A 71373-nucleotide genomic window follows, 5' to 3' on the forward strand; every position below is an offset into this window, starting at 1 on the left:
TAAGGTTCAAATAACTATGACAACATCACAACCTATTATGGCAACCTCCAGGTAGTATCCAAATATGACCCCCAGTGGTTGTGAGCAGTACCATCATGACATCACTGGAATCCGATTGGACACTTAGTTAAATGCGTGGGTCACTGCCAATGCTTGACTCATGCAATTCACACAATAATAATAATAATACGTTTTATTTATAAGCGCCTTTCAAAACACCCAAGGACACTTTACAATCAGGAACAAAAACAATAAAACACAATGCGGGTTGAGCAGCGGCAGCCAAACCCCTTATACTGTGCTGAAGAATGTTTTTTTTTAATTTTTCTTATTACGTATTGAAGAGTTAATTAAGTCTTGGATTAAAAAATCTTAATAGCGTCACTGATTATCTCTGCAGGATAATAAGTACAATTAGATAATCACCTTTGATTACAAATAAGTTTCACTATTTGGCATGGAGAGTCATAATCTTGTCATTCAGTTATACATTTTTTAAATCTGATATTTGTATTATTGTTCTTGTTATTTACAGCCAAATAAATATTTATTATATTATTGAATGTTTTTTTTTATGTCATGCTTATTCTGGTTTAATGATGTCACTTCCGGCGCGCCTGGACCGCACGTGGTGTCCAAATTCACAGTCAGCCTGTCCAAAATTGCCACAGTTTATGTGGTCCACAGAGGCTACACGAGGAGGAGCCTTTGAAGGCATCTAAGGATCCAGCCTGCGAATTGTTTTTCTAGAATTTGCAAACCACGTGTAGTCGAGTCACACCAAAAGCAATGGCATGTTGCCGAAAAATGCGGCCTTTGGATGCCCTATACGGGGAGAACATGCAAACCCCACACAGGAAGGCTGGGGCCCAGAATCGAATCGATGTGAGGTGGATGTGTTCACAAATCAATCATCCACCGCGCCGCCCAGACACACACACACACACACACACACACACACATCCATCCATTTATCCTCACTAGGGTCGTGGATGCGCTGAAGCCTATCCCAGCTGTCTTTGGACATCCAGTGAAATGAACTGGTTTCCAGCCAATCGCAGGTCACAGATAGACAAACAACCATTCACGCTCACAATCACACCTCGTGGCAATTTAGAGTGTTCCATTAACCTGCCAAACAATGTTTTTGGAATCTAGGGGGAAACTGGAGTAGACTGCGTGGGGGTTACGCAGGCACGGGGAGAACAGGATAATGTAAACTGTGATAGCTCCTATATTATACAAATGTGAATGTTGTTATTATCGTGATAATTTGGCAATATGATGTCATATTTACAGTGTATTTTACATTCTGCAGTTCAATGCTGATGTGAGCGTGTCACGCTGATTATGTGGAGAATCCTCATCAACCTCAAACGTGAACTACAAATAACCCCATGACGTAGCACGTAAACTCATATAGAAAACTTGTACGTCTACGCAAAAATGTCGCCGGGGGTGCCAGCGCGCAAGCGTGAGTGCGCGGGAGCGCGCCGGCTCGGGGCTCCGAGGTTAGCGGCTCCGTGTTGGGGTGGAGCGCCGAGAAGGATGAGCTTCTCGGGTGTCCACTCTGCCGATGCTCACTCGTCCTGTGGCCAACTCTCGCGCACCCTCTGGTGCTCGCTCGTCGCCTGCCGAACTTCTGCTCCTTCTCCTTCTCCTCCTTTGTGTGACCGGTTCGTCACATTATCATTGTTGTTGTGGAGGTGGTGGTGGTGGTGGTGCGCGTCTTCCTGCTCTTCCTCCTCCCCGCGTGTGATTGCGAGCCGCTCGGCGGAGGAGCTCAGGTCATCTGCAGTTGCGGCGGCGAAGAAGAAGAAGGAGAAGAAGAAGAAGGAGAAGAAGGAGAAGCAGGAGGAAAGATGGCGATCACCCACTAGCCGGAGCGGGCGCACGCATGAGACCGACAACTTTGGAGAAGAAGGAGAAGATTGTAGCGGTGAGTTGTGACCGTTTCTTCGCTGTATTTTGTAACGCTTTAACGGCGGCGGCGACGCGATTCCACTTTCATGGAGGGGCGCTTTCGTTGGGGCTTTCAAGGTCTTGCGAGAACGTCGTCGCCATTGGTGGATCATGGGATAGCTTTTCGCCTCATGCGTGACCTGGAAAGAGCTTGACCCCCTTTCCTCCTCTCCCTCCTCCTCCTCCACGGGGAAGCTTCTTTTCTTCCTTTTCTAATGGCCACCATGTAAGCCCAAAGTCAAGTGTCTTCTGCTCGCTTCCCGGTTCGTTCGCGCTCGTGTCCGTCACTTCGTTCAAGGAAATGGACGTTGTCGCTCATGTGTCAGGCTCATTTTATGAGCCTCTTCCTCCTAAAAAAACCCCTCTGGGGGGGATTAGTGAGTTAGTCGGAAAGAGAAGCCACCGCATGGATGGTTGTCCTCTTCTGCGTCCTCCATTCGGAGCTGCCATGCAAGTGTCCAGCGTGAGGAGGATATGTTCTCCCTCCCTCCCTCCCGCTTCCCAAAATCTGGTGGCCATTTTTTCACCCCCACCCCTTATTTGACTGTATGATGGTGTTGCAAATGTGCTGTCATTGTGTTGATGTGTCTCCTGGCTGCCTGTCACTAGTCTTGGGTCAGGTGCTTGCTTGTGTGTGTGTGTGTGCGCGCGCGCGCGCGTGTGTACATGCTCGCGCGCGCGTGTCTTACAGTGAAGCTCCAAGCATAAAATGGAGGCTGGCAGATGAGTCTTCCAAAGGGAGTGGAGGGAGGGGGGGTGCAGAACAAAGGTGGTGTTTGACATGGAGCTGCAGGGCTAGACAGATGGACGAGGACTGAGAAGAAGAAGAAGTAGCAGCAGAAGCAGGCTGCCATCTTCAGCCTGGCAATGCGAACTTGTAGCTTATATATACAGTATAGATAGTGATTTAGATTTTGGCTTCTCTGTTTAAAATGTTGTAATCAAAGAACAATGATTAATGTGCAGAACAGCGCTGTGCGTTTACAAGTTACATATGTTGTGAAAGTACACTGGATGCACCTTGTTGCTTGCTCAGCAAGCATGTCGCTCTATGATTTCTGGCATCGCTGAGCGTGCTTTAAGCCATTTAATGACACCCTATTTGGTGTTTAGTGTAAAACTAAACGCACAATAAAAATAAGGATACACATTCTAGATTCAGAATATGCTTCATTTTTAAAACATCGTGAGCGCTAATGCCAAAGTCAACGGAGGATCCCATTCAAATGCTAACGGAATATTAGCATTGAGTTCGAATATTCACACACAAACACTGTGGAAACATTTACACTAGGATGTGATAACACTATTCAAAGGCAGGTTTTTTTTTCTTCAGTCTGTAAAAAAAAACAGTTTTATTCATGGAGTTCAATCACATCTTCTGTTCTCTTTATAAGAGTGTGTATAGTCTGTCCATGTACGGCACCACACTTCGCCTATGAGGTCAAAACAGGAGCAGCTGTTTTTTTGGGGGGTGTTTTTATCCACATGTCATGCTGTCGTCAATCAGCATTCAAAACGGATTATTTTCATGCGACAATCGGTGGTTCACTTCTTTTTATGCTTCTATCGCTGAAATGTTGAAAGAATGTTGAAATGGTGGACCTTGAAGATTTTTGTATCAAAGGAATGTGCCGCTCAACCTCGTCCATATCAAAAGTCCTCCACATTGAATAGTTTTGATCTGACATTATTGAAATGAGGACTGGAATGACACTTTAGCAGCAATGTTTGATAGTGACGGTCAAGACTGATGCGCACGTGATGACTGGTGATTCCATACAGGTATGCTGACCGTTGCAGTGTTTTGACCGTGTCCGTCGGGATAATATTCAGCTATGTTTGATGTCATAGTGCACAGTTCCTGTCACGAAGTTCTCAAGATGTGCACAGAAAAATACCCTGAAGGTGTTCAGCCTATCAGGGAGCGTGTGTGTGTGTGCGTGTGTTGGTAGTTTGTGTGTTTATACTCTGCAGCAACGACTGTCGTGTGTGCAATGTCGCTGACGAGCAGGGTGTGTATGTGTGTTGTGGGAGCTTGACACGCGGTGTGCTGCGACAGCGCCCAGGCGAGGGGGAGCCATCCAAATCAAAATGGTGGCGATGCTCCTTCTCTCCCCCTGGCGTGGCAGGTTCCTCGAGGAGGAGCCCGGCAGGAATCTGCTGTGCTCGACACATTTCTCTGGCAGGCCGCTGCGGTGTTGGTGGACGGGCCCTGTGCTCTCCCAACTCTTTGCTGGTGTGTTGGCCTCGCTGGGAGCTCTTGTTGTTAACTTTTCAACACTTTGGCCATTCTTATGGATTTGTGTTGAGCTAACTGGCATTTCCTGTTCAGTCATTTTGAAACCGTTTATTGAACCGGAGCGTACACTGGCGGTGCGTTTGGCATGCCGCCTCTAACTCTGGAAAAGTTTTCCTTAGTATCCTTAGTTTGACCGGGATTTCTCACCGTACCTTGGCCAAAGGTGGTTTTTCAGTGCCATAAATAATCGCTGACAATCTGCTTCCTTTTAGTTAGCCGTTAGCGGGCTAGCCCTTGTCATAGACACTTTCAAGCAGGCGTGTCGGAGTTGTCGTCTTTAATCATTCCTATTTGAGTGTCTTTTTGTCTTTGTGATCAAAATTGGCGTTCCCTGATGAATGGGGGAAGCAACTACTATGATACTGACAAACACAATGTTATCGTGCAACCAGAACATCCTATGCTTGTTTTTATCTCTTGATGTGATTAAAGCATAACATGGAATAAACCATTAAAGGCAGTTGGTAGTTTGGATAAGCCGGTCCCTTTCACGCATCAATAATGGCTTGCCTTATTTGTTTTAATCGAGTTTATATGCAAGTGTTATCAAAGGATAAAATGACTTTTCCAAACACGCTCGTGTTGCTTTTTTCCTATTGTCAAAATATTGAAATTGTTAATCATTTAAATATGAGTTGTGGCCTTGTCAAACAATACCACTTTTTGGTCGTTCTCACTGGCCGCACTGTCAGGCTACCAGATAAGTATTGTTTTGTGTCTTTGACCGGACGATAGGTGCAAGTCCATCACTTTCCAGACCAGACGCTGGCCAATCTTGTGAGATTTCAGTTCAGTCAGCATTAAAAGAATTAAATAAATGATCATGGAACTCTTTACCATAAGTGCTTGGTACAGTGCGGCTTTAAAAATGGATTGTTTATTGTTTTTAACTTATTTTTACACTTGCACGACAGTGCACATGTTCAAAAGCATGCCAGGGAAATCCAGCACATAAAAAAAGTTACGTAGCTTGTCCTGGTTGCTCAGTAAGGTATGGCTCGGTCGATAATGATAAAAAGAAGACATGATCAAAGTTTAGGATGACAATTGTTTTCATGGATGACAGATCTTCTCATATCAATAGTGGCTAGCTTCTGTTTACACTTGTACGATGTTCAGAGGTGACTTGTATTCCAATGAGACGGCCTTGATTTTGGTAATACGTTTTCCCTATACTATCCCCATCACTCAAATAGCATGTTATTTTTTATGACAGTTAATATTAATAAGTATTAATAATAATAACAACACCCCACCTTGTAAATTGGCATGTCATCCGAGTGCCGTTGTCTTTAATCCAATTCCCTTTTTTGGCATCAGTCCTATGTTGTTGTTGTCTTTTCTCATATCTTGCGGTTAACCTATTTTTATACCTAATTAAAATATTGCCTGCATGTTTAATAAAGGTTTTATGAGGAGCAGATTCGTTTTCCATTATTTCCCATGGCAGGCAGAGATTGAAACCAGGAACAAATTGTGGGTTCGAGTTAGATGTTTCGCTGTTTATCTACGGTCTTAAAGACGTGTCATGGCTGTGATGCACCATGGACTTGTGATTGTGTTTGTGTGTGTGCGTGCGTGTAATATAGCAAGCCTGCGACCCTCGTGAGGATAAGCGTTTCAGATAATGGATGGATGGATATGTGTGTGTCTGTGTGTATGAAGCCTATCACTCTTTTATACCGGTTGCTCTCATTGCACTTGTCCATTCTTCTCCACCTGGGGCAGCGAAGGGAGACTCGGACAAAAGCAAATGAAATGCTCCAGTGAACGCTTTCTTGACGTGATGCACGGCTCATGAGATGCACGCTGGCCCCGCTGCCGCTGCCGCTGCTGCTGCTCTCGTTACGCCATTCACTTCCGTCTTGTGTGTTTGCCCAAGAAAAGCCAATAGCCATGGAGCAAAAGGTCACTAAAAGTTGGTAGCGTTCAGCGCCGTAGGTCCACACTAAGTAAATGGGGTTTTTTTGTGTGTTCTTCATTCGTCATTAGTTTATGTACTGTAGATCTTAATGTTATGGCAATGTGTGATGTATTTTAGTATGCTTGGGTTCAAATTTCAGTCCCTGGTTGAATCTAAAGTGCTGCAACTTCATGTCAGGGTTAAACTTCAACAGGGAAGTGGTGGTGTGTGTGTGTGTGTGTGTGTCCGTGCGTGTGTGTTTGTGCTAAAGTGAGAGCGAGCGAGAGAGGTGTCTTTCCAGTTTCTGTTGTCAGTTGCCACGTTACACCACCGCCAAACTGGTTCCTCTTCTCTGCTTTCCATCAGAACATCAACAGTCCGAACGTTGCCTTCTCTCTTGTGGGGGGGAAAGGGGGGAAAAAAAAAGGGAGCTCAAGTGTCTTTACCAGTCGGCTTATTAACACGCTGAGCATTCCGGATCTCTGGTTTAGATGGAGAAAGAGTGTTGTGGTTGATAAATGAAGCCCACCGACACGCTCAGGTTTCCTGCTCTAAATTCAGGATTTATGGTCCTTCTTCGAGTTAGACACAGTGAACCCAAGCTCTGTCAGACCAAAGCTGCCTGTGGTGGGGAGGGAAAGCAAGAGAGAAAAAAAAAACCCTGAATTCTTTGGAGACGCCCGTTCCTTGGGCAGTGTGGTGCCACGGGACAAGGCCTTCATTGAGCTAGAACAGGAGCAGTCTTGTAGAAAGGATCCACTGGCTGGAAGCAACAGAGCTGTCCAAGGACGATTAAATATTTAAGAGTTTGGAAAGGAGGTCTCGGTGGTAAGTTAATATAGATGGCTCTCTCATCTTTCCCACCATGAACTTAACTTGTTGAGTTACCTCGAGAGGTTCCAACCTGGGGAAGGAAGCTCTTCTAAACTTAGCCCTCGCAAGCATTCCTGCAGCAAACCACTTGGACTTTTTCACTCCTAATTGCTTCCCGCGTCCTCTTTCCTCTCTTCCCCGACTGTGTCTGGAATACTCCATCCACATGTGCTGGTAAACGTCTCCCAGTGCCTGTGAGCAGGAGCGTCTGCAACCCTGACTTCCTCGTATGCCTTACAGTGTTTACTGGCTCTTGTCCATTCGGGCCCATTTATAAGAAACCTCTTTGGTGCGCCGCGCAAGCTTTTTTTTCCCCCCCTCTTTTCATACATTTATGGCACAGTAGGGGGCATTATACCTATTGAGTGCAAAGCTAAAACTACGAATAATTTGTTGGACCACCAAGTAGGACTACTGCACGTGATATGTTCTCCTATATTTTGAGATAAAAGGTGACAACGTCGGATTGATTTATGTCAGGAAATGGTTCCCGACGGGAGATGTCTGTGTGGAATGCAAGGTTTCCTGCAGTGATTGTCCTTGTGGAAAAAAACACTTCCTGGTTTCTCTCCATGACCTATCCTTGGACATTCTATACCAGCTTGAGATATAAGTATTGTGTTATGCGGTTGTGTGTCCGCTCTAGGGTGGCTGAGGGAATTGCACTTACAGTAACTGAATTGGTTATTGTTGACAACGGGGCGGCTTATTGCGAATTTACCATCATTACACGCTGAAGTTATCCACTCTCTTTGTCATCAACACCACCTGCAAGGTTGTTTTTACCGTCCGTTTCTTTGCAACGCGCAGCTAAAATACTGAATGTGGAATGTTATTGCATGGGCCGATGGAGAAACGGCTCATGGTATGAGTTTTTTCCAATATCCCTTTAAGGTTGACACACGAGCTGTTCAGGGTAGGGAATCATAGAATAGCTCACAGTGTGGTAATATGCCAGGAATAGAGAATTACAAAACTGCGATGGTGGGAAGCCGCTTTCACCCAAGACTTTTCGCGTAGTCCTCACGACAATACAGTCTGCATTTATTCATCTGCACCATTGCTTTAAATGTGCGCACCTTCACACAAACGCAGCTACCCACTGATTCTGATTCATCCGCAGACACTGTTTGGGTGTTGAACATCACACGCTATTGCCAGTGCTCAGTTTTTTTTTTCCCTTTCACACAACAGGCGCCTGAACCGTCGCTCCTGATTCTACCTTCAAATCTGAGTAAATTCACAGGTGTACTGACATGGCACGATTCCATATTGGTGCTGTTGACACAGAGCAGTGAAAAAGTGGATTTAGGCTAGTATGAAAGACATTCAGAAACAGCAGTCTTCCACGTCATGAATCAATGTGATAGGCTAAAACCTTTTCATTGGCCATTCAGATAGTGTTGATGGTATATGGAAAGGGAAGGAAAAGCCCTGATTTTTTTTCTTTTTTTTTTTTTCATTCTGATAACTGCAGTAAACACTTTTTCTCATTCTCATTGCTGTAGTAATTGGCAGCGGTAGCTCAATACCCGTATTTGATGTCCGCAGAAACACGGACATGTGTCTGGCAGGCTTGCGTGTGACAGGGTGATTCAAATCTCCAAATTTAGAGCCACTTAGCTTCCAGTATTCTCTCAGCGGCCATCTTATTCTGCTTCTGCTGACCGCCAGCGATGACGGTCTGCAGAGGAACCAGCAACAGAGTTTAAACATTTCCATCTGTGTAACAAGATAGCAAGCAGAGACGGCAGCTCTTCTCTCCGCTCTCTCAAAGGGCCATCCAAAGAACTCTAGGAGCACAAAATGGTGGACGGCTGTGCCACCGACACCCCAAGCTCGTCCGTGGCCGCAGCGCGGCTGCCGTGTGAAATAGAGCCCTCGGTGTGGATCGTTGGCCCGGGCTTTGCATGTGATGCGGGAGATAATTCTGGCTGCCCCAAGAGAGAGAGGAGGAAGCGGCCAGCTGAAGTGACTGTACACCAAAGAAGATTGAGCCGACTTGGAGACGACTCCGGCCATGCGTGTCTGCGTCCACTTATCTCGCCTCTAAACCCATCGGACTTGCTCGATGTCCATTGCGTTTGTTAGCATAAACAGAAAAAAACAAAACAAAGAATAAAAGTTATTCCATCTACAAGGAATGAAGGGTGACATCATAAAGGCAAACATTATCACAGCGACAGTTTGTTTTCGCTGGTCTGAGTCATTTGGTGGGACAAATGGACATATTGAGGTCGAGGTATTCTGTCGGCGTAGAAGCGAACGATTCAATCTAAAGCGATGGAGAACACTACTTTGCTGCGACCAGCAGAAGCGCAAATGATTCATTCTCAATTAGTTTGCTGGTTAAAGGACATTGCGGAGAGAGATTCTTCCCAGAATTGACCAAGGTAATCAAACACCTCTCAGCCAGGCCATCCTTAGTTGAACCGGCGAACCGAAACGGAAGAGACTATTCTCTATCCTCACCAATGAATGGAGCTATCTCCCACCATTTAAAAATGGAATCCTTGAATCCGCTGTTCACAATGTACAAATCTTTAAAAATCTTGGAAGGATTTAGCAAATTGTATATACTATATATATATATATAAATATATAAAATACTATTTTATACATTGCAGATATCGGAGTGAGTGGAACCCTAAAATGCATAGATCACAATGAGTTGACCCCCAGGCCCCCTCCATTTCTCCAAATGTTAGAGGGGCTATAATCGGCCGATTTAATCGGCAGGCGCTGGGCCCGAGTGAACATTGCAGGCGTGAAGGTCCCAAAAATACCCAATCGGCTGTGGCCTTAAAGACACACAAGGAGATGTTCGTTAATGGTTCCCCTAATCTGCTTGGTTGCCATCTTGTGCAAAATAGGCCAAATGTTGCTACTTAATGCTCTGTGTAACGCACCCCACCCCCCACCCACCCCCGCTACTTTTTTTCAGCAACGCTGAGCACTTTGCTAAACAGAAGGCTACCCTTGGCGCAAGGTTACCACGCCGGCCGCTTCTCCACCAATTTTTCATGCAGCTTTGGAGAGCAAACGTGGCCTCGGCGAGTCATTAATTGAGAGGGCTTGTGAATAAAGATAAAAACAGGGGGAAGTGTCTGTCGGTCTGGATGGGTGGCTGATGTCAGGTAGCCATCTGTCACATGGAGACGGTCTGACCTTGCAGTATGGAGGACCCGGGCATAAAATATGGGATTAGTGGTTTGTTGCCGGTGGCATTCCTTTTGCTTTATCCTCTGGCCAAAATACTCTTGGTCATACATGCTGTTAGCCATGTCACGATTTAGCTTGAATTTCAGACGCTTAAATCTCTTTAGTTCTGGTGCTCTGCCAGCCATACCAGTCGACGGAACGGTACGGCGCTGGTCGTAAACGAGGTCCTTGACGAGGATGATCTTTGAGACCTATTGTGGCGCCCTGCAGCACTTCCTTTTTTTTATGTCATGTGAATGTGACACCAATGAAGGTCAGGTTGCAGACAGATCAGCAAAGCTCTCTTAGTTGTAGTGCGCAAGCAGCTCTGCACCTCCATTTTCCACTGCCTCTTGAGGCACTCTGTGTTTTGCTTGCTTGTCCTCACAAAAAAAAAAGCGGATTTTCCTCCCCCGACCCCAATATTAGAACACAAAAGACAATCAATGGTGTTTTCGCTGAGTAACCGTGTGGAAGTTGTAGAATTGAGTTGGGGTTTATGTCGCTCCACTGCTAGCACATTTTGCAGTGGAGATCTGTTCATCAGCTGGTTGGACTCGTTTGAATTCATTTTTAATTTGGAACGTTGTATAAGTGTGGACTAATGAGGTTTTGGCCTAATTCATGTTTTAAATAAGAGTAATAATAATAATAATAATAATCTGACAATTAAAGTGTTTTGTAAAGTTGTACTGCTGGCACACTCAATTGTGTATATTTTTCCACATTCTTTTGATTCCATTCCAGTCTCTGACTGTTAATGTGATGACAAAACGCTCATGGATGAACATGATGGACTAGTTCTGTCTCTCATCTGAGAAGGCGCAGGACTTCATTGATTGGCCGGTGGAAACCGATGTCTCATCTCAAATGTATTCATACTTCCTCAAATGAGCGGCATCATATGATCGCATCATTTAAGGAACCTTTGTTCGCCGCTCTGATGAAGGGGACAGTGACTAGTTCACTCTTTTGTCTTATCACCAGTACTGAAATGCGACTGTGATTAAAAGCGATAGGCTCATCAAGACGGGAGGAACTGCATGCCTTTTGTCAGATTGCAGGTCTGCGTAGTTTTGGGAATTGATCGTAGTGACGAAAGGCTTTCATTCAAGTTGCCTTTTAGGAGTCCTGCTGTCGTAGAAGAAGGCCGGGGGCGTTTGATCAAAGACAACTAGTGCGATTATGATACTGCAAGGCTTTTTGGCTCAATTGTTTTGAGACGAGATGAACAGGTGATGACCAATGAATTGACATTATGCCCACCCTACGATAGCCACAGCAGGATTTACCAGATTCAAACATAACGTGACTTCCTTGGTGGGGATATATATTTTTTAATATAATAATTATGATGAAAATAACATTGTTGATATTGATTTAGTGGGCCAATGATTATATGATGTCAAGAGAGACCGCCAATCTTTTTCTTATTCGTTTAAAAAAAAAAGTTTCCCCTCAAGATGTGTGTGTCCAGAGTCATGCAAATGCTGAAAACATTCCCAAAACTTTACCCCCTACCATCGGAATCAAGAATTGCCAGACAAAAATGTCACAAACAGGACTATAACAGTCCTGTTATAACTATATCAGTATTAATACTGATAATAATGTTGACCTCCTTTGGGGGAATTCTGGTTCTGTTCATTTGAACACAAAGCTGATAGACTCGCAGGAAGCCAAGACTGAGGTTAAGTTTACCTTCTGCCATTGACTTGTGGAGCATTCAGTTGCTCTTCTTGTCATGACATGTCGCTGGCAAAGATAGTTTTTAATGAATACATAATTTGTCGACAAATTAAGTGGAATTGTATAATTTCCCGCAACCCTCTTGACAGTCTCCCATGCTACACTCGTTGGGAATCGCCGGTCGTGTTCCTGTGCCTTTTATCACTGCATGTTGCAAGTAAGGCCAATTGGATCGTGAAGGTCAGTTAGGTCGGATTGGGTTTTCCTTTTTATTTTTATTATTATACTTTTTTTTTCACCACTGTTTTTATCTGCCACACTGCCAACTTATAAACCGCACTCTGAGCCAGTGCGTTTGCTAGGCTTGAATAGCTATTGTTTCAGGGAGGTGATGTGTTTGGTACTTGCCCAATGACTTTAATGTGCGTCTAGAAACCTTCCAGGCATCCAGAGGTTGACAAGATCAGCAAGATGGTCTGGTATGACTCTTGTCAATGGGCCAAAAGTAACATTGAGTGAATATAGGACGTATACACACCCATGTTCAATTGCTAGAGTTTTGTGTCCTAAAAAAAAGATACCAAGATAAACATTACAAAACCTTTTCCACCATTGCAAAACTATTAAAAAAAATCTTTGAGGGTAGTAACAACTGAGGTAATGCGGTTTTACAAGTGTGCACACCCTCTTGTAACTAGGGATGTGGCTTTGTTCAGAATTACCAGACATAGAAAAGAAAATGGGTGATTTTTGTCACATGTACTCACCAGCTAGCACTTGCCAGAAATTCCTGAACCTGCAATGTTGCTGTTGACTGGCAGCCCCTCTATCCAATGAAATATGCTGCGTGTGAGACCACTGGGAAGTTGAAAATAATGAACATGGAGACTTAAAAGTCCAAACCTAATTTTTAGGGCAACCCTGATCTTTTTTTTTTAGGGCGGCGTATAAGAATATGAATGAACAGAAAGTAAACTAAAGTCTGTATGTATGGAACATAAACTACCACACACGTAAATATTGTGCTCCACCACCGGTCAAGAATTCGATCCTCCAAGGCAAAGAGTTCATGCCTGATTACAGGGCATCTCACAAACGCAAAAACTGGCGAACACTTCCGTCTGGGCACGTGCCGATGGTTTCTGAAGTCGACCGGTGGCGGTAGAAAGCGATGTTGGCCAGAAAGGACTTGCTGAAGAAAATACTTGCTGTCGTTTGGGGAATCCATTTTTACACAAAAACACGACACAGGGTTGGACAGATCTTTTTTGGGGCCTGAAAGTATAAATATTTCATGGATGATATGCACACACTGATTTTGACACAGAATGACAGCTGTTCCAATTGACCGGAATTTTCTGACTACACATTGGCTGTGTCTTGGTAGCTTGACTCATGGGATACCTGTGGGTCAGCAAAGCGTATGTGAACAGAAGATAAGTAAACAATTCACACCGTAGGTGGAACTTCAAAGACCACAAAGGTTAAAGTCCAAAACTACAGGGGACCATAACATAACCCGAATTGTATTTGCTTAGAGACCCACAGACATTCTGAAAAATGCCGTACCCTAGCTTACTAGCCTCTATGAAATGGATGGATAAACCAATGAGATGGCTCTATTGATTGATATTTTACTTTTTACTGTTAGCGGATGTGCTGAAATGCCATTGTAGTTATTAATGTACATTTTCTGTTTCTAATTGGCTGTAATGCTCTGACAGTTTGGGGTTATAGTTTTGGACAGATTTTTTTCTAGCCCCACACTGGACCGATGGAGAATGCCTTCCTTCCATAGGTGCTATCAGTCTCCGTATTGTAAACCCATAAACTAATTTCCTTTTTGACAACACGAGATAGACGCAATAGCCAACAGTTGGGGACAAAGCCACAGCATTTCTAATCAGCTTAATGCTGGCTTACTCAAAGGCCCTCTTTCAGGCGATGCAGCTGCAGAGTGGAGGGTGTGACTGACGACTGGCAGAGCCCGCCGATGCAGCGAGACCGGTTGGTGATTAACAAATGTCTCTAGACTTTGGAATCTGGGGAGCCCAGTCTGATGGCTTTGTCCTGTGCTGCTTTCCACCAAAAGCTCTTCCAGGTTGCTCTGTCACGCTCCCTGCTCCTCCTCCCACCCTTCCCCTTGAGGCCTGCTATATCCCCTCTTCTGCCCCTTCTCTTGCTCGACTGAGGGCCTGCAGAACTCCCAGATAAAGAAGTTCAAACATGCCTTGAATTTTTCGACCCCCTTGTGGAATGTCGTTGGCGGCTTCCACAAAACAAGTGGAAGCAGAGGAGAGGCTGCACATTCTGTCTTTTTTCCACAAAGGGTGGCTGCAACCCTCCTCAGAGCGCACACCCTGGCATTTCTCCGAAAATCTCCTGATGTGACAGATAATGTCCTGAGAAACGAGAGGCGGAGTCGGGCTAGTGAGAGCGTGAGATGCTTTCTGCTGAGCTTGTGTTGTTCATCTGGCAGATAGATTTCTGTCAGCACTTCTTCCGTGACAGGCTGCCCAACCTTTTTTTTTTTTTTTTCATTGAGGAAGAGGATCAGGTCCACGGGTCCATGTTGTGCTGCTGGCTGAACACCTAAGTGCACAGAGTCGGCTTTTAAAATGGCTGCCCTTGAAGCTCAGCTCAGAGGAGAATCTGAGCGGCTAGCTCAGTAACCGCCTGTCAGAGCTCAAGCTGACTAGATGAAAGCAGATGTACTATCGCTCCCATTAACTTGGTGTGGCATTGCATAGGCTCGGCCAACTCCCAGCAGGTGCTGTTCCCCCCCCCGCTCTTGGTACCATGTCATGAATTACAGGACCGGCATTTGGAGGCCACTTGGTGGAAAACTGTTGAAATGCCAAGAGAGCAGGGCGCGGCTGTAACATGAATCTGTAACAATGGATCCTTTTGCTTGCTCAAGGCCATTGTGGCTCATGTGGAGCTTCTCCCAGGTCGACCAGTCACACTTGGAAAGCTGGTTGAATTCTGGATTTTCTAGTCTTCAGGTTAGCGAGCTGATTGCTTTAGAACGCGGGCTTATGTTCGAGCTCATGAGCTGCCATTCACATCAAAGTTGGAATTGGAAAAGGTGTATTGCTATTAAGAATGAGACAACCTTTTAAAAGTAGAGAAAAACTGCCTCATTTTTTGTGGTTTTCACGGGGCGGGAAAATATTTGTAAAATGAAATGAAATAAATGTCCTGAGCTCCTGGTTTTGATGACTGTGTGGCAGCCTTGAATCTAAACAAGGAGTACATTCTGTTACATTACGATTCTAAACCGTTACATTACGATTCTAAACCCGAACGTCAGTTAAGCCCCACGTTTACATTCACTATCCCCCCCCCCCCCCCCCCCCCCATACAAGTTCATACAATATATATGCATTCTAGAAGAAATTGACCATTGAACATGATTAAATGCTCCATAAAATATATATAAATACGGACAAGCGTGAACGGAGCTAGCTAAACATAATGTTTTACGGCACTGTTATGAAGAATCCATCTTTTTACCCCGCTAGCTGTCAATCAAAACAGAATAAAAATGCAGAGAAAATGGAGACATTCTGCCTTCAGCTGTCATGATACAACCGGAACATTGTATCGCTAATTCTGTAGCTAAACAACCAATGAGAACAGATCAGCCCTGTTCGTAACAAGTATCTCCATTGATCGCAACCGCTGTCTTTGAAACGTGTACTACATTGTAGCTCACACCTCCCACATTCACTTTCTTTCCAGGAAAAGAAAAGGCTAGTTTAGACATGCTGATTGCCTTTACTTCATTGTAACAAACCAAGTTCTGATAACTTTGTTGAATAAACTTCACGTTTTGAGCTCCTGAACACCACAAATGTATGTTTTCATTTTCTGATTTCTATATGCATACAAGTCAAAATCGAAAAAAAAAATTCTGTGTGAAACAGTCAGAGTTGTTGGTTTATTTGTTATTTTCTAATAACTACCAACATATTGCCTCATAAACCCGCAATAATAATGGGATCTCTGGTAACATTGCTGTGAAATGACGCTCGACGACGACAATGTTCCAAACTACAGACAAGGCTGAAGGAGATATCAGAGCCACCCTCCCTCACTCTTGAATGCAGTTGATACAATTTGATGGAACATTCTGCTCGAAATGCTGTTGTGTAGAGCTGCTGTCTAGCTGTTGCTTATCCCAAGGTAATAAAAAAGGGATGAATCAGGCCATAATTCCTCTTCGTCCCTCCGTTGTGCCTGGCATGCTGCTATGCTCAAAAAATGGGACCTCGCGACTACTATTGCGACCAACATCATCTGTGTGGTTTGGTCATTAGTGGTTTACAAATTGAATTCGGAGCTCTCTTCAAGTGTCCGCTGCTAGCCTAATAGCTGACCTCCAGCCATGGATTTTATTTGATACTTATTGAGGTCTGTGGGGCAGTGAGCCTCTCTAGCGGAACGAGTCATTTTGCACTTTTATTGTGGTTGTGGTGGTGGTCATTGTTGCCATACTGTTTTTTCTACCTAGGCATAAAACAACAGTTAAAGGCGAAGAAATAGTAAAAATATAATCATATTTACATTGTTATGTTCTATCCGCCTCCACTAGTATGAAATCCACCCATTTTTAATCCACCTTAAAGGGTGGCCAATTTGCCACTTGCTGTTGACTGAAGAGGACATCATAGTGCCTAAGGGCTCAACTTGCAAGCGTCATATGATCAAACTCAGAAAACAGGTGAGCCGTGATGGTCGTTACTTCAGCCCTTAGGCACTGTGATGACATTTTCAGTTGACGGCAGGTGGCAAAATGGCCGCCCCCTGAGATGGAGAAAAACAGGTGGCTTTTTCTCAATTCTAATTCCACAAACGCAATATTAATCAGAATGTCATGTTTAGACTACTGGGGTGCATAAAACATATTGTAAAGAAAAGCCCAGTCACGAAGTTCTGAAAGTATCAAATTGCTCACTTATTATATAGAGAGAACATGCACCTGATTCTTCGTTGACAACAGCAACAGGTGTTGCGTGTTTTGAATACCATTTCATCTGTTTTCCTGCCAGGTGTCCCTGATTTTCCAGGGAGTGCTCCCCCCATTTAGTGATGGAGGTACTGCAATGCGATGGCTGTGACTTCCGTGCCGACTCCTATGACGACTTGAAGAGCCACATTCAGGAAGTGCACACGGTTTTCCTGCAGCCCGCCGACGCAGACGATTCGGACTCACTAAAAGACGAGGAGGAGGAAGACGAAGAAGACGACGACGACGACAGCGATGACGTCAAGCAGGCGGAAGAGGCAACAGGAGCGCAGGAAACCGGAGACAAGGATGACAAGAATTGCACACCTCCTGAAGCTGGAATGAGTAAGCCTCCCACATAAATTAAGATGTTACAATTCATTTGTTTAGTCATGCATTTCTGCATGGGTTGAGTAAAACAAAATAACTACTTGGCTACATTCTGGGACAGCTCATTGTTCTTAGATTCAATGGTAAATATACCAAAATTTTAACTTTAAGAAGTCAAACTTGCTATATTAGGTGTAAAATGCACGATATTAACAGCATTGATCTCAGCTCTTGCCATTTCAGTGCTGCATGGTGAGCGATAATGTGACACATCGCATTATTGATATATTTAACTAGTCTATGTACACGTATTTAAACACATAGACACAGAATAAAATTGTTGACTGTTAACTTTCAATTCGTATGCTGGAACTGCCCTAATTCCTTATCTGCAGGCACTGGATACTCACTATGATATCATTCGGGATCAGAAAAAGAAAAAAAAACCTAATTCAGCCTCACAGAGCAGATGTCTAACGCACTTCCTAATCTTTTTTACAGGTCCCAACTCTGCCAACAGCTCCAGCAACCCATCCCCAAAGCAAAGCGCTGACACCCATTTGCTGTTTTACCAGTGCAAATTCTGCATCCGTTACTTCCGATCCAAGTCGTTCCTGAGGAACCACACCAAGAAGGTGCACAATGTTGTCGAGGAGGACGTGGTCGCACAGATCTCCTCGCAGACAGACAATTCCAAGGTGTATTTATGCCAGTATTGCACCTACAAGACGCCGCGCAAAGCAAGGATGATAAAGCACCACATGATGTATCATAAGCAAGTTCCCTCGGGGGTCTCCGGGGTAGCCCCAGAGAGTGCTGAAGCTGACGAGGAGTCGTGCTCATCCAGTGGCCTCACGAGAGGGACGTTAGCCTGCGAATGGTGCGACTATCAGACTGACGAGAAGGCAAGCTGGACTGATCACGTCGTCAAGGAACACAGCGACAAGGTCAATATAGTGTCCAGCATTCCCAAGCCGCAAGGCGATGCATGCGCGAGCTCACCTAAACCAGCTTCCCAGTCCCAAAGCCCAACTAGATCAAAGACACCTTTAACCGAAGGATATGAGGAGTCAATGGGAGAAATGCTTGAAAACGCGTCGGCGCAGATTGCTCCAGTCACACCTGTCAGTGCGGAATGCTCCGTTTCGTCCAAGAGGCCCAACAGTGGCAGTGAGATTGACTCCAACTTATTAAATGAAGAAGACTCGAGCAGCAGCTTGGAGGGTGAAGATGAAGAGCTAGGTGATATAGATGATCCCAATTACACTGGAACGCTGTCAGCAGACGCGAAGCAGCTCTTATCAGACGAAGACAATAAGCTGTTGGAGACAAAGGGAATACCGTTCAGGAAGTACCAGAACCGTTTCCAGTGTCCCTTTTGCTCCTTCCTCACCATGCACAGGCGTAGCATCTCGCGCCACATTGAAAACATTCACCTCTCTGGTAAAACCACAGTGTATAAATGCGATGAATGCCCGTTTATATGCACCAGTCCTCTGAAATTAGGCACGCACAAACAGAGCCACAGTTCCTCCGACGGGGAGACCATGGACCTCACAAGCGACAGCCCAGAATCTCACAATGACAGCGTGACGGAGCCCATCAACGGTGGCAGTATGACCAAGATGAATGGAAAAAAGTCAACCAGCGTGTTGAATGACCAGCAGAATCCACACCGCTGCACACTCTGCAACTACTCCACCACCACTCTGAAAGGATTGAGGGTTCACCAGCAGCACAAGCACTCCTACTGTGATGACATGGATCCCACGGTCTTAGAAAGTCAGTTGACCGACCAGCTGGACACCGATGCAGCAGCCTCGCCAACCTGTCTACAAAAAACCCAGACCTCCATCTTAGGGCTAGCCACCAAAAAGCCCTTAGTTGGGGGTAAACGCGCGAGGAAGTCCATTAACGACTTGCCTTTGGATTTGTCCTCGGTCAAAAAAAGAACGAGAATTGATGAAATTGCGAGCAACCTTCAAAGCAAAATAAGCCAAAGCCAGCAGGACCTGATCATAAATCTAGATGACATGGATGACGAGGACACGGGCGACCAAAACAGCAACGTGGGGCGAAACCATGACGGCAAAAATGCCGTCTTTGCGTACAACATACTGCAGCCTCACTCGAGGGATTCATCTCACAAGGGAGGCAGGATAGGGAAAAGAAAAAGCAACCCTAAATCAAAAGCCCGCAGCCTTGCACTGTCCCTGACTCTTTCTGACGACAGTGAAAACATTTCAGGTGATCTGACTGATAGTCGAGAGGCTACCCAAGAGAACAACGACTACTCCGGGGATCCTGGAATGGCGCGTTTCTACTGTAAACACTGTGATTACCATAACAAGTCTGCTCGTAGCGTCAGCACCCATTACCAGAGGATGCACCCTTACATCAAATTCAGCTTTAAGTACATCCTGGACCCTGAGGACCAGAGCGCCGTCTTTCGCTGCTTGGAGTGCTACATTGAGTACACAAACTACAATGACCTACACCAACACTACATGGATCACCACCCGGAAGCCAGCAACGTGCTCAACTTTAACCAGCCCAATTTGGTGTACATGTGTCGCTTCTGTTCATACACGAGCCCCAATGTGCGAAGCCTAATGCCACACTACCAAAGAATGCATCCCACGGTGAAGATCAACAATGCAATGATCTTCTCCAGTTATGTGGTGGAGCAATCGCACAAGTCTGGCGAATCACAAACTCTAAGGGAGATATTAAACTCGGGCCCCAAAACATTTAACTCGGCCTCGTCCACTCAGAGGTCATCCTCAAGCCCGCTGCTTAAAACTACGTCGAAGACCCCTGAATCGGGCACAGACACTAATCCCCTCAAGGACTCCATGGTCGGAAGTGTCGTCGTATATGATTGTGACGTGTGTTCTTTTTCCAGCCCCAACATGCACTCTGTTTTGGTCCACTATCAAAAGAAACACCCTGAGCAAAAGGCGTCATATTTCCGCATCCAGAAATCTATGAAGGTTGTGGATCAGCCCGTCGCCAACGCCTCGTTCAACTTAAACACATCAACTACCCCCAAAAAATCAACTGCGGCACTGTATGGATCAGACGAGGACATGTTCTACTGTAAACACTGCGTATACAGCAACAAATCTGTTGTGGGTGTGTTGGTGCATTATCAAAAGAGACACCCCGAAGTCAAGGTGACAGCCAAATATATCAAACATGGCGCACCCACCCCGGGCTTGCTCAAACTAATTGACGAATTACAAATTGCAGCACCGAAGCAGTTCCTGACACAGTTCCCAAACAATGGTCACGATGGCTCCAACAACTCAAGCCCTAAACCAGGAAGTGGAGAAAAGTGTGAGGATGAGCTTTTCTTCTGTCAGCACTGTGATTATGGCAACCGGACTGTCAAAGGAGTGCTCATTCATTACCAGAAGAAGCACAGGGAAACGAAAGCTAATGCCGACCTCGTGCGTCGTCATACTGCCATCGTCAGGAGCCAGCGTGAGCGTGCGCAGTCGAGCAGCGTCTCGTCCGCCGCCGTCACGGCACCTCCCGACCCCGAAGACACTGCACCCCTGCGTTCCTTGAAGTGCCGACACTGTCCTTACACATCGCCTTATGTCTATGCCCTCAAGAAGCATCTCAAGAAGGACCACCCAACCGTGAAGGCCACAGCCTTGACCATTTTACATTGGGCTTACCAAGACGGCATTCTGGAGGCTGGCTATCACTGCGAGTGGTGCATTTACTCCCACACCGAACCCCAAGGCCTGCTTCTCCATTACCAAAGACGCCACCCGGAGCATAATGTGGACTACGCCTACATGGCCAGTAAGCTGTGGGCTGGACCAGAGAGCACTCAACAAGGGGGGAACCCGGAAACAAAACATTACAAATGTCGGGACTGCGCCTTTGAGGCGTGTACAGTGTATGACATCACAAGTCACTACCAGGCAGTTCACCCCTGGGCGATCCAAGGGGACGAATCTGTGATTTTGGATATTATTAATGGAAAATCTTCGGTCGACAAGATACCTAAAGAACACGCATCTTTCGATTGCCAATCCGTCGAGGATGAGGGCGTTCTCTACATCGCCACACCACCTCGAGAGAGCAACCCACAGCCCACTCACCCACGTTTATCCATTTCGAATAATCCCTATCAGTGCACTGTGTGTCTGTCCGAGTACAACAGTCTCCACGGCCTCCTCACCCACTATGGCAAGAAGCACCCCGGTATGAAAGTCAAAGCGGCAGACTTTGCGCAGGAGGCAGACATCAACCCTAGCTCTGTGTACAAGTGTCGCCACTGTCCTTATGTGAACTCCCGCATCCACGGTGTCCTCACCCACTACCAGAAAAGACACCCGTTGGTGAAAGTCACAGCGGAGGACTTTGCAAACGACATCGAGCAAATCTCAGACCCAAATGAGGCAGAAGACAAGAACAAGACTCAGAGGCAGGGCTACGGCGCGTACCGGTGTAAAATGTGCTCGTACACGCACGGGACACTGGAGAAACTCAAAATCCACTATGAGAAGTACCACAATCAGTCGGCCACTGAGATTTTCACTCCCGGTTTGACAAATTTCTCAGTCAGCCAACACACTGAGCCAGTTGCGGAATGCAGCGCCAGTCATACATCAAACGCAGGGAAAGTCCAGGAGGTCGCCGATGTGGACTTCACCCTCTCACAGTTACCCATCAATAAGCCCGAGAAGCATGCCGTGTTCAAATGTCAGCTTTGCAAATACTTCTGCTCCACCCGCAAAGGCATCGCTCGCCACTACCGTATCAAGCACAACAATGTCCGTGCTCAGCCTGAGGGTAAAAACAACGTCTTCAAATGTGCGCTGTGTTCGTACACCAACCCCATTCGAAAGGGCCTGGCAGCCCACTACCAGAAGCGCCACGATATCGACGCCTACTATACCCACTGTCTGGCTGCTTCCAAGACAATGACTGAGAAACCCAACAAAGTAATATTACCGCCCCCCTCCGAGCAGGCGAATTCTGAGATGAGCGAAGAAGTCCGCTTGGCCGTCGAGAGGCGAAAGTGTTCTCTTTGTCCCTTCCAGGCGTTCAGCAGGAAGAGCATTGTGTCACACTATATTAAACGGCATCCAGGTGTCTTCCCCAAGAAGCAGCACGCTAGTAAGCTCAGTCGATACTTTACTGTCATCTATGCCAAAGAACCCGAGAAACCCGAGGACAGTCCTATGGAAGTGGAGGACCAGGAGGCGTTGAAGGATGCCCCCGATTCGGAGCAGGACGGCGACTGGCTGCCATTTAAATGTCTCAAATGTTTCCGGTTGTCCTTCAGAACTGGTCTGCTGCTGTCTATGCACTACAACGACCACCACAGGGCGGACTTCAAGAGAGACTTTGCCGTCTCACCGGACCCTGATGATGACGCCGACACCTCTGAATCCTTCCAGTGCTCCCATTGCGAGCTGAAGTTCTTTTCCCTCCCCGCGCTCGCAACGCATCTGCTCAATCACAACGATGAATTTCAGAAGCGGGCCACGAGGCACGAGAGGAGGCGTCAGCTTCTCAGCAAACACAAAGCAGCAGCTATACCGGACAGCAAGTCTGAGAAGGTAAGAAATGATGAGTTGGGAAAGGAAATGTTAATGTTATGCAATGATGTCATTGTAATGTTTTAAAACTATTAGGAATTGCACCATCAAATTGCTCTGTGCATATATAATTGAGATAGACAGATACCGTTTATTAGTAGTCAAATAGACCAACAATGTAACTGGTATTTGAGGGGAATTTTCATTTTCAGTCATAGGGATGGATATATTGGCATCAAAATTAAATACAAAAAGTCAAACATACAAAAAGTCTAACTCCTAAGCACACGTTTTTGAACAACTAAAGTTTCAAAATTCTTTCTTTTAATCTACAGACATCTCTCTTTTAAAATTCTTACAAAAATTTTTTTGAGCTCCCAGATCAACATTACATTTTAAAAGTTAGTGAAAGTTTAAATGGCTCCCTATTGTGTTCCGCAGTACATACAGAATTTCAATATAACTTTCACTTATCTTTGTATTAATTTCAAACAAAAACAAAAGGTTGAACAAATTCCCAGGATCATTAGCATCTCTTATAAAGTTAACTGACAATATAAGTTAACAGTTTTTAAATCGATATCATATTTATCATCAATTTTTAAAAAGCCGATGCCGATATTCATCAAAATGCCGAATATCCGTGCGGTAATAGAATAATTGGGGAATATTTTATAATTAGTTTCTTGGCGACAGCATCACAGAGCATACCTATCTCTTGGGCGTATTAGTAATTATCTGTCATAAGTGTTCGGCTATCAGTCACATTAACGGTCTCATTTCCTAATTCTATACACAAAGCAGCCAACACGCCTTGAAATGACTTTTAGGAGTTAATTAATTTTCTCCTTCACTGTAAGTGGGAGTATAGCACATAATGGGATTTGGAAATTAATTCATAAAGGATTTCAGAAGAATTCCTTTGAATGTCCTTTGACGCACACTTGACAATAACTGACACGTTCAGAAAAGTTACACTTGCCTCAAATACCCACCGTGATGACTTTTCTACATATAGTCGTTTAAAAACAAAAGATACAAATTTGTATTGTTTTTGTGAAGTTGCCAAATAAAACATATGACACCTGTTTTTTGGGGGGGTATGGGTCATTGACAGGAAAGCTCTGCAAACAAAGCTCCGATAGGCTTCAGTTGTAACTTTTGCGTTGAGGTGCACACGACCATCCGAGCCATCTGCAATCACCTGAGGAAGCATGTCCAGTACGGAGAGGTCAAAGAGGGGCACGTCAAGGTAATTGTAGTTATTTGAAGCATGTTTTCCCCGTGACTCTTTCCATGCTTGTCACAATGTCCATCGACTGACACAAGTCTCCGCCCTCAAACCACATACCGGTCATACGCAAGACTGACTTGTGAGCCATAGCATGTGCAAAGAACAATAGTGTGAAGTTTTAAGCCAAGTTTTATCTGGTAACTAAACTGTGGTTGCAAACTCTCCTTGTCGTTTTTACTGGGGCTTATGACTTAGGAGACAAATTACTCAATACGAGCACGCCGCACAAGAGGCCGTTCCTATTTCGAGCAAAAGCGCTTCCTGATTGGCTGTCGTTCTGAGCTTAACTCGGGAGTGGTCCACACCAACAAGGATTTAAACTTAGCAAACATGATGACTACGACATGTGGAACAAATGCCATGCACTTCCCCTGTCCCTTGAGGGACTACTAGAAGTCATTCGTGATGACATTTTACGTGTTGATTTCTATTAGTGCACCACAGCATGGCACACCAGATGGCAGTAAATTTTGCACACTGTACCTTTAAATCAGGACGAGGCCGCATGTCAAGACCTGTAATCTGTGGGGGTATTGTTGACTACGCAGGTGCTTTCAGAAAAAAATGTCTCCTTTTAAAATTTCTTTAAGGGTCAGTACTTGGATAGATCCTCAAAGTAGCACACTACAAATAAAATGAGCTACAGATGATGTGCAGCCATCCATGCCACCATTTTGTCCTCATTGGTGTCTGGGACTGGTCACTTGCCAGTCACTGGGGACATATGGGCCAGCAACCATTCACACTCCCATTCAGATCGGTGGACAATATAGAGATGTCGTACATTTCTGTGCTGGTGTCCCATTAAAAAAAAAAGATGGAGAAAAAAAATGCTCACTCAGCAGAGTTTGATGAGCTTGCTCAACGTCTTGAAAGATTTCCACGTGAATTTAGAAGGTCATTTTTTGTGAAAAATGATGTAAGCATTTTACTCTTGCCTCAGCTTTTTTTTTATGTGGTTTTCTGGATTTGGTGCGACTGTCATTTTAAAACTTGACGACAGTCTTTCTGACTTCACCACCGCAGCATGCTTATCGGCTCCCTGTGATCTGTTTTCTCTTGACGCTTGCATCTTGCTCTTCCCCATTCGCTTTCGCTCGCGACAGAGGCGTCTGCCAGCTTCCCCCTTGAGACAGCACAAGGGAGGAAGGGGAGGGGGAGGAGAACGGAGGGAGCTTGCGCTATTACTTAAAGGATAGCGGCGGGTATCCGTTGGAGCATTAGTATTCTGGAGAGAATGGGAATGAGCCTGAGGATGCAAGGCCTTAACCAAATGGAGGACATTAATGGACTTGATACTAGTCAAACAGCACATTTTACCATCGCTGCAGTTTCATTCGTGCGTTTTACATAACCTTTCTCCTTCTCAGGTGGTGCTTTTTACAGACGCTAAGGAGAGGTTCACTCTAGAGATGCCACATCGTATTTTATGGCTGCATGAAGTGCAGGGTCAGGGTTTTCCACAAGCATGGCTGATCCTCCTTGAGGCTATGAAAAACAAAGTCATGGTTATTGTCTGCCGACTTGGGACAGCCGCCGAAAGCTTCTGCAGAAGATAAGGAGGGATGATAGAGAGAGAAAAACACGCCATCTTGCCGATAGGCTGAAATGAAAATAAGTTTGGCGCACAACATAAGAATAAGGATTAATTGACCAAGTGGTTTCAGATTTGGTATCCACAGAAGCGTCACCCGTTTATGATACCTGCTTCCGATTGCGGGTCATGCGGGCGAAGCCCCTCGAAGGAGTTTGTCAAAGTACAAGCCCTGAAATGTGTAAGCACATCTTGTCAAAAACCAACTGTGATCGCATTGAGCTGGAACTCCGACCCTGAATAGGATGAGTGGTTCAAAAGTTATGAATGGTTGCCCAAGATGAGGTCTTGGTCTGTTTTAGAGAGGCGTCTGGGTTGAAATCCAAGCCAGAGTCCTGATGTTGAGGGCCACCAGCCTGAGTGTTTTTTTTTTTTTTTTTTTAAATCATGCAAGTGAGCAAATAGAATGTGTTTTTCATACACCAATAATAAACTTGAGTTGAATCTTTTTCAGCAGGAAATCAGTGAGGTGGCCCTCACCGTGCCCTCGCAAAGGCTCGTTAATGGCGATTTGGAGGGAGATGAAACGGGAAACGTCGAGAGACCCGAGGACGGCGTGAAGGGCCTCGCCTCGCTCCCCGCGGCTTCTTCCGCCGTTGCTATAGAAACACTGGAACCAGACCTGGATGCCATCGAAGGGAGGTCCTCAACGCTGAAGCAACGGCTGGCGACGGGGGGCCACCCGTGCGCCCAGTGCGACCGGATCTTTATGTCCATGCAGGGCCTCCGTTCCCACGAGAGGAGCCACTCTGCCATGGCCATGATCATCAGGGAGGACAAGTACAGCTGCCAGTACTGCCAGTTTGTCTCACCCTTCAGACACAAGTGAGTGCAAGTAGCATCAGTAAAAGCAAATCAAAGCGGAAATAATTGATGACCTTTTTTTATTTTTAAAATCCAAGTTTTGTTTTTTTTATGTGCCCAATTATTTTTCTACAAACTACTTTTACAATACACAATATACAAAAAGATGTTTTTTTGTAGTTATCTTCCGGGTTCAAATTAGTTTTATTTAAATTTATGACATTTTTAGGCCTGAAAATATCAATGAATAAATGAGCCATCTGCCGATTATTTACTTTTTGATGAATTGATGTATCGGATACAAAACCTGATCTAAGGTCAATCTGTTCATTTAAATTATTTATTTAAATATTAACTTTTTTCATAAAAAAAATACATCCATTTTGTTTTAATGTTTTTTTAAATAACTGCCATGTATTTTTAAATTTAAATTAATCTTTTAAAAGTTCATCTGGTTTGATTTTTATTTACACATTCTTATAAATTAGACTGAGCAAGAACTCTCCGAGATCTGGGAATGGAGGGATTATCATTTTAACATGGCTAAAAGCTAAAAAACAAAAAAAAACAAAACCCTGATTTAATATTTATTAAATAAGGGCAACAAGTGGATGTCAAAAGGCATTTGTAATTACAATTTGCTGTTAACTAGTGTTAACTTTTTCTTTTTAAATCCCTCCTTTTTGAATGTTTATGCTGCCACGTTTATTTTTGCACAGGGAATACTTAAATTTATATCTGTTTATTTCCCCATTAAAAAAAATGCTCCGAATGCGCAAAGATGTCCAGTCTGTTTGGGAGCAGACACAAATTATTTTATCCATCAGACATGGAGCGATCAGGACCAAGAGTCAGGTGGAATCCCCATTGTATACTGTGCGTCCTGACCTAGAAACAGGCTCCACTCCCAGGCCACCCAGGCAGGCTGGCATTCAAAACACAGCCAGCTTCCCCACAGGCATTCCCACCAGGGGATTGTGGGTTGATGAGTCCCCCTCTCTCCTCCACCACCGCAGCTCTCTGTTCTGGAAAATGTACTTCAAAACCAGAGCGCTGCTTGATTCCTGGCAGTTTATCATCCATCCCTTTTGTTGTAGTTTCACCTTTGTTTTTTTTTGTTGTTTTTTTTTGAATGTCTTGTCTCCTCTTTCTCTCGTCATTAGTCTGGACAGACACATGCAGTCTCACCACGGCCACCACAAACCCTTCAAGTGCAAACTATGCCCCTTTAAGTCTGCCTACGTGAGCCGCTTGAAGAGCCACCTGCACAAGGCACACACTGGTAAATATATAGAGCCGTATACCCATTATTGTTGCAAGAATTGTATAAATAATAGACCTCAATAGTATTGATAGAACAGAGAGAGGTTTGTGAGAAGGTTTTATGTTTGATGTAATCATTTTAATGTACTATATTATTTGCAGTGGATACGGCTGGCTTTTGATTCATATTTCCAAAATGGATTTGATTTGATTCACAAGGGCCCGATTCAATTACATTGACGATTCACAATTCACCTTGGTTGATTTTTGATTCAGTTAAGGACGGATCTCATGTAGGACCAAATTTACTTTAATGTGGATGATATTCTCAGAAGCGGCAGTGCTGCAAATAGAAACTTTTGTGCATCCAAAAATAGGAATATTTACATAAGGAATTGAACCCAATACAGTCACATTTGTCGTGTTTGATTCATTCAACACAAACAAATAACAATGTAAATAAATTCCAACCACAGGGCAGGCTGCGTAATTGCAGCGGCAAAAACACACTCCTCTTTTCACATTTTGAGGTTCTACTCCCACAACTATTTGAAACAAGAATGCAAACATGGCTCTGCATATTGTAATATTTCACAATGCATTCGTCCCCCGTCAGGCGAGCAACACGCGTACAAGTGCTTGTCCTGCCCCTTCTCCTCCATGACCATCAGCCAGCTGAAGGAGCATTCCTTGCAAGACCACGGCGAGGCCCTCACCCTACCCAAACTGCGGGCCGCCACGCAGGCCGCTCACGCCGCCCTCCGGACCCCCACCCGACCGACCTCAAATGCAGAGCACAGCCCCTTGACTCCGGAAGGTATGATGACATTCTTGAAACTGGGAGATTGGAGATGAGCGTTTTTAACAGCCCATTTTTTCCCCCAAAAAATAATTTCTAATTGCAACCGTATTCTTGAGTAATAGATCCATTTTCCGAACCGCGAGGTACACCCTGAACTCGTTGGCAGCCAATCGCGGGGCAATCATAGACAAACAACCCTTCACACTCACAATCACACCCAAGGACAATTTAGGGTGTTCAATGAACCCACCATGCTTATTTACAGAATGTGGGAGAAAACCCGAGTAACCGGGGAATAAAAACTCGAGCAGGCACAAGATGAACATGCAGATTCAAACCCTGGACCCCTGCACTGTGAGGTGGACTTGCTAACCAGTCATCCAGTGTGCCGCTTTTAATATCAGCGACTGTGCTCCTCTTTCAGACACCTCATACTGGGAGCCAGCTGATGTCCGCGAGCAGCTCAGCAATTACCAAATCTCCTCCCGGAGTCACACGTCCCCCAGCGACCATCGGCCCGACAGCATCCTCACCTGCGAGTTCTGTGAGTTCAGCTCAGGCTACATGCAGAGCCTGCGGCGACACTACCGGGACCGCCATGGCGGCAAGAAGCTCTTTAAGTGCAAGGACTGCACCTTCTTCACCTGCTACAAGTGAGACACCGCTGAGCTGAATAATTGAAGCTGGAGATGATGTTAACAGAACTGGTTCTGTTCTCAGGAATACGTTCACCTTGCATGTGGAGGCGGGCCACAACAACAACAGCAACAACGTGCCAGAGGACGTCCGGAAAGAGCTTCGCTGCCCTCTCTGTCTCTACCACACCAAATACAAGAGCAGTATGATCGACCACGTTGTCCTGCACAGAGGTACACAAGCTGACTTAATACACTTCCGTGTTTGTCATTCAAAGGTCACAGCAGTCAAATAATATCCCCCTTAAATTAGCGGGCTCTTCGTTTACATCAAAGCTCAGCGACAATTGGATCGGCTTATGACACACAATCGGGGGGTGCAAGGCCATCCGTCTCTACTTGCTCCGCATCACATGCGCAGCCGACTATATCTGCGAGGGCGAATCTAGGAGTGTTCCAGTTTAAACGTACTCTGCACGCGCCAATCTCATGCACGGACCCTCGCGAGTCAATTTCTGCTTCTGCGATGTCAAGGACTCTGCACACCACATCCTGATTTCAAAGGGAATTAGTTGGAAGCCACTTCGGTTGGCCCGGGAGTTTGCTGCGTTCCGTCGCACGATGCAAAAGCCTTCCATGGACACCATTGAGGTTGAGCAGGTGTACCAAATGTTCTGTTCATTTATTTTCACCAGAGGAGCGTGTGGGTCCGCTGGAGGTGAATCGCTCCAAGCTGTCGCGTCACCTCCAAGGCGTGGTGTTCCGCTGCCACAAGTGCACGTTCACGTGCTCCAGCGACCACGCCCTGCAGCTGCACCTGCACAAGCATGACCTCAAGCCCTACCGTTGCCAGCTATGCTACTACGACAGCCGCCGCCGAAGCCAACTGGAGGAGCACCTTCGCCTCGAGCACAAGGTCCGAAGCGTGAGAATCTACGCCTTAGCTTTGCGTTCTTCCACGCACACGTTGGATGTAAAGGAAAAGCGTATGGAGACTGCATGCGCAAATGACTTGTTCTACTTTCGTGCGTTGTTCTCCTAATGTTCAGACTTTACTCTCGCTACTAAGATCTTGTCACCTGGTACAGTATATACACACTGGCAGATACTTAAAACCAAAAGGTACCAAAAACGTGTGATCGTGACATCCCTAGATATTATTATTACTACTATTATTTTTTAAAAAAACAGGAGGTTTCTAATTTTCTGAAAGTACTATGCAGCAAATGTCTGAGAAAAGAACACACCCAGAAATCAATTTTCCAGTGGTAAGTCAAACTCAAAGCAGACATTGTGGTTGTGATCAGGTCATCCGGAACTTTGAGCTGATGGGCCGCGTAAACTTAGACCAGCTGGAGATGATGGAGGAGCAGGAAAACAGCAGCAGTGACGAGGAGCTGGAGCAGCGGGAGGAGCTGGAGATTGGGGAGGAGGAACAGGAGGAGGAAGAACAAGAGCAGGGCGACGGGATGGAGATGGCCGTAGATGAAAGCGTCGCTGCGGCAGATGAGGTTGAAGGCACGGAGGCGAAGGAGAACCCGGGAGAGGAAGAGGGAGGCGTGGAGGACGACGAGCAGGAGGGCAGCATCAAAGAGGAAGAGGAGAACGAGGAGGAGTTCAAAGAGGTGGAAGAAGAGAGGGCCGCACGACAAGGTTTCCTATCAAAGCATATTTTACGATCGAAGTCATAAATCAACGCCAAACTGCGGCATCCATGAAACTCTTGTTTCCTAGAAGTCCTTGCTTCTCCAACGAGCAGCAGCAGCAGCAGCAGCAGCAGCAGCTCTGGAGAGAAGCGTCTTCCCTGTGAATTCTGTGGACGCTGCTTCACTAACAATGTGGACTGGGAACGCCATGTCCTTCGTCACGGCATGTAAGTAACAATCTTGTAAAATGACACATTGAAGCTATCTCCTGGGTTTCAATGTGGTCTTCGACCACCATACAATTCTGTTGTCAAGTACATGATCTCTTCTAGGACGGTGAACAATAGTCAACCGGACACCAGCACAAACTTGAACTTGGAGGCCTCAGCCCCATCCTCCCTCTCTTCCACTTCCGCCGACACTGGACCGGAACTTTCCACCAACCGGGACGAGGAGCAGAACACTTTGACTCTTTCGCCGGGTCAGCACGCGGGCGATGGGGAGCTGGTTGATGCTAAAAAGGATCAACAGTCGGGTTGACCCGATTGGGACTTTGAGGGGATAGGTTAAAACAGGACGTCTAAGGAAATAAAACAAAAGAGCGCATCATTAGATTGTAGGTGTTATAAATATATATTCAAGTATTAGGTTGTGCTGCTTTAAAAAAAAAAAGCTGGCGGTCCCCTAGGACAGATTTTAATATATTGGTAACCAATAGTGAACTTTATTGCTGACATTCTGGTCAAAAAGTACAGTGAAAGATGCCACCTATCTATATACAAATTATTTATAGAGAATGTTGTCCCAAAATGATTATCCAAATTGAGAGTATTTGAAGCACCTTTGACACTTACACATGGAAAAAAAAAAAAAAAAACCAAACAATGTAGAGAGCTACCTTATCTTTTTCCCATTCAAGCCTTGTGTTACAACGTGTAGTCTGGCTCACACCTTATCCAGTTTACTACTAATCCTCATTGGTAGAAACAATTGACTTCCCCATGTTTTGTAGCAAATTGCTATCTTTAGATCCTTTATGATATAATTATTATACTACGTATAAGCCTTCAGTCCCTAATTGTCTGGACTGTACTGTTTATAATGATTGTGCAGTAAATGTTTTTGTTTTCAACCCAGGTTATCAATATCACCATTGAAGGTCGGTGGATGCGCAGGATGACGACAAATTGGGGTTTCATCCACACTCCACGCGGTGACTTGATTAGGATTATGTTTTAGGTGAGAAGAGTCAGGTTTCTCTCTGAACTACAGGTTAGCATCTCAATTTAAGGTGCTAAAGGTTGCACTTGTCGATTTTGGTCATGAATCAATCAAATCGCGATTAATGTCGCCTTGAAACAAATTAACTACAAAATGAAGTGCACTACTGGGCTGCAACTCGTAAAGCTGCTGTGGAGTCACTCAACTAGTTTTCTGTTTGAAGACGACAACGTGACGTCAGCACCCGGAAGTTGGAAGCAGATCAACTGCAGAGAAGCAGGAGTTCAGAACATTCAACAATTCGCCAATTGGTTGTGATTGTTTCCTCATATTTGATCCATGAAATTCCGTTTATGCAACATCATGTGAATAGAAAACTTGTAGTCAACAGATAACTTGTTGAAAATAAAAATTGCCAGCAAATTTGATGCTAATGAAGTAGAAACGCGTTTGACTGCTTATCATTCACCCAACAATTTTGGTCATTCTCATTCATCTTTTTCCAGCTTGGGGTCCTCTGTTTACGATGCAGTTTTAAACGGTACCAAGTCAAAGTGTGTCGTAGTCCATCACCACAAATGTGGGAATCATAATTGCAGACCCAAATACAGAGACAAGTGCAACCTTAACAAAAGCCAAGATTTTTTTTTTATTATTTCAATTCAATGATCGCCCCTTTATTTTTCCTGTGTCATTGTTGTCTACGTTTGTGCTTCTTTTCAATCATAGAAAACAAAAAAGGAATAGATTGTATTTGTGTTGAAAGTTGCTGCTTGAATGCCCTAAGCCTTATGATGAGGAAAAAAAATATATCGAAATCAGACGTTCGTCAAATGACCAAATTAGTGCTGTTACGAAGAAAAAAAAATAAGCGCCTTTGATAAGTATTTTCATGTGTCATCCAACTAGCTGTCAAGCCTGCTGTGTTGCGCTGCTGTTGATGTCTTTGTCGTCAGCGGACAAAAGGGAAAGTCTTAACTGGCATCCGTGTACAAAACTACTCGTTACGTGTTTGAACTGTGGTCTTTCGAAAAGGATACGATAACACCCCCCCCCCCTCCCCCGTCCTTGTTACGCTGAAAAAATAGCAGAGTTGACTCATCCCAGACTTGCTGTACAAATTCCGTTAACAATAGGGAAAGGAATTGCCCTTGGAACCATGTTTGAGTAATTCAGCAGTTGCTTTAAACAACAACAAACCATCCATCCATTATCCGAGCCGCTTCTCCTCACGTGGGTCATGAGCGTTCTGGAGCCTATCTCAACTGTCTTGGCAGTAGGCAGGGAACACCCTGGAACCATCAGCAAAATATTTAAATACTGGCAGTGTGAAAAGGGTTCTACAACACGTCCACGTAAATCTGTTACGGCTTTGATACAACCTCTGAAGGTAGAAAATAGCTTGGATGATTTTGTACCCCTCATTCCGTGTGAGTGCTTGAAAGCAACAGCGGAACAATACAATGGCTGTTATTGGCGCACACCTTCCCATCGCTGTTAGGGCTCTGCTCTGATACTACCTCCAAAGGCGGAAAATGGCCCGGGTTGATTTCCTGCACCTTTCCATTCGTACAGCATAGCTGCTTCATGAGTTAACCCGTCAGTCACCCGAGAATCCGGTTGCCGCTATCCTGGACATTTATATCTGTCCCCATTCATCCGTAGTTGGCAGAGCGTGGATGTGGCAACCTGTCTGTCCTCTTACTCGACTTAAGTGTAGCGATCTGGTCGATGCCGAGTTGTCATCTCACACTTGGACCTCCTCCCATTGTTAAAACCAGATGCCGGGACAAACTCGGAATTTGAGGCTCTCCAAGCTTTAATTTTAATTTTTATTTTTTGGTGGTGGTTTTGTATTGATATTGAATAGTTTGTGACTATGAATCTCATTCACTGTGTCATCACAGTCTCGTTCTGGCTGTAAGAAAATAAAAATAAAAATATCCTGCTTGACCCAAAGTTGAGTCCCTGCTGAGAACACACTGGATATATACTTTGTACATGTTTTTGTTTTGTTTTTTAGGTTGACACTAGAATCAGTCCTATGCCTTTTCCCCCTAAATCCCTGATATGGTGGGTTGTGATCGTTGCCTAGGATGATTGTTTACAATTTGATTCCATGTTATCTCCGGATATTCTGTACATATTGTAATTCATTGTCTTTTTTTAACTTGATAATAAAGTTATCAGATAACGCTCATACGTCTTCCCATTTGTTGTGCGCAAATGTCATTTAATATTAGCATACTGGCTGTCGTTTGAGGGGTGGGGTGTTGAGATATGTTCTCACGTCTGATGTCAAGTCTGAGCACGATGTTCAGAGCGCAGAGGATCAGATTTTTAATCTGCCGTTTACTGCTTCAGATGAGGGGCAAAGGAGGACATGACATGAATGTTTGCCAACCCTGTGGGTGAAGATGAAGCCTCCGCGCTGAAAAAGAAGTCCAGATGGATAGAGGCTTATGAAAAGACTGACACTGATACATTTGTTGCATATGTGACTTCAGATCAGCTATTCCCTCACCTAGTACTGAGTGCAAGTAGCCCAATCAATAGAATATAAATGCATGGATTGTTTTGACTTGATTACAAGCAATATGCATACAAATAATGCCGATGGTATTCGTTCGGATTTAAATAAAATGCTTCTGTGTGTGTGTGTGCGTGTGTGAAAGAGAGAGAGACGCACACACTCAGAAACGACTATATGTTACGTTCCAAGTAACTCGTAAAAATAAACTAAACATACGGAAGTAACGTCACACTTCAAGGACCTCTAAAGAACACACGCACTGTTTACGTAATGGAATTTAAAGAATAATGTATAAAGACACGGACGTCGTGGTTATACTCTTACCCAAGCGGACAAAGATGAGCACACACAACACGAGTCATTGGATGTACCAGTGCATGCGAACGCAACAGCTCATCTAAAATAAATATATAAAAATAACAACCAGACAACTGAATAAAAGGAACACGTTAAACGTTTTATTTAAAAACAATATACATAGATACGTATACCAAGTATTCTTAAGTGATATTATTGACGCGTTTGTTTTAATGTGAATATGTGACGTAAATGTAAAATAGAATTTGATGTAGAAGAAGAGTGCGTAACCGTAGAAGAAGAGTCGCGCTAAACCGTCATGGCGCCTGACAGTTAGTAATGTGACAGCGAAAGCATCAGAGTCCTGCAAGTTTATTACATCCCCTTTGCACAGTGTCTGTGGATATCACGCCGCCGCCATAATGCAGATCACTTTGAAAACTTTACAACAGCAGACGTTCAAAATCGACATTGACGAGGAGGAAACGGTAGGAGTCGAAAAAAAAATATCAAGAGAGTAGGAGGGGGCAGGGGGCAGGAAGAGTGGAAGCAGGACTATTTGTGTGACCATTTTGTGTAAACCACCTATTTGTATGGCTCCAAAAACTAATAGTGTATGTATGAGAACTTTCAGAATGTATACATCTTAAGTTTTATGTGAATTGATCGTCACGATCGTGATTGTACTGTCTGAAAAGTCATCAGTGTCTATCCCAAGCCTACTACTATTACAATGTGAAATAAAGCCCTACTGCCTCGCCATAATGAACGTGCATAACGTTATGTTTCAGACCACTATTTAATGCGAATCTGTACACAAATTTTTTTTATAAACATTTTACTGATATCTTACAGAGGCTAGCTAGATAACAAGAGACCTTGGTAAGTTATAGAGAAACGTCTCCTTCGTTCAGTGAGACTTCAGGTTCAGTTTATGGTCACAAAGTACACTTTAGACCTTGTTCTGGATGCCTTTGAAAGTGTGCAGCTGATCCTAATGTTGGGGTTGGGTATATACTATTGTTTAAAATAGTAAAATTATAATTTGTGTATCATGTTTTGGTTAAAGGTAACAACATTAAAAGAGAGGATTGAACATGAGAAGGGCAAGGACAATTTTCCTGTTGCTGGGCAGAAACTCATCTATGCTGGTACTGAATTCTATCTTTACTATAGTATTTTGTTTCACTTACTGTGTTAGATGAATGTATTATTTGTTATATTTTAAATCTAATTAGTCATTTCTCAATATACGGTTGTGCCTTGAGATGTAAATTTAATTCATTCCCTAACCATGGTCATAACTCAAAACAGTTGGATCTCTTGTTTAAATGCTATTAATCCATTCCAGCCTCTCATAAGAAAACTGTCTCCCTATAAAATTTTCAATATGACATTGATATGCTAATTGAATGTAAAGAAATTGGCCAGTTTTGCCACATTTTTTTGCTTTACTTCCATGGACATTGTGCTTCTGCTTCTGGTTTGTGTGCCTTGGCCACTAGGGGTCATTATAATCCAGTCATTTGTTTTGTTTGTTTGTCAAATTAAAAGAAGAAAAAACAGAAAGTAAATTGAGTATCTTGTATCTCGAGGCACCACTGTACTGTATGTTCAATAAATGTTTCAATAGTCGCCAATAATACATTGGAGTGGAGTATATTTTCAAATTTGGTTGACATGATCTAAACATATGTTTACGCCTCCCACAGGTAAAATCCTCAGCGATGACTCTGTCCTCAAAGAATATAAAATTGATGAAAAGAACTTTGTGGTCGTCATGGTGACAAAGGTATCACCGTACCTTTTGTTTTTCAAGTTTTGTAATCACTCAATCAATAATAAGATAAAAATCAGGCAGCAAAGTTGTTTTTATTAAATAGTTTTCTCCAGATAGTCCAGCTTCCTGTCACATTCTAATAACATCCATGTTGGGTTCATTGACTGTGCAGCTGTTCTAGCTAGGCTCCAGCGCCCGTGCCCCCAATGAGAACAAGAAGTTTAGAACTGAATGGATATAACCGAAATAAATGTTGTGGTTTTGTGTCTTGATCAAGCCTAAGAAGGCCCCCTCTGCATCTCAGCCGTCACCAGCCGCATCGACGGCAGACACAGCGCCTCCACCAACGCCGCCGTCCGCCTCGCACAATCCAACTGAGCGACTTCCGGCAGACGGGCAAGCAGAAGCAAGGCGACCTCCTCCTGCTGCTGCTGCGTCGGCTTCGGCTGCGGCCGCCAATGCCAACGCGGTGCCTCCCTCGTCGGGGTAACTGTGAAAATCGCGGTCATGTCCTACATTTTGTGGCGTTTACGATTCTAACTCATCCCAGTCTGCTTTCTTTTGCAGCATCTGGGGGACCTTTGGCAACTTAATGGACGAGGCAGGTTCAAATGTTGGTAAGGCCATGTTTTCTTTTTAAGTTGAACATCATCTTTTATGTAATGCTGGTGGAGCGCTAAATAAACAACCCCGGTGAAAGACAAAAGTCCACACTGTGATCATCAAAGTCGCTCAAGCTTAAAATTAAATTGACCACAAATGTAGCGTAACGCTAACACAGACAATACTTGAACACGACTGTCAAGCACATGGTAGCTAGCAGCTAGTGCAAGATGCTAACAGAGCAGGCGACAGCGTCCCTCACTACTCCTCCTTGCCAGTCATCACAAACAGTTTTGCTAATCAAAGGATGAGCAATAATGTCTGAGAGTCAAACTAGAACAAGAAGCGAATGTCGGAACTGCCTACAACTTCTCCCCAGGTCCTTTCAATAGGCAGGGAAGATAAAATTGCATTGCTAAGCAGTCTCCATCTTCACTTCTTACATGTCAAATACCACAAAAAGTTGGCCAGTACCAGCTTCACGTGACGTCAAGCATTCTCCACGTCCCAAAATACATAACAACATTTAAGATGTGTTCTCCTCAACGTTTGAGCCAACCACCAAAAGCGCTCCTTTGTTGACGTCGCAGTGACGGGCGCATCGTATGACGCCATGGTGACAGAGATGATGCTGATGGGCTACGAGAGTGAGCAGGTTGTGGAGGCGCTAAGAGCCAGCTTCAACAACCCCGACCGAGCTGTGGAGTACCTCCTCTCGGTAAGAAGTCGCAGTTAGTAGACAAGGCAAGTTTTCAACCTTTGGCGGTGGTGTCAGAATTGGAAAGATGCACCTTTGTAACTGTCTGTAAGAGTGCGCAGTTTTGCAGCTTTCTTCCGCGTCGCTGTCGTTTGAAAACGGCACTGCCGGGAGTGGTTTGGTTAGTTATGTTGCTGCACCTTGTACAGTTTACATTTCAAACCTTTCATGGCTCCTTCCCTAGGGTATTCCAGGCAGGGACCCGGTCCAGGTCAGAGGGTCCGACACCACGTTGAGCGGAGCCCCGGCCGGACCCACGGGGGATATAAATGACCTTGACAACATGGGCGCCTCGCAGGGTACAAGTAGCGCGAGCGGCAGAAGCAATGACTTCATGTTAAATCCTAACATCAGGGATTGACGTGATTGTTGTTCTGTCAGATAATCCGTTGAGTTTCTTAAGGAACCAGCCTCAGTTCCACATGATGCGGCACCTGATCCAGCAGAACGCTTCCCTGCTTCCTGCTCTGCTGCAAGAGATCGGGAGGGAAAACCCAGAGCTGCTGCAGGTAAACGGAGACCCTGATTCATACGCCACATGCAATCTTTAAACCGCCGTGGTGGCATCACAAATAACAAATTTTCTCCGTCGCAGGAGATCAGCAACCACCAGGAGCACTTCATTCAGATGCTGAACGAGCCTCTCCCCGAGTCGCCCGGGCCCATGGCCCACGACTCCGGGAGCTCCGGAGGTGCGCCGGGTGACTCGCAGAGCGGCAGTCACTTGAGCTACATTCAGGTCACCCCGCAGGAGAAGGAAGCCATCGAAAGGGTGAGCGTACGGGGCAAACGCCATTCGCATTTGTTTGGCAATACCGTTCAGTGGAACCTATGATGATTGGGGGCGGGGTTGTTTATTTATTAATTTTTTTTGCATATGTCAACTATTGTGGGCATTTCAAGAGTTTGACAGTGATTTCCGGGATTTCAATTTTTTTTTTCATCAATTATCATGGGATATCAATGGGAACATCTCAAGGAGTCATGGCTGGAATTGATCAGGAAGCCAACAATTATGGTGTTGAATGGCTGCTCACCAACTTGAAGCTTGACAGGAAGCATTGTTGCACTTTGAAGGTTCCACGAGGTGTGTTTGTATCTAATTAGTGCATATCCTTTGTGTGTGCGTGGTGTGTGTGTGTTGCAGTTAAAAGCGTTAGGCTTTCCCGAGGGACTGGTCATACAAGCTTACTTCGCATGCGAGAAGAATGAGAATTTGGCCGCCAACTTCCTTTTACAGCAGAACTTTGATGACGATTGAGACGACCAACTTTTGCTTTTTTGTTTTATTTCTTAAGTTTGATTGCCACCATTGAATATAAGCCATTTACCAAACCTTACCCCCCCCCCCAAAAAAACCTATTTCATTCACCATTATGTTGATTAATTTGTAGTTCTGATTAGTTTTCTTTTCAAATCATGACACCATTTTTTCTGTGTCAAGAAAAATCGGAATGGTAATCTCTACTCAATGTCTTTTCTTTTAAAATTTTTGAAAACTTGTGTGTCATCTTTGTTGTTGGACCCTCAATGTCTTATTTTTTTCCATGTATATATATATATATTTTTTAAAAACGTTTACTTGTGTGTCAATAATGTCATCTTTGTTGTTCGGAGCCCTTCAAGTCCCCACCACCACACAAACCTTATCAGCATGTGAACCAGCTGAAGTTATGTGCTTTACACACATAATAAATAGACTTGTCTTTTAATCTTAAATAAATACCATAAGATCTACTTTGTGTGTGTCCTCCATTGCAATTATTTGACCTATTTGTTACTATTCCGGTTTATTTTTATATGTTCCATTCGTGTCAAATGCATCGAGTATTCTGAGCCCACAGTGCTGCGCTTTCACAAAGATGCCGAAGGGGGCGCGCTGATCTCCAGCCTGCTGGTTAGCCACTTCATTTGTCAGTACCAATTTCAGTCAGGCGACCGGTGGAGAGGTGCGCGGATCGATTCCGGCTTCCTGTGTGAAGTTTGCATGTTTTCGCCGTACTCCGGTTTCCTTCCACATTCCACAAAACATGCATAGCAGGTTAGCGGAACACTAAATTGTCCTTCATTGTGCTTGTGAGTGAATGGTTGTTCGTCTTAAGTGTGCCCTGCGAGTGACTGGCAAACAGTTGAGGGTGTACCGCGACCTTTGTGAGGATAAACGGATTAGAAAATGGATGGCTGATTTCTGGCAGGATTTCTAAAGCAACTTGAATAAGGTTTTATTTTTTAACTGTCATGAGTCATGACTAAAGCAGGGGTAGGGAACACCGGTTCATGGGGAACCCAATCCTGCCCGTTTTCGATCCCTAGAACTACTTCAACACACCTGATTCAAATGATCTGCTCATCGTCAAACTCTGCCGAGACATGAAACGATCACAAACAATTAAAATATTTGTACTTCAACTACAAACTACTTGTCGAGTGCAGTCAGTTAATGAAGTTCAGGCACCCTGCCCAATATTGTCTTCTCATATTGAAAAAAAACCCCAACTACAGTATCCTTATTTGAAATACATTTTATTATACCATAAAATACAAAACATTTAATAACAAAGTATTTTTTTTATCTACAAATGTACAATGTTGAAGATTATATTACATTTTTTTAGTTGGGCTTATATAAAAACAAAAAAAGAAAAACCTCAACCCTTTTTTTTTTTTTGTTCAGAGTCACTCGTTCCATTATAAAAATAGCAAGGTTTCCTTATAAATTATTGCACTATGCAACTTGCAGTGCATTCTCAGATTGCCGTCGCCGCTCCAAAACCTGATTATTGAGTGTGGAAGAGAGGGGAAACACTAGATATTTGGCACTTAGTCACCGAGTCTTTGGTACCTTTTTGGGCAAAAGTCACAAAGCACCATTCGGTATAAATTAATTAACATTGTACCTGAAGTGACAGGTGAAATGTGAATATGTATAAATATAGCTGTGCATTATTAATACAGTGTCATTGGCAATTTCATGAAGGCCTCTGGACATTTTCCATGTGAGATTCCAGTTGCTGGTCCTCTTTGAGTTTGGTCACATAAATAAAGTTGACTTCCAGTTTTCGGTCCCGTTCTGACCCACACTCGCAGGTCTCGTCTTGATTGTCTTTAGCTGCGAACGCCACAGCATGTCATTTGAATGTATGTTTCTTTGTTTGTTTGTTTTTTGGGAGTCCCCTCCTCACAAGTGTCTCTTCATGTGGAGGGCCAGGTGGTCCGATCTGGAGAAAGCCCGGTCACACTTCTGACACTGGAACGGCCGGTGGCCCGTGTGCTTCCTGTAGTGGCGCGTCAGCTCGTCGGAGCGTGCGAATTTCCACCCGCAGCCCTCCCAGTCACAATGGTAAGGCTTCTCTCCTAGTTGGTGGGACACAGAAAATGGAGGTCAGTGGAGTTCATATCAGGGTTATTCAGACCCATAAGCCATTTAAGACCCACGGGATGTTTTCTGTTCAGTGCATTCGAAATAATGAAAGTAAATACGCATTAGGTTATAAAAACAAGTGAAAATGTTGAATGTTATGAGAGTGATCTAAAAAAAAAAGGTTAAATGAAGCTTTACAATGCTTTTAATTCTTTTTAAATCACTCAAAATAATAGTTAAATAGCACCAGGTGTCAGGCTACTGTTCTCATCGCTAATGTGCTTTGTCACAGATGATACAAAACTCAGATGTAGACAGTTTTTTCCTTAAAATATGTTTAGCATCTGTTGAACTGCTGCATCGGATGTGGTCTGAGCACGTTTCACTTCCGTCTTTCTTTTTTTTTTCCATCTGGACGCAGTCTTCAGTGGAAAAGGTTTGGACATCCCTGCATTAGTTACAGAATACATCTCAGCAAAGCCTCAACGAAATTGCTTTCAAAACGAATTATGTTTTGGACTCCTCAAACTTAGAAGGAAAAAATACGTCTGAAATTTGAACTTTATGGACACAAAGAGATTACAAATACAAATGATAATTTACGATGTTACAGATGTAGCAATAGCTACATACTGCCACTTGGTGGCAGTATCGCCTTGCAAATATCTTGCTCCGACACCATTCTGACAGGTGTCTGCAAAGGGTGAGTGCTGTAATTGCATTTTTTTTTTAACACAGGGGTTACTTTCTTTTTACAGTTGTATGGCAGTCAAGAATGTTAAAATGTTACTTCATAAAATGATGCCAATGGCACGAATGAATTCACTTCACATGATGTTCTCTCGCAATGATTTGGTGCAAGTCTTTTAAATGTGCTTCCTTTTTTCATATTTTCAGAGTTTGACGTGGTTAAAATGTGTGCTTTTGGTTAACAACCCTAAAAGGTCCGTGCTTTCATTTCAGTTCCTCTCTACTATTTCAAAATAAAATGGTCTTTGTTTGAAGTACCGGTAAATCTTTGTTGGTACACACCATATAAATATGAGCAGTTTATGGGCAAACTAAAAAATGAACTCTGAGGGCTCAAAGAGTTTCTGTTTGGGATAAAACACTTGCAACTGTCACCAGTAATGTCTCCTTCTTGCTGAGCAGTGTGCGGCATATTTTCAAACCAAAACCATAACCAGTAGTTAGTTGCATGTTTGTATAATTGTGTGTGTTGATGCAGTCCAATGAAATGCTAGTTTCACCCCCCCCCCCTTCAGAAAAATAAAAGTAAACTGTGTTTGCGTTTCTGATCGAGATTTTTTAAAACTAACATTTGGAGATGTTTTCCTTTTTATTGGACACACAGTATACCGGGATTGAAACTTGAATTGTTTTAAAGTGCTTGAAACCACTGAGATACGCAATACCTTCTCTTCGTGTTAATTTAAAAATATAAAAATCATAATTTCAAGCGTATATTCAGGTACAATACGGCTGTAAGGTGCCCGTCTGAGAAGCACGCGATGAGAGCTCCGGGTTACCTGTGTGCGTGCGGTGATGCGCTTTGAGGTGCGAGCTCTTGGTGTACGTCTTCCCGCAGCCGACGTAGTCGCACGTGTGCGTGGCGATGCGCTTGCGGGGCCACGAGCGGCGCCCCCGCTTGGGCTTGGGCTCCTCTGGTAAGCAGTCACCGCCGGAGACCATGAGGGGGTCTGTGTATAAAACAGGGAGGCGTCACGGGTTTGCGGAAGATTTCGATGCAAGGTGGTGTCAGAACGACACAGACACGCAGTGGGAAAACGACTCCAAGTCGTACAAGAAAAACAATACATTTCGTTTGCTTCACATCTGGTCTGGTTTCTGCAGCGCTACGATTAAGAGACGGTTTTGTGTCCAAGGCCGTGGGATGTCGGTTTTAATCCCTTTCAAGTGCTTGTTTTAGGCTATAATTACAACCCACCATGTTGTGTAGGCCCTATTTAAAAAAAAAAGATTTCTTTGACAATCTGGTCTTTGTTAGTGTCTGCGTTTGTTTTCTTGCGACTGATGCACGGATGTTGAACATGGCGTGAGCCGCTAACCTTGGTACTGTGGCACGGCGGTGGACTGAGGGTAGGCGGTGTATCCTTGCGGTGAGCTGTGGTGGTATCCGTGGGGAGGTAGAGGAATCTGAGCGTGAGGGTGGCCCAACACCTGGCGCTCGCGGCTCAGGGGGTGATCTGGGGAGAGCGACGACGATGAGGACAGGCGGCGGCCGCCGCCCGTCATGGCGCAGCCAACCCCGTTTCCGGGGAAGCCGTGCAGCTCGAGGTGGGCGGGCCGCTGCCGGTGCGGGTCCATCGGCTGCGAGATGGAACAGTTACTGGGAGCCTCCTGCTTTATGCGGTGGCACGTAAAGGGCGGCGAGGCCCGTGAGGCGGGGCGGTCTGATGCGGCGTTAACGCAAGCCTTGGGGTTGTACTCCCCCAGGTCCACTGTGGTCTTGACCACAAATTTGCCGTGCAGGCTGGTAGGGTGGAGGTACGCCGGGTCCAGTTCGGGTCGCATGAGCTCCGCCACAAAGCCCCCGGACGGCGAGACGTCACTGATGTCCGGAATGGTGTAGAGCAACTCGGCCGAGCCCTGAGGGGAGGGCAGCAAGGGGTACGAGGACGAGAAGGACCCGGGCGAGCCGGGAGGTAGAGCCTGGACGGAACCGCACCCCATAAGATCGTCCTGCTGCTGCTGCTGTTGCTGCTGCTGCTGGAGCAGGGAGTTGGACAGAATGAAGTCATAGTCCAAGTCCAGGTCTGGCTCAGTGTCTTTCTTGGACATGCTGGGGCTTGTGGCGCAGGTGGCAGTTGGATGGGCTGCGTCCGAGCTTCCGGTCGTTGGCACGCCGAGTCTCTTAAGATGGGACGGCTCCTCCTTCCATCTCTAAAGGAAAGTTTCAGAGGCATTCATGACATCAGCAGTGACATCACCTTGGAAGTGATTGTCAAGATTCAAAAACAAGTCTTTGTTCATCCCTTTTTCCCTGAATCAGACAAGTGCCCTTTGCTGTAAATTGTACGAAAAAAAAGTATGTTCGGGACTAGCCATTTTGAACACTCACTTAAAGTACAACAATCTCCCTTTTCCTGAGAGTCCAAAAGTCCAAAACCTCAAGTGTTTTCAAACTTCCACGTCTAAAAACATATCCGATTTGGTTTGGATTGCTATCTCGAAAGGTAGGTCAGAGGTATCTTATCATCGGACAAGACGCGTTGCCCCCTGAAGTATGACAAGCTCCCTTTTGTAAGATGTCACACTGGCAGCCGTTTCAATGTTCCAAGTCTATAAATGGATCCAATTTGGCGCTGGGCAGCTCATCCGGCTTTCAAGAGCGACGTTTGCCAAGGCACTCGTGACTTGGGAACAAGCCGTTGTACCCTTAACGTACAGCAATCGACTTTTTCCACATGAACAGTTCATCTCCGGAGGTACGTAGTTGGTCAAAATCCCCGGAGCAAGTCATCGCACCCCGAAAAAGTACAATAACGTCCCCTTTCCCCAGATTGGAATTGACTACTTTTAATCAGGCCGATCATTTGAATCCAAGGTGTCTGCAATTTAACTCTTCCGGATCCCAAAATGTTCTCGAGGCCAACAGTCAAAGGTAGAAAAGAAGTATTTTGGGGACAAGCCTGACCTAATTTAATGTCGATTTGCTTGAGTCCTTCTGTTTATCGTGTCCACGGTCGGTTTTGTGAAGCACCCACTACATTGCCAACCACCCCAAAAAATGCTCTCCATCCAATTGGGGGCATGACAACGAAATGTGGTATGCTTTTGGGTCCTCACTTTTCTGTAACTGCCACTCTGATACAAACTGATCTTTGTTTTAGAAACAAGCTGATTCCAGAATGTGGGAGCCCCCCCTCCCACGCGACCCCCAAAATGTTTTGGCTAATTATGAACTTTACAGAGTCGCTACCTCAAAATCTCTTCATACATACTTTTAAGTACGGCTAAATAATCCCTAAAATTAATTTTGGAGCAAATAATGCGTGTCTAAATGAATGAAGGCACGCCATTCAAATTGATGTTATTCCTAAATGGCAAATGTTTTTTGTTTTGTTTTGGCAAGCCTCTTAAATCGAAGCTGAAAGTCTGCACATCAGCGGCATGTCGGATGTTTTCAGTCCAACTTCGTTGTGTTCAGGCCAAGCTGGTTGGCTTGAATTCATCATTTCTTGGCAAAAGCATTTTTCAGTCATGACATAGTTTATGAGTTGATATACAGTGATATGTGCCGACCATCTTCTTAGATGACTTTTTTTTCCCGAAAAGTAAGATAGAACCATCCAGCTCAAATGTGGATTCATACCATTGCTGTGAGCTCTTTATACATACATATATACGTATAAGACATTATAGTGCAGCATGACAAATATTAATGTTGATAAAGCCCTACTACGTAATGGGTATTATCTATTAACTAAATGGAAAAAATATACATATTTGTTTGTTTGGGCCAGCTGTGGCATCTTGCCTATACATTACACTGGCCTGTGGTATGCCCATACATGTTTGTGCTTTACTGTACAATTTTTTTTCTCCATTTTTGCGTATAGCAATAAGTTTGAAGGGAGAAAACATGTATTAGCGTAAAAAAACAAAAAACATTTGGGTTAAAAAGCTTCTCCAGACTGGTGTTTTAATGATGACAGAAATAAACAAAGTTATGTCGGCCATTACTGACTGGTCTAACCTGCCACTGGTGTTCCAATAAAATATTTAAGCCACGTCTATATTAGTGTGATATCAAATTTTTGCAAAGTTTGTGTAGCAGCGAGTGAACTATATTCGTGTTTTGGATCTTGAGTTGGAAAAAGTTGCCTCACAGACATAAACTAGTCCACTCAAGTAAAGAGTTGTAACTTGGACTCCTAAGGTAGTTGGGTGACTTGTACTCACTAGGTTGGCACTTCCTATGGTTTTGGTCTTGACAGCGGGGCTGGTGAAGGTGGAAATGGATGGCAGCAGGGTCCCTCCTAAAGCCATCTCGACGTCATTTGGAGGCTGCCTAAAGATAGACGACAAAATAATAAAAAATAATAAAGTGCCAGTCCTGATGTTGTAACTCCTTGGTGGTGGTGGTGGTGGTGGTGGTGGTGGTGGTGGTGGTGGTCCTCCCCCCAAAAATAGTCACCTCATTCACAAGATGTTCTGATCGAACTTGGAAGAAGTTAGGAGGGTAAAAAGTAGCCCTTCCGCCGTGTGTCAAGACATGCTGCGAAAGAAGAAGCCCCTCGCGCGTGGGTTAGTTGTTATTTTTGTTGTGGGAAGACGCGAAGGCGCCGGCCGTGTTTGCGGGCGGTGGGGGTTGGGAGGGGGAGGGGGGGATTCCCTCGCTGGCCACGCGCAAAAGGAGCGGTGGCAGCGCGTCTTGGTGCGTGTGGAGTGAGAGTTGCGCGCGGAGCCGTTCCTCTTTAAAGCGCCGGCTGAGGCTCCGCCCCGTTGTGACGCGAGTCTGCCCGTTGTTTGTATTAACAACGGTTGCCATGCGCATTGTGCGCTTGGTCCTGTGAAAAGTGGCTGAAGACCTGTAAAAAGTTATTGGCCGGAAGAGTAGTTTATTGTGTAGACGGGATCACCCGGTCGTTTTCTGCCGTATTTACAGGTTTACATCGGGCGCCATGTTCGAATATAGCGAGCTTCGGTTTCGTGAGGACGCGGTGGCTGGCCGTTGCACTTGTTTCTAACAAAAACAAAAAACACAACAAACACACCAGAGATGGTGATTTTTAAATATGATGTGTTCTGCCGGTCAAAGTTGGTTGAAAAAAAGTTTTCTCTCACTAACCAATCAGAGGGCCGAAAAATGCTGACGCCTTCGAGAATCGTGAATTAGATCTCTGACAGGTGAAAGAAACAGTCCCTATGCAAATATAGCTTTCGTGACGTAGGCCAATACTATACATTCTTGAAGTGTAGGGCAGATTAGAGTGACCTGGCAGCAAATAGAGGCTAAAATTTGATTGGGCAAAAAACAACAACAACACTCGATCCATTTACAGCACTAGTGGAAGTAGCGAAGCTAGATAATGATGAATATGATTTCTTCAAACAAATATTAGAATGTAGGATGTAATTGACTGTTGGCCTATATGCTGTATAGACCTTGGATTATTAACGAAGGCAGCACAGAACATCCGTGGAGTGAACGAGATTTTTTTTCTGTAATGGCTTATTTTGCTGATGCGAGCAGTGACACCGTTGATTGATAAGCAAATTATAACATTACCACTGATCACCAATTTTGCATCAAAATGCAAAATATCTGCCGATCATATCCAACCGTTCAGATCTGTGTCAAGTCTAATTGATACTGTACTGTTATTGAAAGCAGGGTCACATTGGTCAAAATCGTACTTTGTCATCAGAAAGCCATAACATAAATATTGGACGTTTGCGTATCAATACTGTGTCGTGACAAGATAATACATCACGATACAGCAATGTGTTTTTTTGTTTGTTTTTTGTTTTGGTTTTTTTGTGACACACACCCTTCTTCAAACTTCAATGCTAACTTGTCATTGGAATTACTTGGACATCGGACAGCCATAAATATCCTTCAGGTATCGATACTGTACCAGAAGAGAAATTCCAAATTCCTATCACCTGCAAAAAAAAAAAAAAAAACCCACGAGACTAACTAAATTTGTGAGTTATGAAAATCTGTCATGAGAAAAACTCACCCGGGGAGCTATCACAATGGCTGCGAGCGCTTTGCAGTGCTGCGTTTGAACTGGTTTTGAAGTGCTTGTGTTTGCTCAGAGCTGGTGAGCTAACACAAGCCTCTTTCTCTCGCTTACTCACTTGCATGCTCGCTCTCTCTCTCTCTCTCTCTCTCTCTCACTCTCTCTCACTCTCACACGCACACCGTCTTTCTTTGCGACACAATTACGATTGGCCAAATTTTGAGAGCAAACAAAAGTCTCCGCCGCTCATCCTGCTTGCATCAGGATCTTGTCCGTTGGGCATGTCAACAAACATGCCGTCATACTAACTGGACACACTTGAAGTGACACTGTATTATTATTATTATTTTATTTTTTAAGATTACCTGAGTGCGCCCCACTTTTTTTTGTTGGCCAACATATGCAAGGCGGTGGTGGGAAAGGAACCTTTTGCGGAAGAGAAAACATACCCCGTGGGGATACACATGATCTATTAGGTAATCTGTCTAAACATCCCATTAGGATGTCTCCTGTAAACACGCCGCACTGGCTTTACCCCGACAACACTCCCCAAACTAGCTCAATGTGGGCTATGGCCATGATAGCCCGCTTCTTTATGTGGCCAGATAATGTTTTTTTTTTTGAGGGGGGTGGGGGGGGTGGATCCATGCTTTGTATGGCAATAAGAAGCGCAGGGGTGAGGGAGAAGAGCGAAAAGACATAAAGGCTGAGAAAATGACACCACTGTCTTGCTGTGTCTTCCATCCTCCTTTCAGCACAATGACGGAGGCGTCGTGTGTCCCACTGAGTAAAATGATGTGTGAAGACAACGGAACTGTGACATAAAGTGCACATTTCCGCAGGGAAATCTGTCCCTCAAGTCAAGAGTTCAAATCCTGCGTCATGCGTGACGTCACGCGTTACCCCTGCTGCAACGCCAGGTTTGGTGTTTGGTGTGGCGTTTCCTTCAACAAGTTGTATTAACACAAGAAGGAATGTCATTTTTTTAGGATGGTTCAGTTCATATCAATATTGATTTGGTGAAGTGATATTTTGCTCTGCGCAACTTCCCACTTTAAGATAATTGGAAACAATTGCTTTCAACACAAAGTAGTGTTGAGTGTGAATGTCGGGCGTGACACCAGCGATCTACAACCGCCGATATTATTTTCCGATTTCCAGCAGCATGCCTACCTCACGATTGAGGCCAAAGGTGGAATTTCGGCTTGTGGGTTTTCTCCTGCTTCCTCGCGCTTTCCAAAAAGATGAATTCCTTTATTTCCTACAGGAGAACTCGTTTTGAAATCGGTCGTCGGTCGCAACTTATCCAACGGGGCGTTTTCCAGTTGTTTGATATGTTGCCTCAATTGTTCAGCAGGATCCAAAAATAAGGTGACTTCACATGAAATTGTGAAGCTGCCCTTTGAATGACATTGAGAGCGTTTTAATTTGGATTTTGATCCTTGGCAGAGGTCTCATCCTGGAAAGTTGCGGAGCAATGACTTGTGACAAGACGACGACAGTGTCAACAATCCCAATTGGCCCGGAGAGCAAATGCCGATTCGCATCATCAACGGTTTGATTTACCGTTCCTTGTTGCCTTGCCTTGGCGCTGTCTAACTCTCGCGATTCCGGAGCCCACCCAGCATGAATCATATTTTAGAGCGCAACAAGCCAAATATCCACCATAAATTCGTGCGCAGGAACGAGATGCGGAGAGATTGAGGTCATTACTGTATCATTAAATTAGAATGCTTACACTTATTATTCTTCCGACAACTGAACTTTCTTTTGTGGGGGCTGGGGGGGCTAACTTGCACGATAACTCTGCAAATTTGGCAGGCGTGTATATTCTGGTCAGAAGAGACATACTTTTGGGTTCCCGGACAAGACCCTTCAAAGCCTGGAAAGTTACCCATACCCAGAAATGAGCCCTTTTGATTTAAGGGCGGCCATTTTCGGCAAATAAGACGGCTCGTAATTTGCCAAAGTCCTTGAGAGATGGTCGTTGCGAAATTGCCACGCTTTTTGTCTTTTTTTCTTTTCTTTTTGGGGCCTCCAGCATCTCATGTGTCCTGAGAATGGCATCAACAGTGGACGATCGTTTGGAGGATCCACTATAAAAAAGGGGGCGCAAGGGCCCGCTCGTCGCTGCTCGCAGCTTTTATTGTGTTATTATTATTACAGCGGCATGAATAACACCCTGTTAAGAGGTGTAACATTTTCCATTCATTAGCCGTGACATGACACGCGCGGCGTCTTATCGCATCAAGTTAGCTCAGGTGTTAGCAATTATACTAATGCGTCCCCTCTAATGCTTTTGCCGTTGAACTGTAAACAGTGTCAGCGGTCACCGAGAACATTTGAGTAGCAGCAGATTAGGACTGAAGATATTGAAGCGAGCATTGGGCCACTACGGTCTGGATGCCGCTCTGTAATTATTAGAAATAGTTGTCATTCTTGCACTAATTCGTGAAAGCCGAGTCGCTGCCTCGCGCGGTCGGACCCCCTCTAACGCTCTATGTCGAGCCAATTTAAAAATGGGGAAAAAAAAGACAAACGGCTTTTAATTTTTTTTTTTTAACTGAATAAAGAATCAAGTATCAAGTACAACTTTATTGTCAAATGTGCAACATACAGCACAGATGAAATTTCTTCCCTCTCACAACATACAACAAGAGGAGCCGCTGCGGGTGCCCGCGCCGCCATCAAAAGAAAAGCTAACATAAAATGACAAAAATATACAAGACAGCACATTAGACACAGACAATCGTGCAATCTTAACTACTTTCCTGCTTTTAATTAATAAAAAAAAATTGTTTAAAAAAAAAGTACCACTGTTTCTATTATAAAACCATTTTAGCGGCATTTGAAATGAATGGAAATACAGTAAAAATAATCAATCTCGGGGCATAAGTGTTCCCATATATATATATATATATATGCGTGTGTGTGTGTGTGTGTGTGTGTGTGTGTGTGTGTGTGTGTGTGTGTGTGTGTGTGTTGAAAGAAAGAGTTATAGTGGCTTGTCTGCTGTAGTACTAGAGTGGGCCAAATGACCGGTGACAAATTCTCTGTGTGTTTCGAACATAGGTGGTGAATGAAGATGATTGTGATTGGGATTCTTTTTGTTCTTCGAGCGTTGGCGCTCTGAACGTCTGCCCGCTTGAGCCTGGTGGCCCATCCGATGCCAGCCAAATGTTTCAAATCACGTTTCTCGGCGTGCGCCTGGGTGGCTCAAACAAACATTCAGGGAACACGCGCTTAAAATGCGGAATGAGTTTTGAATTGCGGTATTGAGTCTGAGGTATGAGCAAGGTTGATGCCGGGACCGCAGAGTGCCGTCACGTCTCCGGGACGAAGCGCCGCGGCTTCCGTTGGCATGGCAGGACGTCGCGGAGCGAGGGATCTCCCGCCAGGCCGCCGGCTGTCCGGCCTCTGCCTGCTCCGGGATTCCTCGCTCGCCTTAAATATGCGGGTTATTTTTAACCGCAGACGTCACGGAGCCCGACGCCCCCGCCCCTTTCGCTGCTCCAATGTTTCCTCTCCGCCAGGAGGGGAAATGAAGAGGGAGCTGGACTTCCTGGTCACATGACACGGGACAGGCAGCAGGAGGAGAAAGTTTTTGCAGGCTTGGACTCTCTCACCGGGCATGTTTGTGATGCATCATCCAGGGAATGAGGGTACATCGGCAGACAGCGGGGGTGTGTGGAGACAGTGGTGATGGCGGTGGGCGGGAGGGGATGTGGCCAGGATTAGAAGCCTCTAAAAAGCGAAGCCCCCGCGACTCCAGCGAGGGTGAATGCTGTCTGTCGGACGCGGGAGAGTCAGGGACTTCCCATGAGCTCACCTTATTGAATCAACTTGGACGGCGTCGCCGCTCAGCGACGTCACAGAATAGATTTTTTATCTTTTTTTAATACGACTTCCAGCCCGTTTTCACCTTCGTTTTTAGGCTAACGCACGTCCCGTTGCTACGACGCGTGTCTTCAAGGCGCGCCGGGATTGACGATTCACATTTGGGCCCGATTAAACGTCTCCTTCAGGCCAACAATGATGATGATGATGATGATGATGAAACAAAGTGCAATCCGCCAGGGAGACTTCGCTCAATCTGCGGACGCTCAAGTTGAAATGTTCCGCAATAGTAATGATAACAACGATGAAAAATGTTCTACCTCCAATCCGATCTGTTTTGCCACATTGGCTGACTTTGGCTGACTTCCAAGTTGTTCTAATCCTGAAAACAATTGCTCTCGTAGGAAGTCACGTCAAGTGGAGCCATCCATTTTTTTTCCAGGCTCCAACCCTGTCATAAAACCTTGAATTAACTGTACAGCTGATTTTTTTTTGTTTTTCTTTTTCGGTCATATAAACATAGTTGAGGTCGTGGTTAGCACGTGCGCTTCACAGCTGGAAGTCACAGGTTGAATCTTGTCCCGGGCCTTGTTGTGTGGATGTTGCCTCCGTGGTTGTGTGGGTCTCCAGCCACCCCCATATTTAAAGATTTTCAGAAATGTTTGGTGCAGCTCGTTAGATGCACTTTCTACGCGTGCCGTGATACGTGTAGTGAGCAATAACCAATATTTACTACTTTTACACCTTAGCACACCATCATCATCAAAATGTTTCGAATTGTAAAGAATGAAGAAATGGTCGTGTCTTTGTGTTTCTCAAAATTTGATTTGAACGAATGAGCCGGTCGAATCATTGCTTCATTTTCGTATCTTAAAAGTGTTTGAAATCAAACATTTCTTGTAATCCTGACTTGACCGCGGCACATTCCGACTCGCGTTCAAATTCTTGCCGCTCTGCTGCCGCCGCAACGAAACTCTGTCCTAAAACCGAGGGCCTCGTCAATAAATGACGCTTAACGAGCTCATTACTGGCATATCGCGCCAATTCAAGTCGTCCGCTAATGACATGAACAGAAAACCAGACAATCGCAAGAGAGCTCTCAAAACATATCCGGCCGTGGGACTTGGCTCCCCGGCAACTCGATGCGAGCGGCGTCTGAAGCCAGCAAAGTGGTTAGCGCTCCCTAAATGTTGCCATTATTCTTCCAAGGACCTGCGCGCATACTTCCAGAGCGCCATTCGAACAATCTTATTTCGAGAAAAAAAAAGCGACGCTAAAGCTCGCCAGCAAAGCAAGACCACGGCTTTACGACGTTAGCGAGGTTCCTATGGAAACATATGAGGATTCAAGTTGCGCTTCTGCGAGCGATCACAAGTTTTTCCCAGATCCAGAGTCGGGCTAATCAGGTGTCGACATTCTCCCGACGCGGCTCGGCCGTTCCCGTTTGGACTTGATCGACGACTTTGGAATTCCGGATGGCTTTTCCAGCTCCAAATCATCTGCGGACCATCTCCAAGTGGCATTATGATATGCTGACATCCGCGCTGTAATTGTTGTCAGATTGCGGCGTGCGCACGAGGCCGCCGCACGTTCCAGAGCAGGCGCGGCGGGCTCGCCTGTTTTCCCGCTGGGAGCACTTGGGGAATGTGTGACCTTTTCCATGTATCCCCCCCACCCCCCCGCCCCCCACCCCTTTTCGGTCCAACTTTTGGCTGGAAACGTGCCGCCAAATTGGGGGGCAACCGCTCTTAGCGATGAGGTCAAACGCGAAACATAACAAGCGCAATCGTGGATGTATTAGCGGACGTGTTATGGAAAATGGACTTGTATACAAATCATTGGTTCTGTGGAGTGGCCGCCCACCCGTCCGCTGCGAAACGAAACAGCCAACTCAGTCTTTGAGTCAGCTGCCAAGACCAGAAATTAAATTCATCGGATTTCTTTGTTCTTCATCCTGCATCTGAGCTGTTGCCAGACACAAAGAGGGCATTCCGTCAGTACCGATGGGAAGGGCATGGCGGACTGATGACTGACAGAAACTTTGAAACGCTGACATACTAAATGCCGACGGAAGCGTTTTTTTTGGGGGGTTTTCGGTCGTCACCCAAACCGTCGCTAAGTCCGTCAGTCCCGAAGGAAGGTCCGTCAAGGCTTCACGGACGGATTCCTGTTTCGTCTGCTTGTGCTGCGCCTGCATGTGTCGCAGTAAGTGTGTTCTCGATGCTAATTGGCTGTCACCGATGCGCCGGCGCGAAAAACTCGAAGCGGCGAAATGGGCGAAGAAGCAAAATTGACGACTAATGGCGGACTGATGATGACCGAGGGGGCCGACCAGCAACTGCCGAATGATGAATAACGGACCGATGAAATTGACGTGACTCATTTCGTGTGAGACAGGAGTGCCCATAGAAACGGATCGATTTCAACAGAACTGTTTAGAATGTGGGGAAAAATATACTGTTTTTTTTTTTTTTTTGCTCATTTGGGCTATATAGACCATCGCGTGTCATAGACAGTTTTTATGAACACACCAGGGAACTGTTTATATTATAGAAAAATGGATGAAATAAATACTCTGTGTCTCCTTTAATGTGTTAATGCTGCAGAAAGATGCACAATTCAGTCTTTGCAATAAATCTGACAGGCAATGAGAGGGGCGAAACGTCAACAATACTTCTTCAAACCGCCAAGGTGCAAAGTTGAACGTTTCAACATAAATCTCATGTCCACATCTTTCACTTTTCATTCCCCCGCTCCATATTTATGACGGGACAGTATACCTTCAGTAATGGGCTCGCGACTTCACTTTGTTCGTAATAGGACGTGGCATTTTTGCGGTAACCTTAATCAAACTCCAAATCATCTCAGACGAACGGTCCCTGCCGGAATGCTGAGCAAAAAGCAATCGCTTGACAGGCCCAATTTACGTGATCGCCTCGACGCTTAGACGTTTTATTGACATCATGCAGAGGAGGAGGAAAGGGAGTTTTAGGGGGGTTTTGGAGGGGAGGGAGTGAGGGGGCTGTGACTCAAACCAGATGGGCCACCAGCTAGTGAACTCGCTCGTGGTGTCGCAGAATTTTGGCTCAGAGAAATACTTAAACATGGAATACAATGTCGTAAAGTAGATCTTTGCGGCCCACTTTATACGGCTTGTAATCATTTGATAACTTTCCAATGGTCACAAAAAGCATGTGAAGCTGTTGAGAAAGTCTGCTTCAATGGTAACCCTCCAGATACTTCCTATGATATGAGATGTATATCATAATAATAATCATTAAAAAAAATTTTTTTAGACACATGCTCCCCACAGTTTATAATCATGTTTTTAATGGCCGTTCTGCACATCAGCAGGGATGTGCTTTACGACAGAAACTGATGGGGGGGAACCCATTGCCCAGGCAAATAAATAATCTCTAATCGATAAAATTTAATTGCCATCCCGAGATCAGTATTAGTAGTAGTAGTAAGAAGTCACCCCTAATCAATGTTTTCTTTTATTGTTTAAAAAAAAAAAAAAAAGACTAGCTTGGCGAATGAGCCACGGCGGTTAGCGGGTAGCAGTTAGCAGCGACAGCGGGAACCCTGATAATAAATTAAAGATGGGTCATGGCCATGCATCTGATACGCTGCCTTGTGGCCATCTACCAGCGCCTTCGGGAAATGGGACATGACATCTCTCTTATATTTGCATGCTAAATCTCCCAACGCTAGCCAAGGACTCGGTTGCTTAGCTTAGCATTTGCCGCGTCCACAAACATTTGCCAGACCACAAACAAACCAAAACTGGCCGGAAAATTCACCAGCGTTGTCGTAGCTAATTTGGAAAACTGCATTTTTTACCGCGTTCAAAGGATTTGACGGCTTTTGCGACGGCTGCCAGGTTTTGCAATGTTGATGCTAGTCTAAGCTAACAACAAATCATCAATCTTTTAATTTAGAGTTCTCTTTCAGGCCAAAAATGTCGAACTAGCGCTACCGACTTTTGAATCTCAAATAGATTTAAGGTTCACATGGGAATTATTACCCCCGAATTTGCAAATACGGTCAAAAGTCAAACAGTTGGAAGGATCCGGGCGAGCAGTAATCAATAGAAGTGTAATCCGGCAGTGAATTACAGTAAAAATTCCCTTGCTCATAAATGTCCATAAAACACGACAAACCCATGGCAACCATTACCAGAGTTGGCCATCTGTTACGAAACTACGATTCCTCTAGCGCAAAGGTCATGACAACCGGTGGAAGATGTAAAATTATCTTTTATTATTCACACTAGAATTGGAGACCTTTTGGTCATTGTTATTCAGATCACACAAACTGATGCAACCAGTGAGCAACATCAGTCTGGGAACATGTATGTTGAACTTTTTTAACTTGTGTTTCGACTTTTTTTTTTTTTTTTTTTTAATAGAAATACGATTGATCCATCGACATTTAATCACAGCGTAGTTTAGTCCTCTGAGGCATCACACCGGAGTCATGATTGTCTACTTATTATGCAAAAAATAACCAACCAATGAAATCATTTTTAACAGGGAAATTTCCACTACATCATTGTTGCAAAGTTCATACAGAACTCATAGTTACGTTAGCTCTGGCGTTAGCGCCTAAGCAAAAGTGGACCGGTATCGTTGCCGATTGCAGGCCGTTGAAATGATTTTAAGCTGTGATTATGCAATAAGCTTGCAAACTCTCATCGCTCACCGTGATAAATGTGTTGCTGCCACTGTAGCTTTTAGTCCTAGAAGATGTTTTTTAAGCACGATTAAGGTTTCAGTGTGAGTGACACTTAAATGAGGATAATTACAACGGAACACATCCAATGTTTTCTCATGTTACTATTTTAAAAAATGTATATATATATACATATGCACCTGACTTCTAAATGACGTACATGACGACATGACCTCGTTGCACTCGCTCGTATGCAAGCTCACGTCCTTGTCAGACGTCGCCGGTGGAAAAAGTGACGCGGCGGAGATGTGTGCTAGCAGCGCGTTAGCGTCAAAACACTCTGGCTCTGTGTGCCGCGAGGGGAAAAAATACAACTTGTTGTTTGTGTTGGACCCTCCGAGGGCCGCTGTCACCGCGTTCGGGGCAAAGAAAAACGAAGGTGACTATTTAAAGCGGCGGATGTGCTGTCAATGGAGGCCTTTATTCGTGACTGCCTTTTATTTGGGCACAACGAGTGTCTTTGGGCTCGTTTGCTCGTGAGGGAGTTTTGGCGTTGCAAACAAGCGCTTGCCGGCAAAAGCCTGTTGCGACTGAGGCGTCGTTTTCATCACCTGTATTGTGCCACATCCAACATGGGAGTTCCCTTGTAGTCTTCCTCTTCGAACACCTTCCAAAGTTATTTTTAGAAAAATCTGCTTATTACATCATGTCAGTCTCGACTTTTTCACACCCCCTTCAACATTACAGTGTTGGCACATGATGAATTTAAAAATACATAATAATAATTAAGCCTGTGAGCAGCATTTTTTTTTTCCTGGCGAATCCTCAAAATGATCATCAAACTTTGACGCGATATAATTTTGTGGCCAGGTTCCTTGAGACTTTTTTCATGCGCCCTGTTATGATAGACGAGCCCAGCCAATTGCGTGTCCATTGGTGAATCAGGTGGGGGGTGGAGGGGGAGGGGGCGGGGTTACATGCTTCTGATTGAGGTCCAATCGGAGCAATTTAAGAGCAGTAATTCTTCCAAAGTACACGTTTTCAAATTTGTCCGAAAATTATTGCGTCAAACAAAAATGGTCGACTTCTCGTTTGCCACTCTTCGTCCCGATATGATCAACACATTGACCAAATTTTGTGTCATTTGGTGGAACTGGCATCACTGTCTTATTTTTCGGAATATTTTTTCGGAACTTGAACACCATGCTCCGCCCACATTCGATGGCGTAGGCATTGAAAGCGTCACACTGAAGCATTGCTCTTCCGTCTTGTGCAACTGTTTCCAATTTTGTGCTCATTTGCTGAAATTCCCATCAGGACTTCATCAACTCCGAGCTCTGGGGTTCGTCTAAAATAGCTGCATCAAGTCAAAATGGTTGATGATCAGTTCAATTTTGTGCAGGCGTCCTTGAGACGTTTTCACACGTCCTATTCATCATTCATTCAAAACTTTATGAGACCATCTCCAATTAGTTCAGAATGACTGTTGTTCTTGCGCTGGCGCTGCAGTATGTTCATTTTAGGATTCAGTGTATTTTAACAGTCACTTACGGAGCCCTTAATGGCTCATCCATATTTAGTGTCATGTTGGTATCCTGCTAGGTCATTCGGGTCCGTTGACTTTTAAGTCGTATCATTACCAATGATCACAAGATGGCAGATATCGCTTAGTCAGGCTTACACTGGATCTTATACCTCCATATCCTATGAGAGTAGCCCTAATATTGTACCTCAATAATATTAAAAATGTGAGGGAATTGATTTTGGTGATTTTTTTTTTTTTTTAATGCAAGAGAGTCATGAAATATGTTTCCGGAAAAACTTTTCACATTTCGAAATGTCAAAATGTCTCAAACGAAGCATTTGCGGGCGATCATTTACTGCATGCTGATTTGCTGTCGTTTTTTAAAACTATATTTGACATCGTCTGCGCAGCATTTCGGTTAAAATCTCCTCAACTGCGATGAGCTAATGCAGCCACCTCGGCCGAGTAAAGACACACAAGTGACAAATACCCGCATTTCTGGCAGTGTAATCCAAATGCAATCTAAACAATGAAATTTCTGGAAACCTATATGGGGGAGAAAGAAAAAAAAAATCACGCCCCAAAAAGTCATTTTGTTGTTTTGACTCTAACCGCCGGTTATGTCATTTTGACACAAATGTTACTAAAAGTTTTGACGGCAACGGTTTCCCCCGGTGACGGATAATTTCCACCCCTTCCTATGGGAAAACCCAGGACTAAAACACCATTGCAATCTCCGAGGTTCTGCTCTATTGCTAAACACACCGAGAGCCTCTTTGGCCTGTTGAATCGCTCCGATCGAAAGAAACTTTATGCATGCATCCCACGCTTTGGATCCAGCTTGTGTAACTGCCTGTCAAACTTCTTTTTTTTTTTTTCTTTCTCCACCTCCTTTTTCTTCCTCTCCTATTTTATTTTAATGCGTCACCACAAAGTTGCAGAAGGGAGGGAGAGCCCATGTGTGTGTGAGCGTGTAAGTGTGTGTGTAAGGGGCTGCACCCTCCCCTCCCTGCGTGAGTCATTGTGATGTGTGCGTAAGCAAGACCAAGTAGTATTCCATTGCTCGTGCCATTATGATGCCGCCGCGTGTTTATTGTCACCGTGCCGCCAGGCTGCTGTAAACGTTGGCTCGCCATGACTTTTGGCTCTCGCTTGCCCAAGATTGGCACATTGGCCCAAAGAGAAGTATGCGCTGGAAGGAGAAAGACGCATCATGTTTTGTGGAGTCCTTTGTCGAAGGCCCGCTTGGGTCTCTGTAGTATTATGTCACCCCCGAAGCCCCCATTCAGGCCGCAACCAGGGTGTTAGCTTCGTTATAACGTCACGCCATGCCGGCTGTACAATACGGCAAAACTTTTGAAATCAGAATGCAGGATTTGGTGTCGGTCAAGTGATTTCTGGGGTCCGAGTCAAGCTCAAAGTTCTGAGGGAGCAGGTTTCAAATCTCAGCTCAGGACTTCCTGGGTGTGCGTTTTCGTAAGGGGTTCCATCTGATTCCCCTTTATCCAAAACATACAACTTGGGTTCACCCAGGACACTAAATTGTCCGTAGGTGTGAATGCTTTTTGGTCCGTGCCCAGTAATTGGCCAGTGTGCGCCAATTTTATTCTCGTCAACCAAATTGAACGAAATAACGAAAACGTTGACTTCAATGAAATTAAATCCAAATGTTAAGGCATCGCATTTTACTCTGCCACTCCAGATAGGAGGTGGCTGTACGTGTTGTGTTCATATTGTGCCCCCTTTTTTTTTTTTTTTTTGGACAGAGCCTGGGTCCTTTTGATTTATTTTCTACCCAAGATATTTTGTGGCTCTCAATGACAATGCAACTGTTCTACAATCTTGAGAAAGACCTGAAAAGGGTGTCCCTTTAAATGTTACTGCGCAAACATCATCACTATCTATGGCATTAAAAAATAAAAATAAAAAAAGAATAAAAATATACCGCGGTTTATCATCCTAGTTTCTGCGAGAAAAAAAAAAAGATGTACAGTATTTCTGAAAAATGTGAGACTGTGACAAGCCTGCTGATGAGTGAGAAGCACTCGGCCGGGTGTCGGCCCTTGCTCTGCACTTTGTAAGCTAATTCGATGGGCGGGTTGACAATTGCTTTCAACACAAAGGGGGCGCGGGCAGTGAGTCACAATTTTCACGGGTCGACATCCACCCGGAGAATCGGAGCGAAGTCGTGGTGAGAACATCCTCCTCGCATTCGATAGGTGCCGGGTTTGAAACTCAGCTCGTGGATTTTCTCCAGCTACGCCCACATTCCAAGAACATGCATTCATTGACGACTTAATTGCCCGATGTGTGAATATAACTGAGTGTTTATTTGTACATGTGCCCTGTCAGCTCACCCGCAACCCAAATGAGGACCAGGACCTAGAAAATGCATGGATGGATGCAACATGGCAGTGTAGTCTGCCTCACAGTTGAGAGGTTCTGGGTTTGAATCTCCAATAGTCAAAACATTCAAAACGATTTTTTAAAAAAAATGCCACTTCTACAAGTCCTTTAGTCTTTTGACACCTTTTGGTATGTCATTTCCAGCAATAAGAGCCGCACGTCCAACAACAACAAATAAACGCATTCCATTTCAAAATGTGGCCAGAGTATGATTAATTTTGGACGACTATAAATTATTGTAGCTCACGTTGCTTGAAAAACATCTCACGGGTAAAAAAAAAAAGTCAAAACAAGGAAGTGAGTTTCATGCTTTTTCCGCCCCATTTTATTCTCGGACCCTAGTGTAAAAAAATAAAATAAATGGAGCTTTTATTGGTCTGTGAATATGGCCAAGCCTAATAAAAATAGAGTATAAAAACGCTCAATATATACATTGGACATGTGTGTGTGTGTGTATGCGCGTGCGTTTGTGTGTGTCAAGCAACAGACGATGTAGCCCGCAATTATTCATACGATGGGCATACGCTGAGCTAAAAGACGCTTTTTATTTGATAAATAATCTTCCGACCCAAAACAAACAAATAAAAGACGGTAAAATGTCATACAAGGACAATAAAAGATGAACCCCCTAAATCCATTCGAACATGTATGCAAAAAAATTAAAAATAAAATAAAAATCCCGTACTTGCAATCTGCTTCGCTGAAATATGCTGTGTTAGCATTTAAATTGTCTTCCATGTGTCTGAAAAAAAATTCTGAAAAGTAGTTATTTGTCTTCTTCTGGGCTCGTGCGATTTTTATCGCAGTGTTCCTGCGGCGCTCGTTCAAAGGCGCGCCACAAAAACATGGTCGGCGAGCTACTCGGGCCCGCATGACGCTAGTGCGGCTAATCAGATCCACTTGGAAAAGCCGCCACGGTGACAAAATAAGAAGAAAAATGCACCTTTACTAGCTTCTCAAAGCGACCTTGTGTACCAGACGTGCAAAGGTCCACTTCTGGAATATACACAGGAGCGTAATCATCATGGTCGCCGGCGGCGTGTAATTGACTCGCGACGTGGCGTACCGGGCCAGTGTGTGCTCATTATACGACCATTTCCTGTTGCGGGTTCACCGATGAGCGATAAGCACAAAGATAGAGTTGATGTCCTCGTTAATTGCTGGCACCCATTCCAACGGAGGGAAAAGTGTCCGGGGATAGAGGCGGCTTTTGTGGATTAAGACTTATCCATGCAGTAGGTTGTATTTTCTCCTCTGAGACTATTCGACTCCAAATAGCTCGAGGGAGAGGCTTGCTCTCCCTGAAACATTTGAGGTTACTCGTTAACAACTTTTATGTAGCCCACTTTTTGTTTTTGTTCATGTCCCGGGAGCAAAACGTTAACCTACTTTCGCTCCCTATCGCAGGATGCACTCAGGAAGGGAGGAGCCGGCTGGAGATTGAGCCCAGTCGGCTCCCATCGCTTATTGAGGCGGGAGCCGCTTGACCTCAGAGGGGAGGGCAAGGGGTGGGATGGGGGCGGCCCCCCCTTCAACCCGATGTTATGTAACCCGCTTCTCCCGGTTGGCGAGGAAGCGCCGAGGACAGACGCATGGACAGGTCTCCCTCTCGCGAGGGAGGGCGTCTGTTTAGACAGGTCGCAGCTCAGATCTGAACGAGCAGGAAGGAAAGCAGAAGGGAAGGGAGCCACGGATAAGAACGCTGCCATGTTTTATTTTAGCCTCTTGACCCGAGTCATGAAGCTCAGGCTTGGGAGCGCTGCTCCCCCCGCCCCCATCCCCTCCTGTGGACTAGCAATAAAATGAAAATGTAAATTGGAACAACTGGTTTAAAAAGAATTCGCCATTCTAGCTTGAGGGGTTTACTGTTTTTACTACCAAAGCACTTTGACGTGCAGCGCGGTGCCAAATGGCCCCCGGGCTGGTACAGATTCACAACGATGGGTTTGTGGAGTTTAGTTTCGATTACTTGAGGTAGTTTAGCTTAGTTTGCTTACGTATATGGCGACCTGCACAATTAGTGGGGTTCAGCCCACATAGGGAAACAAAAATGAGCAGTTGGCAGACTACCTGGTTTTTTTTTTTTGGGGGGTTTTGTTTTGTTTTTTTGATGCAGCAGTAGTTTGTTACCAATTCTGTTTTCTCGTTGGAGGAGTGTCCGAAGGAGTAAAAATTTGTATGTGCGCTTAGCGCTCATGTCCAAGGTTTCTTGTGGACACAGATCCGACATGATGCTAGTTCTATGCCGGAGTCTCCGTTGTTCAGGAAAGTCTGGCAACTGTCACCCGAGCGTCTGGGGTTGTACTTCTCATCTTGATCATGTTGCAGTTCGCGCTTTGCGTTGCGGCTGCGGCAAGGCCGGTTTGAATCTGGATTGCGTCAGGTTTAGTACCGCATTACGTTGCTCAATAGAGAATGGACTCTGTCTGTTTTTTTTTTTGTTTTTAACCTTTGAAGTAACTTCCCAAAGTGGTGGGGAACTCCACGAGTTTCCTTCCAGTCTTCAACAGATCAGATTTTTTGGCCGCTTGCACACATCATGCTGTACTGCGGTGAAAATCTGCCAACTGACACCTGCGGGTCGAGGTTTGGACGCCGCAACGGGGTGGCGGCCTGGATCGGATAGTGGATCCCAAATCCGTCTTTTCAAGTTTGAGGGAGAAACGGGAGTGTCAAAATCTCAGTCTAAGTATTTATCTTTGGGTTCGGTCGGCACTCATTGTGGAGATTAATTATGTACATTCTGTGGATCGAGAAATCAGACAATTCAATCAAATTGGGTTTCAAGGAAATTCAAAGTCTTTGCGGGAGAAGACGGGGTCATTTTAGACCCGAGGGAAAAAAAAAAAATCACAATTACATTGATGTCCAATAGTCACTTCAAGGTGCAGAAACGGAACTTCACAGGCCCGAATCGCCTTCCGTTGGTCACGGGCAAGACAATAAGACAAAGAGAAGTGAAAGTCAGTGTAGTGTGAAGCTTCCTGCTTCTCCGCTCGGCCTCATCCTTGTGGCAAAGTGCTCTACCCGTCTGTTGTATCTCTGCCCCGTCTATCGGGTGACTTCGGTGAGCATTGTCTTGTCTGCCTGCCCGAGGCCGGGATAGGATATCGCCCCTGCATGCATTTACAAACACAAGCAGTGACATACTGAATATCCAACCCCCCCCCCCTCCCCCTGCGCCCACCCCCCATCCATTCTTCAAAATGTACAGTAGGTGCGCCCTTGCAAAGTTCCACGGCTACTCCAGGCACCGGACCGCCAGACAGCACAGCATCTATCCCCGCCGCGGCGGGTTGTGGTGGCCATTGCCAAAAGTTTTGACGTGCGGCTGGCGAGGGATGCCAATTCATTAGCATCTGGCGCGGGATCAACGGCAACGCCTCGCCTAAAAGTCTGTCACTGTCAGTTTAATGTGAGCACAGGCCGGGTAACCACCCCCCCCCCCCTTCTTTGGTCTCAAATTGATGTTTTGGTTGTGACCTTCAGAGTGCTGTTTTCGCAGACATTACTCTGAGCTCACCTTGCCGTGCCCAACGAACGCGGATGACGCGTTCTGAAAACTGGAACTGCAGTTCAGTGGTTTCTTGAAAAAAAAAAAAAAGAAGAGCGATTATTAATGGATGACGCCGTCTAACTGGTCCAGTAACTGTGCCGCAAAGGTTGACTTTGATGGCGGGAGGGAAAAAAAAAACAAAAGGCATCTTGCAGCTCTCCATGTCGTACTCTTTAGCAGTGTTCAAGCAAAATCAGCCTTCTTGTTTTTTTCCGAATTTTGCTTGTTGACGTTTCAGCAGGCAACAAAGTCTGATTGTTTCTTTTGATGGATAACCTACGGTATGTCGATTTCTGGCCCCGTAGCGTAATCGGAATCTGAGTCACCTTTTGTGGCCAGGTATGTCAAAACACACAATTTGTTTCCGGTTGTATGAGTCACCCGACTATTGCAGCGACACGCAACGACATGTCACAAAAAGAACAATTAGGACGTGACGCATAAGTAGATAGAATCTTTACGTCATGCGAGAGTAGATTAGTGCTGTCGTAACGAACAAGGACAGCTCTGCAAGTGATGCGGAGGGAGAGTCATCAAGCACAAACAAAATGACCAGTAGGCCAATCATTCCAAATGTTTATGGCGTTGATGGCAAGATGGAAGAAGCCAATGGAATGTCCTGCCGCTCTTAGTGTCCACAGAGTGATAGGGTCTGCTTGCGGGAAGGAGCGGGGACGAGGTGGTGACCCGGATGTGGAGGGTTTAAGAGAATTTTGCCTGCCCTTGTCTTGGTTCTCAAGAGTGGGTTGAGGTGTACTGATTTATTTATTTTTTTTGCTTTATAATCTTCGTCTCTTGACTCTGTTTTACTTGCTTGACTGGTAGATGAGCATATCATGATTACCTTGTGCAACATTTACTGCAGAATGTTCCAAGTTTAAAGAGGAAATTCATTTCTTTACTTCCCTCTATCCAATCCACATTCTTTTAGTGTATATATCTTTTTTTTTTTTTTTAACTTATCGGGTTTATAATACACTTCACACTTCATTCCAGGTGATGGAGAGCAGTCCAAACAATGGGAATCACCATCACCGTGCAAATACATACACACTCTGAACTGTATCAGCAAACCAGTCTGTTTGCTGTAAAATATCACTTTCTTGCTTTTTTTTTTTTTTTTTGTGATGGCATACATGAGATCCCATGAAAACAAATACAAGTTTCAATCTGCAGAGGCTCTCCCTGGCGAGACTGCCTCACTCTCATATAAGCTTTCTACCATTGTGCCGCCCAGAGTTGTTCTGGTGCTCTGCGCCAATATTGGCTGTTATTTTTCTTTCTTTGACGCTGGGCTCCTGAAGCGGGGCCTTATAAAAGTCAATTACACATCTATAAAGCTCACTTTTGGGGTTTGCGAGGCCATGTTTGAAATTGCATCATCGTGGCAGGGGGAAAAAAGAAAAAGAAAAATACAAATTATGTAACGTAACGCAGTCGCAGTCGGCAGGATAGGCCAACCTGCAATTTTAAGTCCTTGGTTCTCACAATCGAGTTATTTCGGCTGGTTTGGTACTGCGGGTCCAAGTGCACAATGCTAAATGCTTTTTTTTTTTTTTCAATCCAGGTCAGGAAACACTGACCGTAACAACAATGCAGTGTAAAAATGACAACTTGTATTTGTCTTGTAAAACGACATGCTTTCTCCCCTTGACACTCCGTTGCATGGATGACAATATAAGTGATGTTAATGATGGCCTACTTGTGAGCTTTCACCCATTCGTGACTCATCGCCAACGCTGAAACTGGTTTCCCCGTCCTCCTCCCGTGACTTCACCCACGTCCCGACTCGCCGCTATCTGCCCTTTTCCCTACAGAACGACTCTTCAGTGCAGTGCAGTACAATGCACGTAGTATCCTACGTCACGCGTGCACTTGGCCACCTTACTTTGTAACTTTGTTGTGGCAACGTCACAGTTCCGCATAGCGACATCTCCTGATAGGCTTTTTTTTTTAATCACCGCTGGACTGCGTGGGAGGTTTGTGCTGCAATTTACCGCCGCAAGGAGTTCTGACCAAAGTCTAAGCAAGAGAAGCAGCACCCGCTTTATAACTTTACCTTTACAGAGATGGGACAGCGGAAAAAACATGTTTGCGGAATCTACTGTGTTTCGTCATTTTATTGCCAACCCCGCTGTCTTGGAGGTGGCACCAAAGTTTCCGTTGACCTACATGGTCTGCGTCACAAAACAGATGCACTTTGGAACCCGTAAGTGGAATTACGCTCACATGTGGCAACGAAGGGGGTCGCAATGAAGAATTTGAAACATCTCTGTGAGTTCAGCAATTAGAATAGCACACGGTAGGACATACCACCCCCCCAGGCCAAACCCTCCAAGCCTTCATGCGTACGACTTGAAATTCGCCTCAAGGATTCATGCATTATTTACTGAGAACGTTTTCACGTTATTTTGTTGAGCATATATATAATTGGCGGCGCGGTGAAGACTGGTTAGCACGTCCGCCTCGCGGTACAGAGGTCCGGGGTTTCGGATGCGGGCTGCTGCCTTCCTGTTTGGAATTTGCATGTTCTCTGTGGGTTTTCTCCACTTGCCTCCCACATTCCAAAAACATGCACGGTAGGTTAATTGGTCACTCTAAATTGTCCTTCGGTGTGATTGGGAGTGTGAATGTTTGTTCTCGTATGTGTCAGCACTATCCATCATCGCGGTTGTCGTGATGATGGATAGATGAATGGATGGACAGATAACATTTCTAAACAAAAAAAACCCCAAAACTCTTGAAGTAGGCATACTGTGTTGGGCATTTTTTGCCACAATTTATAACCGTGGATTCGATGCAAAATACGATGTCAACGGAGTAACTCAACAGCACCTCTGCTGGCCGCATACAATTAGTGCGCTCTGTTTTCACTCATGTTCCCTCATGATTAATCAACTCCACACAAGCAAACTCTTGGATGGATTTGAGGATTATTATGTCCACCCCTAGTAGCTAGCTTTGTTGTTAGCAACATTTACTCTAAAGTTGTCTAACTTTGGCTGCGTGTCCAACTTTATCCTCTCCATTTCCTCCGTCTTTTCCTCCCACGACGCAAACGTGTAACAGTGACCGTCCGTCCAAACATCTGATGAGTGCACAAAACCTCAGTGGACTCGCTGCATACTTGCGCCCGGCCCTAATACATGCACACACACACGCACACACGCACAATGAAACATTCCCCTTCTCAGCTGCTTGTCAGGCTGCCACGCCTGCCCCTCCTGACATCAGCCTGTGATGTCATCATGGGACCAGCGGCATCCAGTGCAGCAGCATCATCACCATCCTTTGGAAATTGTGGACAAGCTCGGATGGGAGGCAGCTGGATTTTAATGACTCTTTCATACTTGTGTGTGTGTGTGTGTGTGTATGAGACAGATGTGTGTTTTGGATTACGAGGATGTATTTTGGAGACTGGTTGGTCCCGATGATGTTGGCCATATTTGCTGTGTGTGCGTGTGCGTGTGTGTGTGTTTTAAGTATTTCTGGTTTCATGGGGACAGATTTCGGGGACGGGCTGGGCTCCATGATCTGGGCGATTATAAAGTTCATATGCTTTTTCGGTATACATTTCAACCTGTGTGTGTCTCAGCTGCCACTCACAGGTTTGAGGTACTTTGGCTTCTCGGTCGAAATTTAGGACGAACCTAAAATGCACTGTAACGTAGGTGAAATTAATTATTTTTCACAGTCTCACGATGTCACATGATGTCAAGTACTAATTGTAATTGGTCCAGGGAGCTATCTTAATACCACCACGAACATAGACGGGCTTTGAGCTTAAATATTTTGGTTGTTTAAAAACCTTCAAACAACGCGAGGCAAATACAGCAAAATGTACAAACAATGCATTCAACAATTCTTGCGGGCATTCGCGGAATTTAATTGGAGGCCTTCTCTGCCTCTACTCTCTTTCTATGATACAACTTGCACTACAAGTTAGTGCTGTCCACGTTGCGGTATGGCACGAAAAGCGCAAAACTCTAAATTCGGACTCGTCTGTAGACTGTGCAAACCTACACAAATTTTCGATAGGGCGCAAGCAAAGAACCGCGTAGGGGTTCACTCTATTTGTGTGTGCGTGTGTCCAAAGGAGGCCAAAAGGAGCAATTAGGCTAATTCACTCAACATGAGTGTGGCTTTCCTTTGGCGATTTCGTACTGTTTATATTTGTAGTGTGCTTTTTGGACTCATCGGCGTTGCGCTGCTCTCACTGTTTCCAACACAAAGTTATTATTGATTTGGCTTCAAGGGGGAACAAAGAGTGAAAAGGAGAACAAATGGTCAGAGGAAGGTGACGGGAAAGGATTGGGTCATTCATAAAAGACTCATCATGTGGAATTTCACGCGTACAGTATAGGAAAAGTGGAACCACTATTTTAAGTTTTTTTTAAACAAAATTAAATCTTATAGTCCACCTACGCGCACACTAATGAAAGCCAATGCAAACAATTGTATCAAATGTGCGGCCTTCAAAAAGTGAATCATGCTCACGCCGATGTTAGTTTTGGGTGCATTTTTGCATTCTTATGTGCCCCATTTGATGTCATTATTTTACGCTTTCTTGGGCTAATGACGGAACTTGGCAGGGAATTTAAATATGTTCCTCTTTGGAACATAATTAGATGGTAGGACTTGAGTGGATTTGGTCATTGCCGGGACATTTTTTGTTCAATGCACGTTTTCTTTCTGTTGCGCCCTTTTTTCAGGTTTCCCTCCTCCGGCACACCCGATTCAAATGATCAGCTCATCAGCAAGCTTTGCAGAAGCCTGACACTGATCCTAATCATTTGAATATATAATAATGGCACGACACAAGATAGATATGCGCATTTCTCGTGGACGTTACCGAAAGTGGGCCTCTCAAGCGAGTGTTTATCAAAGCTTATCAACCAGGCTCGTGGCGAGCCTCGGAAACCACCGCCGCTTGCAACGCGCTCCCGGCGCTCGTCCCAGTTCCCGTTCAGACGGACAGACAGTCAGTCAAGATAGACACGACAATTTAAATGAGCGAGTCGCGAACCTCAAAGCCGGTGACGGCATCCCGCACTCTTAATTAGCCGCTCGAGTCAACTTTGACGTTGCACGCTTTGGTTCAAATCTTCTCCAGATGTTGCGATAAAGTAAGCAGATCCTTCGCGCCGTAATCCTGTAACGTGACGGATAAACAACACTTTTGAGGAGTATTTTCTGACCCGGTCGAGCAGAGCGCACACATCCTGATCATCGGGCCCAATTGGGAGTATTTTTCCTAAGGATTAAAGCCGGCACAGGCCCGCTTATCGGATGTCTTTGAAAGATTATCCTGAGCGAGTATTCTGTGATATTTGGTGATTTTTTTTCCCCTCCCTGATCTGTTTGGAAAAGGGTCCCATTTGACAAATTGTAAAGATAGCACCTGTTCGAAATTGACAATATGGTGTGAAACGATATCGTGATGTGTGCGGTGTTATTATTTGAGCAGTATAGTACACACGGGGGTCTCTCCCATCAAAAAGGTGTTACACATCAGTATGTGAGGAATGTTTAAGGCGTTAAAAACTGAGAGCAACAATGCATTGAAGATGATAAAAATTCAAGATAAAATCAAAAATTGTATTCGCGAATACAAATTCAAATGTTGATAATCGGTACGGCTGTTCCGTTGGTAACAAAAAAATCGGTACGTGCGTATCCCGCTTTCAATGTAAAAAATCAGGACGTGTGCACCCTGCTTAAACTTGTTAAAATCAGTGCACTGCATACTCCGTCTAAAAGATTTTAAAAAATAAATAAATTATTGTGTGTACCTAACTTGAAATGATAACACTGCTCAGCAGAATATTATATATGAATATTACTATATACCAACTGGATTTCATACCATATGTAAAATGAGGGCAGATTCTGAATCGGCGCCAAAAAAAAAAAAAAGAAAATCTAAAAAAGTTTCCTTCTGCCTTCAAAAAATAAGGAGACGTCAACTGGCTTTGGATGCCAAAAATGTGTTAATCTGTTCCGCTTTAAAAATCGGCAGGTAGGTATTGCGTTGGAGGTGATTTAAAAAAAAAAAAAAAAAAGAGTATGTGTGTAGCCAGCCTTACACGTTGCTGTCACCGTAGCAGCGACCTTTTGCCCAGTTTAAGCATGGCGTCTTCTACCTTGCATGTCAAATATGCACAACCTCGAAGGGGAAATCCTGCATTTTCAGCTGACTTGGACAGCAGGAATCCTACATGATGAATGTTTCGCATTAGGGCAATAAAGCGGACTGGAAGAATCCACGCTGGATCAATAGCAGCAGGGGCGGGCGGCGGGCCAAAGCGCGTCGTTAGCGGCGTATTCATTTTGGCAGCGGCCGGGCCCGCGTTGTGATCGCAGCGGTTTCCAGAGGCGTGTTTACCAAAACAAAGACGTCGCCTTAGCGGTTCCAGAGCTGCGCGCTGACGTCAGGAAAGGGCCTGCGCGGAACGTACGCATGTGGCGACGCGAGGTCACGTCACTCCCGTGAGCGCGCTTCGCCGCGGAATGCTACCCGACAAACCGTTGCGCAGCGGAGGTTGCGGGCGTGCAGAAAAAAAAGCAGGACGCCGAGGCCGCCATCTGGACTCTGGATCCGATGTCGGCGATATCTCGCTCCAAATACAAGACATGTGTCAAAATGTTCCTCGGCCGTTGCCCCTTAATCGCATTTACTGAACACGCACGCACGCTCGCGCGTCGTCGGCGTGGAGGCGGGGTTTGTGGCTCTGACGGACGTTTGCGTCGCTTTATCCGTTTTCTTTACAGCTCACAAGGGCTTCATTGTATCCCGCCGGGGGTACTTGAGTTCTGTACGTGCACCAAAATTGGTGTCCATACATCCTTAACGCTCAGATAATGATTCACAGTTTGTCATTTGACAGCAATAAAAATGACCCAAAGTGAGAATATGGAAAAATGTCATCCCGCAGTTTAGGTCCCACTGACGTTGTGTAAACCGTGCCTGTTCCAGGTCAATTTTGACAGACTGACTTTCGATTTACCAGTGTCATGCTCAGTCACGGAAAAATGGTTGTCGCGCTCGTATTCTTGAAAGTGAAATTGTACCCTGCGTGTGCATTTTTATAGGACGGTGGTAACCTTGCGCAAGAAGGCGTTTGAAACAATCCCAAGAATCGTCTGCGTCCGCAGCACATTTGCACGTTTCCGTAGAAACGTGCACCTGTTGTTGGTCGTGAGGGGCCGTAGAGGAATTTCAAAGCCGTAAGAGTCC

At 44.9% G+C, this 71373-nt stretch overlaps 3 protein-coding genes across 6 annotated transcripts; 2 read left to right on the forward strand and 1 right to left on the reverse strand.

Annotated features, from left to right (window-relative positions):
• Positions 1-1498: 1498 nt before the first annotated feature.
• znf462 (zinc finger protein 462) lies at positions 1499-34294 on the forward strand. Of its 4 annotated transcripts, none has more exons than XM_086134534.1 (14): positions 1499-1939; positions 16985-17286; positions 17773-22856; positions 23953-24087; positions 26178-26548; positions 27691-27809; positions 28407-28607; positions 29017-29245; positions 29313-29461; positions 29923-30143; positions 30535-30880; positions 30962-31100; positions 31206-31354; positions 32011-34294. In XM_086134534.1, the coding sequence occupies exons 2-14, from the start codon at positions 17025-17027 to the stop codon at positions 32028-32030; spliced, it is 7425 nt and encodes a 2474-aa protein (XP_085990660.1). In that variant the 5' UTR covers positions 1499-1939; positions 16985-17024; the 3' UTR covers positions 32031-34294. The 4 variants fall into 4 exon arrangements, with proteins under 4 accessions (XP_085990660.1, XP_085990661.1, XP_085990657.1 ...); XM_086134535.1 differs by having other exon boundaries at positions 16985-17030; positions 17121-17286; positions 31206-34294; XM_086134531.1 differs by having other exon boundaries at positions 31206-34294.
• A 926-nt stretch (positions 34295-35220) lies between these two features.
• Positions 35221-39801, forward strand: rad23b (RAD23 homolog B, nucleotide excision repair protein). Its single transcript, XM_086134763.1, has 10 exons — positions 35221-35412; positions 35994-36075; positions 36637-36716; positions 36982-37190; positions 37272-37321; positions 37898-38025; positions 38249-38363; positions 38446-38573; positions 38660-38836; positions 39212-39801. Exons 1-10 carry the CDS (start codon positions 35347-35349, stop codon positions 39323-39325), a joined length of 1149 nt encoding a protein of 382 aa, XP_085990889.1. The 5' UTR covers positions 35221-35346; the 3' UTR covers positions 39326-39801.
• Positions 39802-40568: 767 nt separating this feature from the next.
• klf4 (Kruppel like factor 4) lies at positions 40569-46825 on the reverse strand. Its single transcript, XM_086134762.1, has 5 exons — positions 46587-46825; positions 46352-46460; positions 43495-44329; positions 42955-43125; positions 40569-41418 (listed from the first exon to the last, which is right to left on the reverse strand). The coding sequence occupies exons 1-5, from the start codon at positions 46589-46591 to the stop codon at positions 41243-41245; spliced, it is 1296 nt and encodes a 431-aa protein (XP_085990888.1). The 5' UTR covers positions 46592-46825; the 3' UTR covers positions 40569-41242.
• Between the last annotated feature and the right edge of the window lie 24548 nt (positions 46826-71373).

This window comes from Hippocampus guttulatus, chromosome 17 (assembly GCF_054856545.1).
Source record: "Hippocampus guttulatus isolate MCC_2025c chromosome 17, RoL_Hgut_1.0, whole genome shotgun sequence".
In the NCBI taxonomy this organism is placed as follows: Eukaryota; Metazoa; Chordata; class Actinopteri; order Syngnathiformes; family Syngnathidae; genus Hippocampus; species Hippocampus guttulatus.

Bases quoted from the DNA above. Each gene is read 5' to 3' on its own strand.
- znf462 (XM_086134531.1), top strand. From the start codon at position 17,025: ATGGAGGTACTGCAATGCGATGGCTGTGACTTCCGTGCCGACTCCTAT. The intron at 26,549-27,690 runs GTGAGTGCAAGT...TCTCGTCATTAG, and splicing joins GTCTCACCCTTCAGACACAA to TCTGGACAGACACATGCAGT. The intron at 30,881-30,961 runs GTTTCCTATCAA...CTTGTTTCCTAG, and splicing joins AGAGAGGGCCGCACGACAAG to AAGTCCTTGCTTCTCCAACG.
- rad23b (XM_086134763.1), top strand. From the start codon at position 35,347: ATGCAGATCACTTTGAAAACTTTACAACAGCAGACGTTCAAAATCGAC. The intron at 35,413-35,993 runs GTAGGAGTCGAA...TTTTGGTTAAAG, and splicing joins ACATTGACGAGGAGGAAACG to GTAACAACATTAAAAGAGAG. The intron at 38,026-38,248 runs GTAAGAAGTCGC...CTCCTTCCCTAG, and splicing joins CTGTGGAGTACCTCCTCTCG to GGTATTCCAGGCAGGGACCC.
- klf4 (XM_086134762.1), bottom strand. The intron at 44,330-46,351 runs GTGAGTACAAGT...ACTTTCCTTTAG, and splicing joins CCATAGGAAGTGCCAACCTA to AGATGGAAGGAGGAGCCGTC. The intron at 41,419-42,954 runs GTAACCCGGAGC...CCCACCAACTAG, and splicing joins GCATCACCGCACGCACACAG to GAGAGAAGCCTTACCATTGT.